The 60,948-nt window shown below is 38.6% G+C and overlaps 2 protein-coding genes across 3 annotated transcripts; one reads left to right on the forward strand and one right to left on the reverse strand.

Annotated features, from left to right (window-relative positions):
* Positions 1-3,906: 3,906 nt before the first annotated feature.
* On the reverse strand, positions 3,907-41,640 carry EPDR1 (ependymin related 1). 2 transcript variants are annotated; one of them, XR_013999476.1, is made up of 4 exons: positions 41,089-41,615; positions 22,868-22,964; positions 6,819-7,027; positions 3,908-5,665 (listed from the first exon to the last, which is right to left on the reverse strand). XR_013999476.1 is itself a non-coding variant. In XM_081146470.1 (3 exons), the coding sequence occupies exons 1-3, from the start codon at positions 41,382-41,384 to the stop codon at positions 5,469-5,471; spliced, it is 702 nt and encodes a 233-aa protein (XP_081002596.1). In that variant the 5' UTR covers positions 41,385-41,640; the 3' UTR covers positions 3,907-5,468. The 2 variants fall into 2 exon arrangements, 1 of the variants encoding a protein (XP_081002596.1); XM_081146470.1 differs by lacking the exon at positions 22,868-22,964 and having other exon boundaries at positions 3,907-5,665; positions 41,089-41,640.
* A 3,236-nt stretch (positions 41,641-44,876) lies between these two features.
* On the forward strand, positions 44,877-56,212 carry SFRP4 (secreted frizzled related protein 4). The gene is made up of 6 exons (XM_081146826.1): positions 44,877-45,968; positions 47,274-47,354; positions 47,450-47,515; positions 49,668-49,866; positions 53,341-53,404; positions 55,336-56,212. The coding sequence occupies exons 1-6, from the start codon at positions 45,524-45,526 to the stop codon at positions 55,519-55,521; spliced, it is 1,041 nt and encodes a 346-aa protein (XP_081002952.1). The 5' UTR covers positions 44,877-45,523; the 3' UTR covers positions 55,522-56,212.
* Positions 56,213-60,948: the final 4,736 nt, after the last annotated feature.

Below are 60,948 nucleotides of genomic sequence, written 5' to 3' on the forward strand. Positions count from 1 at the left end.
ATAGGTATAGATATAGATATAGATTATATATATAGATATAGATGATATAGATATAGGTATATAGATGATATAGATATAAATATAGGTGATGATATAGATAGATGATATAGATATAGATATAGATATAGATAGATATAGGTGATATAGATATATAGATGATATAGATAGAGATATAGATGATGATAGATAGATGATATAGATATAGATATATAGATATAGATAGATAGATGATAGATATAGATATAGATATAGATATATAGATATAGATGATATAGATATATAGATATTGATATAGAGATAGAGATAGAGATAGAGATGATAGAGATAGAGATAGAGATGATATAGAGATAGATAGAGATAGAGATGATAGAGATAGATAGAGATAGAGATAGAGATGATAGAGATAGATAGAGATAGAGATAGAGATAGAGATAGAGATAGAGATAGAGATAGAGATAGAGATGATAGAGATGATAGAGATAGAGATGATATAGAGATAGAGAAAGAGATATAATATGATATGATATAGATGATATAGATATAGATATATAGATATAGATATAGATAGATGATATATAGATATAGATGATATATAGATATAGATATAGATGATATAGATAGATATAGATATAGATATAGATGATATAGATATAGATATAGATATATAGATATAGATATAGATGATATAGATATAGATAGATGATATAGATATAGATATAGATGATATAGATATAGATATAGATATAGATATAGATATAGATATAGATATAGATATAGATATGGATATGGATATGGATATGGATATGGATATGGATATGGATATGGATATGGATATGGATATAGATATAGATATAGATATAGATGATATAGATAGAGAGATAGAGATAGAGATAGAGATGATAGAGATAGAGATAGAGATAGAGATATATAGATATATAGTCTCTATGTCTTAGCCCAAAAGTATACAGTTAATGAAACAGGTTTTTCTATATTTAGTTAACTGGGAACTTTCCAATAGTTTAGGTTGATGGGAAACCAATACTAGTGTTTTCCCAACCTTTCTCAAGGCTGAGAATTCTAATCAACTATTAGGCTGAGAGGTTAGTAAATAATGTACTTTAGGTTTGAAAAACCATTTCACAAGGTAAGCTTATTTGCTTTATTTTATAACTTTCTTTATTAAAACTATAAACCTCAACTGAAAATTATAAAAATAGCAGTCATATTTTAGTAAGAAGAATACATATTTTGCCATAAAAAATTATTCTGATAAAGGAAAGAACACTTAGCTATGGGATTTGAACAAATGTATGCTAAAATAATACACAGTATAACATTGGGAGTGATACAGCTGCAACTGCTGCACAGCATATGCACATACTCAGATGACCTAAATACTGTGCAGGCCGTACTCACTGCAAATTACTCCTAATTTATAAGATAATGATAGCCCACCCCTTAACTGCTGAGGCTACACTACATGTCCCATTTTTAAATATGAAAAAGATATTATAAATATGTGTTAATTTTTGCTCTAATGAAAACAATATACATTTTAAAGTTGTCATATGATAAAAGTAAGCATTACTCTCCCTGAATAAATTATACAACAAATTATAGGCCCAATCTTTTTTCTACACATGTAGCTGAGCTAATAATTCTGCTTTAAAACAAATAAAAATATATTTCTGTTGTTATTATCCTAGCATAGTTATTAAAAGAAAATATTATTGATGCTAGAATATCCATATATAAAGTTTGTCTTTTAAAGAGATGTTTAGTTACAAGGCTTTTATTTATTATTATTATTATTATTTTAATTTTCACTTATGGATATTTTTTCCATTGCTTTTTCAGAAAGAGTGGAAGGGACACAGAGAGAGAAACATCGATGTGAGAGAGACACAGTGATTGGTTGCCTCTCACACGTGCCCTGACCAGGGTCAGGGATGGAGCCTGCATCTGAAGTACGTACTCTGGGCCAGAATCAAGTCTGGGACCCTTCATTCTGAGGGCCGATGTTCTAACCACTGAGCAAACCTGGCTAGGGCTAATTAGAAGGCTTTTAAATCTCAAATTTATTCACAAGATTGGCTGAGAAGGCTCAGTCTCTCCTCCAACTGAAATCATTTTAACTCAACAAGAAGGGTAAGGATATGGTTCCTACATTTGAGGGGCTTTCCACATACTTGGGAAAACTGAAAAATACCTTAGTGTGTTACAGGTGAATACATAGACAAAGTGATTTAAAATAACAGAGGGAATATCGAAAGGGTAGACTTTGTAAAGAAAAATCCAGCAAGAGGTGAGTGCTGTTTTCAAAGATATGGAATTTAGCTTGGTAAGAAATTAAGTGGCTCAGCGATTGAGCGTCGACCTAGGATCCAGGTCGGGATTCGATTCCCTGTTAGGGCACATTCCCTGTTAGGGCACATCTCCTTCTCCTTTCCTCTCTCTGAAATCAATAAAATTATATTTAAAAAAAAAAAAAAAAGAAAGAAATTAAGTGTACTTTATGGGAAATTTCCTCAGACCTAAACTTTGTGGCTTTTAAAAAATATTTAAATGATTTTAAAATGTGAACACAATTTCAGGAAATGAAGCATTATCTCAATTAGCAAAGCTTCTTCTAAGAAAGTAACCCTGATAATAGAGCAAATGGGGGCAGAAAGGCCAGGCCCCTTTGACTCTACATGGTCAGTGGGAAAGAGGGAAGGATGGCTCTGTCCCAGAGCTGGACCTGCAGGGTTGAAGGCAGAAGATAACAAACATCCAGAGCTTGCATGGATCCTGGCAATTTGCCTGGGGAGAGGCGGAAGGTGTTCTTTTGTAGCATAAAAGCTCAGAGATACATGAGGCAGGGTATCAGGCAAAGTGGCAGGAATACCATGGCTGCAGGTGAGACACAGGATGCTTCTCTTTGTTAATATTTAAGAGCCCTTTTCTTTCTGACTATAATGGCTACTAGAGAGTTTTACATAAGACTGGTGACTAAGGAAACCCTCCTGCCACCCAGAGGTGGCCCAGGCCTCACTTCTCAGGCTCTGTAACTATTGGGAAAGAGAGGGGAGTGCCAAGTGCTGAGGCTGGAAAAGGAATCAGGAACCTGGTGGGCAGGGCCTTCCTTGAGACCATGCTAGGGAGACTCCACCTTACTTTGAGACTGGAGAACCACAGGAGCAGGGCACCATCAAGTGTGTATTGAGGTCCCACCAGATGTAAAATCCTTCTGGAAGGGGGACTTTTCATTCATTTCTGTGAAATGGCTTACCTACTAAAACAGGCCAACTGAAAAATGAACAGGCACACACTTTGTATATTCCTGAATAAAATACAAGGAGTTCCTTTCTCCTTTGAATAGGAGTGTGGGTTGGGGTGTGCACTGCAAAGATCCACAGCTAAGGGGAATGAGCATTCTGGAGAGCAGCGGGGCCATCCTGCTGGGTGGAGAGATAAGAATTGGGGCAAACACTGTCAAAGGCTTTATCAGGCTGGCTCACCTTGAAGGCACTGTGAAAGTCCCCTGTCTGTGCATTCCTTGTCTGTGCTTCACTCTGCTCTGTGACTCTGCCAACCAGCATGGGCCCTGGTTGGTAGGTAACAAGGTTTCAGTATTGACTTATGACTGACTGACTGAGCAAAAGGTGACTTCTAGAAGAAAAGACCAGGGAAATGACAGAGGATATAAAGGTAGTGCAAAGCCAGTGATACTAACAGCCTAGACCTGAATGGTGGCTGAAGGGATGGACAAGAGGCAGCAGCTCTAAGAACTATTCTGATAGGACTCAGGACCCTGATTGCATGTGAGCACTAAAGAAAAATGGGTCAAGAATGACTCTAATGCTTCTGACCCAGTCAACAGGACTTTAAGCAGAAGAACAAACTTTTGAGAAAGGATAAAGAATTTGTCTTAGATCACATAAATAACTTTATTCATTAGAGAAAAGTTTTAACTCCATTATCACCTAGATAATTCATATTTATTACAAAAGCAAATGTATCAAAGAATACTTTGAAATGCAAAGTTTGTTTATTGAAATAATATAAACAGTGAGTAATACAGATTGTTTCAGCATAATATAGATGTCACACATTTCTCTGGGTAACAGATAATATGTAAATAGATGGGCAGAAGAAACACAATAATACAGTAATCTAGAATAATCCATTTTATTACTGGGAGCCCCCCTAGAGATCTGCAAATGCAACCTCATTAACAAATGAGGAAACTAAAAACTAGAGAGGTTGGCATTCTCCACTCCACAAATTTTTAGGGCATTAACCATGTGCCAGGCACTTACTTGGTGCTGGGCATATAAACCTTAACAGAACATGGTATCCATGCTGTATGAGCTCCTAGCCAAGCTAGTGTATGACAGTGTCCAGTAAGCAGGAAATTAACACAACAGCCTAAATAATACTGTGAAAATTGCATAAGCTGCAAAGTGCACCCAATCCAGGCTTGGGAGCAATTCTCTGAAGATCTTGTGTGAGCTGACCTATGAAAGATGACCTGAAGTCAGGTAGACAAAGAGGTTGTACCCCAAGAAGGCCAAGGTGGGGGAAAGCATAGAGCATTTTGTTAATCAAAGGAATTCAAGTACAAGGAAATTCCAGTCCTGGATTTTGGAGACAGTAGTCTTCAGACTCCCAAGTTGGGGCTATTTTTAGAATACTTCCTGTCTCTGTAGGCCTCCTGACAGTAGGGGATGATTCAGCACAAGTATCAATACTCTTGCATAGAAAAATGGAAGCATGCATGGCTCATGTTTACCCGGGGGTAGACATTAAAGATTTTCAAACTCTCTTGTTTAAAATGTCTCTTTAGAGGAATAATTACTTTGTATTATAGCCTTTCATTTCCTTCCAAAACGTTCATATCAATTGAGTCATGCCATAAGCTCTTAAGTCTGGAAGGGGTTTTAAGGGATAACTTTTTCAGTAGTCTGGGGAGCATGGGGTGGGGACAGAGGGAGCAGTCACCTCCTTAGTGAAGGCAATACAGGGGTCATTATCTGTAGCAAACTTAAAAATTAATAATAAATTGACCAAAATTGTTCTGCTTTTTATTATTGCCATATGCCAGGAATCTGGTGATTCTCACTAATGTCAATAATAAAACATTTTTCCCTGCCAAGACGAACTGCTCCCACTGACTCTCAGCCCCATGCAAGCCACTATACTTCATATACACATGCACATGCAGAAAGCACAGCACCCAGATAGGCTACACAAAGTCCCCATGGTCCTCTCTGCAGTTCATATTACCACATCATCTCCATCCTCTTCCCTCTTTTAATATAGCTTGAGTAGCCAACATCATATGTACAAAAACAGCAAAACAAAACAAAAAACCCCACATCAATTTGTATCTACAAATAAGATTCTCATCTCTCAAGTTCAAATACATTTTGAGCTAAGGCCGCCAGTGTCTGATGTCTGATGCTCTCACACCTGCATTCACAGGCTTACCAGGAACAGTCCTCGCTCATCCTCTCCAGCTGGGCCGTCTGGCACGTGCTCGGGGGAATAAACACTGAGGGGTCTTTAATACCCAGCTGTATGTCAAAAAACCGTGTGGACAATATCACACTGTAGTTTTTGGTGAAGGTTTCCTGGACCGGATAACAGTCCTTGACTGTATAAATGCCAATCCAGGTTTCATCTATAAGAGGAAGGAAAGTTGACTTTTTAATATAGAAGACAGGCAAAATGCCTATATTTTTGTTGTGGTAAATAATACATAAAATTTACCATTTTAACCATTTTTAAGTACAGTTTAGTGGCATTAAGTACATTCACATTGTTGTGTAACCATCACTACCCCCCTCTCCAGGACTTTTTCATCTTCTCAATTGAAACTGTGCTCATTAAATGCTAACTCCCCATTCTTCTACCCCTTAGCCCCTGGCAACTACCATTTTCTTTTTGTCTCCATGAACTTGACTACTTGGAACCTCATATCAATGGAATTATACAGTATTTGTCCTTTAGTGACTGGCTTATTTCACTTAGCATAATGTCCTCAAGGCTCATCCATATTATAGTAGCATGTATCAGAATTTCCTTCTCTTTTAAGGCTGAGTGATATTCCATTATATGAATACACTACATTTTCTTTATCCATTCATCTGCTGATGGGCACTTAGGTTGTTTCCACCTTCTCACAATTATGAATAATTCTGCTATAAACATCAATGTTCAAATGTCTGAGTCATTTCTTTCAACTCTTTTGGTTATATGATCACAAGTGGAATTGCTGGGTCTTATGGTAATTTTATGCTTTTTTTTTTTTTTTTTTTTGCAGCTGTCATACTGTTTCCCACAGCATAAAATCCTGTGTTTCTGACAGTCTTGGGCTAGGCATGTTGACAGACAGAGAGGAGTTTCATATCTATGTATAAAAGCAGACACTGAAAATAATGGCAGTAAATCTGGTCACTTTGGCTTTAGGCAGTGATGTGGGGAAGGAAAAGGAGGCACCCAATTGTAATGTGTGCCTTAGACAACCTTCCATGTCACTGGTCTGGGGAGGTGGGGTGGGAGGATCATTAAATGTTGAGGTCAAGGCTAAGTCCATAAGAGCTAATGTGGAAGAAAGGTGCAGGCAGGACTAGAAGGCTGAAGTTTCAAATATGATGCTTAGATCCTGGTGGTACACAACTAGCAGAGTTCATGTGGGGGCTTTAACGGGGCCTTAAACAATTCAATTACACTTGTAAATTTCCCTAACAACTACCATCCTTAATGGACTTAAACATTTTTTCACATGATGCTCTCTGAGATGCAACCATCCCATATTTTTTTTGAACCCTTACATGATCTAGCTGACTTTCTGTCAGACCATTCCTGAACGGTGATCTGCTCCTGGGGCCCCCCTATGGAGTACTGGTCCTCAAAGGTGGAGTTCTGAGGAATGTCAAGAGGGTCCCAGGGGTCTGTCAGGGTGATCTTGGAACATTGCTTGGTGGCTTGTTCAATCTGAAACATCACTCCATCCTTATAGAGCAAAATATATTCAAATAATCTGAAATACAAAGTAAAAGAGAATATTCAACGCTTTAAGTGACGATCATCATGGCTTGTATCAGCACAAAGGCCAAAAGCCTTTGATATAAATTACTGTTAAAATAGAAAATAAATAGTTTTGCTTGTAGGCAATCATTTACTTATTTATAAACACTAGTCATACAAACAATCTAAATATAAAATAATTAAAGTTCAGAGTTCAAAACTGAATATTCACTGGACAATTACTTATCAAGCACCATATGCCAGATTCTGTGCTTGTGATACAAACATGAGAAAGACCTGAGCCTGGATTAACAGATCTGTGACCTATCTTTTAGACACAGGGGCACAGGAGGATTTGACCGTTGGCTTGGTTGAGCTCTCCTTACAGCACTAAGTCAAGGAATTACATATACTAAACGTAGAACGAACCCACTGAGGATGGACCAGGCACCCTAGCCCCATTGTCTCTACTGTCAGGCATGAATAAAGGGCTTTGGTGAGAAGACAGGTGCACTGAGAATGGGTGGCCCCTCACATACTGGGAGGAGGCCAAGATGAACAAGGACAAAAGCTAAGGAGACCCCAGAGTGAATGGCTTCCCAGGCAGTTTGTCTGCATGCTCTCTGCCTCACCTCTCATGCCCGTGTGCACAGAATATTCCCAGCCTATGCCGGGAGTCAGCAGACTACCCAGTGATCACCTTACATGCTGTATTGTCAACCATCCTGTGTCATTCTTTTTTATTTTTTTTAAATCCTCACCTGAGGATATGTTTTATTAATTTTTAATGAGAAAGGAATGGGGAGAGAGAAATATCGATGCAAGAGGGAAACATCTATCAGCTGCCTCCCTTACAAGCCCCCACTGGGAATCAAACCAAAACCTAGGTATGTTCCCTGACCAGGAAAGAACCCACCACTGTTTGGAGTACGGGAGGAAACTCCCACCATCTGAGCCACCTGGACAGGTCCCTGTGCCATTTATTTTTAAATATATTTTTATTGATTTCATAGAGAGGAAGGGGGAGAGAGAGATAGAGAGATAGAAACATCAATGATGAGAGAGTCATCATTGATCAGCTGCCTCCTGCACACCCCAGACTGCGGATGGAGCCCGCAACCCAGGCATGTGCCCTGACCAGGAATTGAACCACAATTTCCTGGATCCTAGGTGGATGCTTAAATGCTGAGCCACTCCCAGCAAGGTTGTGCCATTCTTAAAGCTAGCAATCTTGGGTGAAGCCCACTGAGTTTCTTTTTTCTTTTTATTTTTTTTACTTTAAATAATTTTTTATTTTTCAATTACAGTTGACATACAATATTATATTAGTTTCAGGTATATAACCCAGTGGTTAGACATTATATAACTTACTAAGTGATCACCCCAATAAATCTAGTACCCATCTGACACTATACGTAGTTATTAGAATATTATTGACTATATTACCTATACTGCACTTTATGTCCCGACTATTCTGTATCTACAAATTTGTACTTTTTAATCCCTTCAACTTTTTCACCCATCCCCCAACTCCCCTCCCATCTGGCAACCATCACAATGTTCTCTATCTATGAGTCTTTTTCTGTTCTGTTTGTTTGTTTATTTTAGTTTTTAGATTCCACATGTAAGTGAAATCATACGCCCACTGAGTTTTGGTGTGTTTGATTGTCCATCCTAAACTCAGGCCATGCTGCTGGTTGAGCAGTGAGGCTAAAGCCCTGATCTCAAAAAGTGAAAGTCGTAGCACCTGAGGATGGAAGAGCCTAGAGAAGTGGCTTTTCATGAACAAATAAAGATAGCTAATCCAAATGATCTGTGGTGCGTGAGACTCACTCCACTCCACAGACTCCATGGAGGATGCCTGTTCGCCATCCGAAGTCTGAGTGTAAACATTATTTTCTTCAGGAAAAAGTAGTATAAATAATCACTGTTTATGGGGTTAAAATAGTATTACTGATAGAATTATGCTTCTGCTTTCTATGAGCTGGTATAGAAAAAAATACATGGCCTCATTGTATGTATCTAGACATATCTATCCTGCTTATTCCAGAAACTATTGGAAATGGCTTACAAGGGTAAAACTCAAGCACAGACCTTTAGAAATGGGAGTGTATGTAGACAGAAAAGGAAGTGTTCATTATATGTCATATTGCTCAAAAATGATGTCAGCCTCTTATAAGCATGCATGGTTCACATCATACTATAAGCACTGTGGAGGAGTTTGGGGTTAGATTGTCAGTTTTCTCATGTCACTGTTTTCTCATTAGGTCCCTGGCACATGAGAGTCTAAACATTCACAGAAGGAATACAAAAACAGCATCGATTTTAGAGCACAGTTCATTCATTAACTGAGTGGGAATTTTTGTGCATACACAAATCCTATTCCATGGTCCTTTTAATGACAGCAGGCCCTGCACAAAACACCTGCACTGTTTGCCCTCAAGGGTGGTCTCCGTTCTTCTTCCCTTCATCACCAAACCATGCTCTTGTGCTTTCCCAAGGTTAAGGTGTTTAGCCTAAAGATTCATTCCTAGCTTTTGCTGAAACTTCAGTTTCATGCTTCTCAAGTTGCTATGATTGCCCCTGGAAGATATGCAGCCATGTACAGGAGAGGAAATTCCTTCTTGAGAATAGCCCACAGCCTCTGAATCCACGAGATCACAGAAGTGAGGGTCTGGCAGCCATGTTTGCATACATGATTTGGTCACACTCAGCAGGCTTGCTAAACCCGAAATGGACATCTGACCTAGGCAGGACAATCAGCTTTGCTCCCTCAGACATGTGGAATTGTGACAGAAGTTCTTCCAGTCCATCTGTTCATGTGGCTGGAAATGTCATATGTAAACACAGAAGTTATGGGAGGCTACTTTCCAACATGTGAACTGAATAAGAGCAAAAAATGAAGCAGAGAGAAGCATGAGCAAGCTGGGATTCCTGTAGCTGTTCGGTTCCTAGATGCATCTCTTTTCTGAGGCCCAGTGCCTGGTGAATGCCCCCTGTAAAGTTATAAGTTTCCTTTGTTCTAATAAACTTTCCTTTTTCTGCTTGGAATTTTTGTGTGACTCATAACCAGGACTCATTTCTAATATGGTTGAGGACTCCACTGTTCCACCTACACTCCCGGGTAATAGCTGTTCTGGGAGGGGCACAGCATGGCCTGCTGCAGAAGGAAGGACCACCAACACCTAGTCAGTCACCTGCCAGGGAAGGAAAGGAGACAGCAGGAGAGGAACAGCCAACTTCACTGTTTTCTTGAGGCCAGCTCTGACTATTCCAAAGAGTACAATTTAATTTTAAAATGAGAATTCTAGACTTAAAACAATCATTACAAAATGTTAACATTTGTTAATTCTGGGTGGTCTGAACACAGGTGTTTGTTATATGGTGTTCTCTGTTGTTTTATTTTCCAAAAAAAATTTCTTAATGAATGCATAGTCTGATATTGAGCTATGTCAACAATCCCTTAAGTAAAACAGAAAATATTCATTTAATGAGAAACAAAATAGAACTGTAATAATTTGTTTTCCAAAATACCATGTGCATATAAATGCGAGTATAGCTCTGCAGGAAGTTTTGGAAAGACGATATTGCTGATGCTGTAGTGGTTTGTATATTAATGTGAACATATACACAGTTAAGTTGTCAGGTTCTCCATCACAAATAGGATACAGGGCTTGGAACCTGACAGGTCAAAATGCAGAGGTCAGCCAAGGTTGAAATGAGTCATTGGCCTGGGATACTGTGCGAGTACTATCTGTAGACCAGAAAAACTGACCAACTACAACAGAAATTAGATTCTGGGAGGTGAGATTAAAGGCTGGCTCTGAATCGAAGGAAATTGTCACAAACTTTACCCCTGGGGTGCAGTCAAGCAAGGTGAGGTGCTGGAATGGATGTGGAAGACAAGGCAGGCAGGTCAGCCCTGGTTCATCAAATTCCTCCTTGCTGGCGGTTTGGGTGACCCCCCCCCACTGGGCCTCAGCTGTGAGCGAGGTCCAGCTCTCCAGGTCTGGCCACTTGTCAGTAGGCCCAGCTCTCCAGGACAACCTAAGTGCAGTGGAGGTATCCAGTGTCCCATTTTGCCACCCACTTCTGGGACAATGTTTTTATTGCTTTTGACAAAATTCTCAGACTACATTGACAATTTCTATTGTTTCCTGAAAATCCATTTTCCTTAGAAAACATGCTCTACCATCCTCATGTCTTCTAAAACACTAAAGACCTGCAGAAGTTATTTATATTTTGAAAATAGGTCTCTGGTTTTTGGAAAATTGATTCATATTTAATGAAAAAAAGTCAAACAATATAGAAATAGGAAAAGGAAATAAAAATTGTACAGAAGCTCTATCTTACAGAAATGATTCTCTAAACCTATGTTTTTAATTTTAATTATTAATGTTATGTGGTACAATACACATAAAATTTACCATTCTAACCATTTTTAAGTGTACAGTTTGATAGTACTAAGTACGTTCACATTGTTCTGTAACCAATCTCCAGAACTCTTTATCTTGCAAAATTGAAACTCTATACCCATTAAACAATTCCCCATTCCCCACCCCCACCCTCAGCTCCTGGTAACTACCATTCTTCTTTATGTCTCTATGAATTTGACTACTATAGTTACCTCAAATAAGTGGAATCAAACAGTAGTTTTTCTTTTGTGACTGGCTTATTTCACTTAGCATATTCTCCAGGTTCATCCATGTTGTAGCATGTGTCAGAATTTCCTTCCTTTATAAGACTCAGTAATATTCCATTAACTGTATATATGACAATTTGTTTAACCATTCATACATGGATGGACACTGGGTTGTTTCTAACTTTTGGCTATTGTGAATGAATGGAAATGGATGTGCAAATATATCAACAGTTCAAGATGAGTACTACACACATTTTACAAAAATGAGTGAATATTTATTTGTTTCCTAACCTGCATTTTTAAATTTTTACCTTTATTATTCAGAGTATTACAGATATCCCCCCTCGTTTCTCCATTGATCCTTTCCACCTCACATCCTGCCTCCCCCCCCCCCCCCCCCCCCCGGCCTTCATCACACTATTGCCTGTGTCCATGGGCTATGCATATATTCATGTAAGTCCTTTGACTAATCTCTCCCCACACACTCTCCCACCCCTGGCTTTCCACTGAGATTCATCAGTCTGTTCCATGCTTCTATGTCTCTGGATCTATTTTGTTCCTCAGTCTATTTTGTTTATTACATTCCACATATGAGTGAAATCATGTAAAACTGAATCAGGAAGAATCAGAAAACCTGAATAGGCTAATAATAATATGCTGTTTTGCATTACCTTCAATACTTTGATGCAGTAATAAGAAAACTCCCTCCAAACAAAAGCCCTGGTCCAGACTGCTTCACAGGGGAACTAATTCTTTAAGTTATAGGGTTAGATAGTTTATGAAAATTTTTCCTGCTTTTTGAGGTAAGCCTGTAGTGCTATGAACTTCCCTCTTAGGACTGCTTTCACTGTCTTTCCTGATTTCTTTCTTGATCTTATAGGTAACCCATTCATTGCTTAATAACATGCTATTTAGCCTCCATGTGTTTGAATGTTTTTGAATGTTTTTACTATAGTTGATTTCTAATTCCATGCCATTGTGATCTGATATGCTTGATCTGATTTCAATCTTCTTGAACTTGTAGAGACTTGTTTTGTGTCCTAACATGTGGTCTATCTTTGAGCGTGGCCCATATGCACCTGAGAGGAATGTATATTCTGCAGCTTTGGGGTGAAATGTTCTATAAATATCAATTAAATCCATCTGATCTAATGTACTATTTAGAGTCACTGTTTCTGTGTTGACTTTTTGTCTGGAAGATCTATCCAGTGAAGTCAGTGGGGTAGTAAAGTCCACGACTATGACTGTATTGCTGTTGGTCTCTCCCTTAAAGTCTTTAAGGTTATTATTGATAGGTCCTTATGTATTGCTATTTTAAGTCTTTATGTCTATGTTTCTCTCTGTATTTCTTCTTCTTATTACAGTAATCCCTTTAACATTTCTTGGAATGTTTCTATTTCTACTTCTAATTACAGCAGTCCCTTTAACATTTCCTGCAATGCTGGTTTGGTGCTAATAAACTCCTTTAGCCCTTTTTTGTCTGGGAAGACCTTTATTTCACCATCTATTTTGAATGAGAGCCTTGCTGTATAGACTGTTCTTGGTTTCAGATCCTTGTTTTGCATTAACTTGAATACTTAATGCTATTCCCTTCTGGCCTGTAGAGTTCTGATGAGAAGTCAACTGACAACCTTATGGGAGCTTCTTTGTAGGTAACAGATTGCTTTTCTCTTGCTGCCTTTAATAGTCTTTGTCTTGAATTTTTGGCCTTTCAATTATGATGTGTCTGGGCGTGGGCCTCTTTGGATTCTTCTTGCTTGGGAATCTCTGTGCCTCTTGAACTTGTGTGACATTTTTCTTGAGCAGATTCAGAAAGTTTTTTGCCATTATTTTTTCAAACAGTTTCTCTAACCCTTGCTTACTTTTGACCTCTTCTGGCACTCCTATGATGCAAATATTGTTACATTTCTTGTTGTCCCAGTCACTTAGACTGTCCTGCTGTTTTTTAATTGTTTTTTCTTTTTGGTTCTCTGACTGATTTTTTTCTATCCTGTTTTTCTAATTTGCTGATCTGATCCTCAGCTTCCTGTAATCTGCTGTTTATTCCTTCCAATGTATTCTTTATTTCTGCTATGTCATTCTTCATTTCTGACTGTTCAGTTTTCATAGTTTCCATATCTTTTTCATGCTGTTGAGCATCCTTATAATCGGTATTCTGAACTCTATATCAGATAGATTGCTTATCTCCATTTCATTTAGCTATTTTTCTGGAGGCTTCCTTGATCTTTCATTTGGGGCTTTTTTTGTGTCCCAATTTTCGCTGCCTATTTGGGTTTGCTTCTATGTATTTGGTAGGCCTGCTAGGACTCTCAGTCTTTTTTGGGGGTGTCTCTGGTGCAGGCCAATATCATATGCTGTTTGTGACTGGTCTTGAGTACCTTATTTGGAGCTATTAACAACCCACGGCTTGAAGTCCCCTGTGTTGGGGCTGGGTGAGGTTGGAAAAGACCAAGATGTACACCAAAGTTTGCTTTTCCAAGGTCGGTGTCCAGAAGTAGATCATCCCAGGACTCAAAGCACTCTGAGGTCTGCTTCTGCCTGCAGGATGATTAATCTGCTTCTCTTAATGAGCCTAAGGCTGTAGAAACTCCACTGGGTAGGGTAAGGTGAGAGGTTTTCCAACAGGGTGGGGCAATTGTTTTCCTCTCAGGTAAAAGCTGCTTGGAAGGTAAATGTATGGGGGAATGACTCAGTGCACAAATCCAGAGGGGTGCCCTCTGTGCTCTATCTCCAGAGCTCGCAACACTAGGTTCTCCTCACACAGCTCCAGTCCACTCTGCCCTCCCACTGCTAGGGCCCAAGGTGAGTGGCTGCACATGAAACTTAGTGTGTTGGCTCTTTAAGAGGGTGCCTGTTTTCCAGCCATCTCTCCCTGGTAGACAGAAACCCAGCTGCTTATCACTGCCAGATGTTATGTGGGCATCTTTCTCAATTCTGGTGCTCTTGGCTGGGAAGCCCAGCCTGGGGTTTAGGCCCCAGAGTCCTCAGTGGTAACCCCCCACAGCTGAAATATCCCTCTGGACCTTCAGCTGCTGCCTGTGGGAACCCAGCCAGCCCTCTTGCTCCTCAGCACTTCCTACCAGTCTCTATGTGGTCTCCACTTTTCCTCCTTGGTTATGAGGGTGCTTTTAAGATCACCTTCAGCTGCAGTTGATTTTTCAGTATGGTTTTTTTATATGTAAGTTGTAATTCCGGTTTGGTCCCAGGAGAGTGCCAGTGTAGCTTCCACTCAGTCCACTGCCATCTTTCATCTCTCTAACCTGCATTTTAAATTCAATTATTTGTCCTTGATATCCTTCCAAATAAAATACAGCTCAAAGGAATCATTTTTTTCTAATTTATTTTGAAATATTTTAAACACACAGAAAAGATGAGAGATTAGTATAATGATTACCTTAATACTAACCACCTAGATTCAACAATTATTACATTTTTTCATATTTGCTATGTTTATTTTCTAAATATTTCTTACAAACAAGAATTTTCTACCTCTTGACTGCGATACCATTGTCACATTTAAGAAATTAACACTCATTCCCTAATACTAGCTAATATCTGGTCCATATTCAATTCTCTCCCAAAATGTATTTTAAAGCTGGTTTCTTAAAGCAGAATCCAATCAGCGTTCAAGCATTATATTTTGTTGTTATGTCTTTTTTTAAAAATCTGGAACACTCCTACTATCTTGTTTTTACTTTTAACTTGGCATTCATTTTTTGAAGATCCCATGTTTGCAGATATTACACATTCAAGATTTCTTTGATAGTTTCTTCATGGTGTCATTTAACTAAACTGGACATGAGATTTAAGGGCATGATTAAATGTTTGTGAAAGATTTTTGGAAAGAACATGTCATTGGTAAGGCTGTATACTTCATTTTGCATCACATCAGAAGACAGGTGATGTCCCATCCCACTATGGGAGTAACCAGGTTATTATGTGGTTACTCCATGTATCTCTGTAATAAAGGTGTTTCCTTTGGCAATTACCAAGTAATTGGTGGGTGATACTTTGTGCTATTGGGGATATTTTGTTACCTTATAACTTTCACCTAATGGATTTAGGTAAAACCATTTTATGAATTTATTATTTCATTGGAGATTGGTATAATAGTACCAATGGTATATTCTAATGACATCTATCTAGCTATCTATCCATCTGTCTATTGATTATCACTCTGCACTATTGGGTTTTACTTATTCAATGTAAGATAAACAATTAAAATAGTTATTCCTTATAATGCTCAAATTATCCTAAGTTTGGTTAGTGGGAGCTCTGAGCTCCTTCCAACTAGTATTTGTGGCTTTTAACATAACTCCATTATCCTGTGTTTCCCGGTGTTCTGTGACACAAGAAGACACAGGCTTACCTTGGATTTTTCTTGCACCAAATCTGAAATTAGCCATTTCTTTAAGGAACCCTGGGACTTAGTGGGAAACAACTTAGAAACTGACATCAAGGCAGTAAACATGTTCATTGTCATTAGGATGTCATTCTTCTGAAGATGTTTCATAATTTGATTTAAAAAATAATAGCGAATTCATATTGATATTTCCAATTTAACATTATAGGTTTTCTCCTATTGTTTTTGTTTTTACGTTTGTATCTCATTTATCTTAAACTAAAAATCATGGTTCCTAACAACACCAGACTCTCCCCAAACCCAAACATCTTTGCATTTTGGAGGGGGGAGGGAATTGAGTTAAATTTATATATTAATGTAGGAATAATGGATATCTTTCCATATAGGATGATGTTGAGTCATCCTATCACGGCCAAAAAATATCTTTCTATGTTTTCAAATATTATTTTGTGTCTCTTGGTATATTTCAGGAGTGTTTAAAAGTTTTCCTATACAGATTTTGCACATTTTTAATTTTATTCCTAAGTAGCTTATATTTTGTGTTTGCTATTATTGTTTAAAATGGAACCTTCTCTTTCACTGTAGTTTCTAACAGATTATTGTTTGTATATATTAAGACTATTGATTTTTCATGTTAGTTTTGTATACAGCTACCTTACTAAATTAAGTTATTGTTTGATATAGTTGTATTTTTAGGTCTTTTATGTTTTCCATGTATACTGCATCCACATCAATGGCAGAGATAGTTTTTATCTCTTTTCTAATTCTTGTACCTCTAATTATTTTATCTCCCTGATTATATTGGCCAATAAATCCAACAGAATATAAAATAAAATAGAGATAATGAACATCCTTACCTCCTTCCTGGGTTTAGTGGGAAAAGAGGCTATGGTTTTAATATTAAGGATGTTAAGAACTGTGCAGATTTTATCATATTAAAGAGGCATCCATCAGGTGCTACTGAATGCTTAGTATCAGAAATATTTATTGAATTTTATCAACTGGATTTCTGGATACTAAGAAGATAATCACATATTTATTTTCATAGATGTTTATGGATTCCTTAAATTTTAAATTATCTTTGCATTCCTGGAATAAGCTTCATTGATCATAATGTATTCTTTTTTTATGTGCCATTAGATTCAGTGTGGTATATGGAAATTTTTAATCAATGATTGTTTCAATTTTCCTAAATAAGATTGCTTTGCAATAACTTTACTAAATGCATATTTCTCATATATATGAGATTAGATTATTTCTATAATTTTTTAATATTAGCAATATTAACAATGCTGAATTTGAGATATAAATTTGAGATAAACCCTTTTGCCTTTCAGTAATTACAACAAAATGGAAAATTTATAAACTGGCATTGCTGCATCAAATAAAATTCCTATTTTATATTTTATAAGATACTACTGTTTCCCAAAAAAGAACACTGTAAATTTTTTTTTTTGTTAATCCTCATATGAGGATATTTTTTCCACTTACTTTTTAGAGTGGAAGGGAGGGGGAAAGACTGAGAGAGAGAACACTAATGAGAGAGAGACACATCCGCAGTGCCCTGACTAGGACTAGGGATTGAGCCTGCAACCGAGGTATATGCCTTTGACTGGAATCGAACCTGAGACACTTCATTCCACAGGCTGACTCTCTAGCCACTAAGCAAAACCAGCCAAGGCCAGAACACTGTAATTTCCAACTGGATGTAGGGCTTCATTAATTTCTGTTCCAAAAAATACTAAAAGTTTACCCTACTGTAAAGGGTGGGAGAAAACTTTTTGTTTGTTTCTTTATTTCCTTGTGTGTTTTAAATTTATCTTTATTGTTGAAAGTATTACAGATGTCTCCCTTTTTCCCCCCATTGACCTCCTCAACCCCCCTCCCACCCCTTCCCACGGTTTCACCTCATTATTGTCTATGTCCATGAGTTTTGCATATATGCATATAAATTCTTCGGTTAATCTCTTCCTGCCCCCACCCCCCCTTATTCCCTGTGAAATACATCAGTCTGTTGCATACTTCAATGTCTCTGGGTCTATTTAGTTCATCAGTTTATTCTGTTCATTAGCTTCTTCTTAAAGAAGACCCTTCAACATTTCTCGTAATAGTGATATGGTGGTGATTGACTCCTTTAGCATTCTGTTGTCTGGGAAGCTCTTTATCTGACCTGCAATTCTAAATGATAGCTTTGCTGGGTAGAGTAATCTTGGTTGTACATCCTCACTTTTCATCACTTTGAATATTTCTTGCCACTTCCTTCTGGCCTGCAAAGTTTCTGTTGAGAAATCAGCTGACAGTCTTGTGGGAGCTCCCCTATAGATAACTGCTTTTCTCTTGCTGCTTTTAAGATTCTCTTTGTCTTTAACCTTTCACATTTTAATTATGATGTGTTTTGGTGTGGACCTCTTTGGGTTCCTCTTGTTTGGGTTTTTCTGTGCTTCCAGGACTTATAAATCTATTTCTTTCACCAGGTAGGGGAAGTTTTCTGTCACTATTTTTTCAAATAGATTTTCAATTTCTTGCTCCCTCTCTTCCCCTTCTGGTACCCCCATTACTTGAATGTTGTTATGCTTGAAGATATCCCAGCATCTCCTTACACTATCTTCACATCTTTTTAGTCTTCATTTTTTTGCCCTTGTGATTGGGTGCTTTTTGCTTCCTCATATTCCAAATTACTGATTTGATTCTTGGTGTCCTCTAATATACTGTTGATTCCCTGTAAATTATTCTTCATTTCAATTAGCATATTCTTCATTTTTGACTGGTCCGTTTTTATATTGTTGATGTTCCCACTAATTTCCTTGAAATTCTCATTAAGTTCCTTGAGCATCCTTATAGCCAATGTTTTGAACTCTGTATTTAGTAGTTTGCTTGCTTCCATTTCATTTAGTTCTTCTTCTGGAGATTTCTTATGTTCTTTCATTTGTGACATGTTTCTTTGTTTCTGCATTTTGGTTGTTTCTTTGTGTTTGTTTCTATGTATTAGATAGAGCTGCTATGTTTCCTGGAATTGGTAGAGTGGCTTTGTGTAACAGGTGTCTGTAGGGCCCAATGGCTCAGCCTCCACCAGTCACCTGAGCTGGGCCTTCTAGGTGCTCCCCTGTGTGGGCTGTGTGCACTGCCTTGGTGTAGTTGAGCCTTAACTGCTTTTGGTGTCACTAGGAGGAATTGACCCCCAGGCCAATTAGCTGTGAGGGTGAGCTGTGACTACAGCAGGAGAGCTGCTGTGCCAGAAACACCCTTCTGGAGCAGGATTTGCTTCACAGGGCTTTGGTGCTCACCAAATCTGCTGCTTGAGTGTGTCACTGGTGATGTAGTAAGGTTGTAATTGAGTGTAATCTGAAGCTCACCACTGGGTGTACTATCTCTGAGACCTCCTGGGAGGTGCAAAGTCAGCTTCTGCCTGTGCCCTGCTCAGGGCCACCTAGCATGAGCTACACAGCAATCTGTAGGTGGGTGCTACTTGTGTTGGGCTGGAGGTACCCAGGAGAGGCCCAGTTATGAACCAAGGTGGGCTGCTGCTAGTGCCAGGCCTGGTGCCACTTATTGAGAGCTATGGAGCATGCTGAAGCCAGCTGCTGCTTGTTTGACAGATTTTAGGAAAATCCGAAGCATGAGGCAAGAGAAGCCAGTTGTATGGAAAACCCACTGGAAATTGCTTGGATGAGCCTACAAGTAGGGAGGGCCAGGGTCTCAAGGAATCACCAGAGAAGGGCAAAAAGTGTGAAGCATGTTGATGGAGATTCAAATATGGCCTGAGAAAACTCTTTTTTAATTTAAATCATTTTTTAGTTTTCAATTACAGCTGACAAACAATATTATATTACTTTCAGGTGTTCCCCCCAGTGATTAGATGTTATATAACTTACTAAGTAATCATCCCTATAAATCTCTTATGCACCTGACACAATACAGTTATTAGAAAATTACTAACAATATTCTCTGTGCTGTACTTTATATTTCTGTGACTATTCTGTAACAAACAATCTGTACTTTTTAATCCCTTCACTTTTATCACCCATCCCCACAACGCTCTTTCCATCTGGCAACTGTCAAATTGTTCTCTGCATCTATGAGTCTGTTTATGTTCTCCTTGTTTTGTTTTGTTTTATTAAATTCAGTTGTTATTTGATATGTATTTCTTGCCATTTTATTATTCATCTTTATAAATTCTTCTTCTTTTTCTTCTTCTTCTTCTTATTCTTCTTCTTTTTCTTCTTCAAGGGGACCCTTTAACATTTCATGTAATACCGGTTTGGTGGTGACTAACTCCTTTAGATTTTTCTTGTCTGGGAAGATCTTTGTATGTCCTTAAATTCTAAATGATAGCTTGCTGGGTTGAGTAATCTTGGTTATAGATCCTTGCTTTTCATTATTTTGAATATTTCTTGCCAACGCCTTCTGGCATGCAAAGTTTTTATTGAGAAATCAGCTGACAGTCTTATGGGAGCTCCCTTGTATATAACGAACTGCTTTCCTCTTGTTGCTTTTAAGATTCTCTCTTTGTCTTTAACATTTGGCATTTTCATTATGATGTGTCTTGGTGTGGGCCTCTTCAGGTTCCTCTTGTTTGGGATTTTCTGTGTTTTCTGGACTTTTATGTCTATTTCCTTCACTAGGTTAAGAAAGTTTTCTGTCATTATTTTTTCAAATAGGTTTTCAATTCCTTGCTCTCTCCCTTCTTCCATTACCCCATGATGAGAATGTTGGTATGCTTGAGGTTGTCCCAGAGGTGCCTTACGCTATCATCATTACTTTGGATTCTTTTTTATTTTTGTTGTTCTGATTAGGTGTTTTCTGCTTCCTTATTTCCAAATTGCTAATTTGATCCTCTGCTTCATCTACTCTCTTGTTTGTTCCCTGTAACGTGTTCTTCACTTCAATTAGTGGATCCTTCATTTCTGTGGGTTTTTTTTATGGTTTCCATATCCTTTTTATGCTGTTGAAGTGTTTTGAACTCTGCATCTAGTAGATTGCTTGTCTAAATCTTGTTTAGCCCTTTTTCTAGAGATTTCTTGTGTTCTTTCATTTGGGAGCTCTTTCTTTGTCTCCTCATTTTGGCAGCCTCCCTATGTTTGTTTCTATGTATAAGGTAGAGCTGCTACATCTCCCAGGCTTGGTAGACTGACCTTATATAGTAGGTGTTCTGTACGGTACAGAGGCACAGCCTCCCTGATCACTCAATGGGAATGATTTACCCCCACAAAAACCAGCTGCAAAGACTGGCAGCAAACACCAACCACTGTGGAGGATCAGCTGTGAAAGGCCCTCCCCTACAAAGCAAGACTTACTTCACTGGGGCTCTAGTGCCCACTAAGTCTGCCCCTTGAGCTATTTTCTTGTGGAGGTGGCCCAGTGGTGCTTCAATGTGGTCTGAAGCTGTCTACTAGATACACTGGCTTTGGGGCCTCCCAGGAGTTCCAGGTCAAGATTAGCCACTACTTGTGTTGTTCCCAGGGCCACCTAGCACAACATGAGCCACAAAGCAATCTGCATATGGCCGCTATTCGTGCTGGGATTGGAGGTGCTCAGTCAAGGCCAACCTGTGAAACAAGGCTGGCTACTGTTAGCTCCCAGCCTGGGGCCACTTTATGAGAGGTATGGGGCATGCTGAGGTCAGATGAGCTTGTTTGGGAGATTTTAAGAAAATTTGAAGCATGAGCCAAGACATGCCATTCGAAAAGCCACTGGAAACAGCTCAGGCAGGCCAGCAAGTTGAGTAGGGAAGGGTGTCAGGAAATCACCAGGATGGGGCAAAGAGTGTGAGCCAGGGTGATGGACACTCAGATATGATGCCCACCTGCTAGCTCTGTGGTGGGTAGTACTCAGAAAAGGAACAATGGCCTCTGCCAGCACTTTTGTCTGGCATAAAGCTGCTCCCCTTACTCACAGCTCTTGCTCTAGTGCCAGACAATTTAATTCCTCCCAGTATGTTCCTGGTGCCTTTCTAGCTTCTGCCCCAGCACTGGAGTTCAAATGGAGTGAGTGCAAGTAAGTTCATGTATGAGTCCTTTAAGAAGAATGGCCTGAAACTCTAGCAGCCCTCCATCTCACTCAGCCACAATCCCTCACCACTTTTCAAAGCCAGAAGTATGGGGATTTCTCTTCCTGGCACTGGAACCCTGGGTTGGGGCACCTGGTGTAGAGCTGGGAATCCTCACTCCTCAGGGAGGACCTCTGCAGCTAACATATCCCTCCTGATTTTTATTCACCACACATGGGTGTGGGACCTGCCAGTTCTGCGTCTCTGCCACTCCTACCAGTCTCAGCTAGATTTCAGGTGGTTCTGGGTGATGGTTATTCATTAATTAAGTTGTAATTCTGATGTGGTTGTGGGAGGATACAGGTTGCCACATTTACCTAGGTCATCAGGGAGAAAACTTTTATGTGTAGTTTTCCTACTTCAAGACAAGATTTACAAACAATGTGAAAAGCACTGTAAAAAAGCTTAGGGCAAGGATTCAAAGTTCCCAGTCTACCACTCAAGAGCTGTATGATCACAATTTTAATCTCCTTATTTCTCATACGTAAAGAGAGACTAAAATTTTGAAACTCAGAGCATTATTATCAATATGATTTGAGATAATGGATATAAAATTATTATAGAAATGCAAATATTTACAGCTTTGTAAGAAAGTCTGATTATAGTTGTATTTACTATAATAAGTTAATGTTTAACAAAGAACTACTCATTTAACTTGTACACTTAACACTATCTACTATGTAACCAAGAAGGGTTAATTCACCCTGGTGAGATGAAGAGGTAAGAAGAGAACATTCCTGAGTTCTATAGTGGATAGTTTAATAGAAGACCCAGCATGCATTCCCACCCCATTCTCCCTTACCTGCCTCTCAATATAGAAGCTGAGAAAGTATGTTTCTTTGCTCATTTTCTTAGTTTCCTTTGGAGCTAGGTGTATAGTTCATTCTGGCATTGGACACCTAAAGGGAAGATGATCACATGTGGGGAAAGAAAATCCTCTGGAAATTTCTCTTCTTTCAAAAATGAAAAGGAGGATAAAGAAGATGCGGTACATGTATACAATGGAATACTACTCAGCCATTAAAAAAACACTATAAAATATTGCATTTGCAGCAATAAGTGCAACAGGGAATGAATATAGTATACTTATATAAATCTACCTGAATTAATCTTATTAAACCCAGCTTGTTATTCTAACCTGATTTTTTTCTTGAAACTAGAGCTTACATGTTAAAAGTTTTTTTAGTATACTTCACAATCCAGCAGTTTCAGTTCCTGTGTGAACCTCAGGAGCAACCAAATCTTCAAGACCCTGGTTAATGCCAACCACCCAGGCAGAGGAATTTGTTGATTAAAAAAAAAAAGGAAAAACAGGTGGCCAACTCAAGGACGCTGACGATGAAAATCCATATTGGGACCAGCAAGGACACTGCCTGCATGTCCACAGGCCTTCCCTTTTATCTCTGTTCTGTTATCTCTCTCCCTCCTAATAAAAATCTCTGCCTGCACTGAAATGGGGAGATGGGATTTTGAGGATGGGAAAATTCCTCCATCTTCTTGAGCTCCCAGCACTTGTATAAACCTCTTTCCTTTATCACCAGCACCTGCCTCATCAGTTTGGCTTTTGTTGTGGCAGGCAGCCAAATCTGGATTTGGTTTCACAAGTATGAGTCATGCTAACTGAAATAAGTCAAGCAGAAAGGGAGAAGACCCACATAATTCCATTCATATGTAGGATACAAAAAAAGCAACAAAAGAACAAACAAAACAAACAAACACAGACAACAGAATGGTGGTCATCAAAAGGGAAAGGAGATGTGGGGAGGACAAAGAGGGTGAAGGAGGTCAAGTACATGGTTATTAAAGGAGGTTAGACTTAGGGTGATGAATACACAATGGAGTGTGCAGATGTATTATAAAATTGTACACTTGAACATTATGTAATGTTATCTCAATAAATTGAATTTAAAATATTAATTTTTTAAAAATTCAGTGAAAAAAAGAAGTAAAGGAGAGTATCCTATTCCACTTCCTTCATTTCCTATCTTTGAGTATAGTTGGGTAAGGACATATGCTTGGAGTGGAATTAACTACCTTTAAGTGATGAGACAAGAAGTCAGTATGCTCTTGCAGCTAAAAGCCAACATTCTAAGAATGCCACAGTAGATGGATGAAGAAGAATCTGGGGCCTTGTTGAAACTGCTGAGTCAAGCCTGAAAACATGTATCACCAGGATCTTGAGGTACAAGCCAAACATCCTCATAGTTTAAGCCTCTGATAATCAGATTTGCTGCAGCTGAAAGCACCGTAAATGAAATAAATAAAAATCACTCCTTTACAAGATATTACCTATTGGGTTCTTTATAACAAGTCTACAAGTCTATGGGAGTCTTCCCTTCCAGAATGAGCAAGGTCCAAAAATTTGGTTAATCTTAGAACCCAAAACACCAGAGCCTGACTTGGGCACAGATGACCAAAAAAGAACAGTCTAAGGATTGGAAAATTCGGCTCACTGACATGTTATTAGCTTTTTTCTTTCTTTCTTTCTTTTTTAACAGATGAGAAAATATGAGGCTCAGAGCATAACTTAAGAGTAAATAATTGTGTCAGGATTTGACCCAAGGTCTTTCTCCAACCAGACTCATTCTAATTTACTAACACTATCCTCCTTCCCTCCTTCTCTCCCTCCCTCCTTCCACAAGAGGAAGGAGTGATTCTTCTTATCCATGTAGAACTTCTTGGCTACCCAAAGTATATTAAATTACAGAAAAGAGAATGGACAAATATTATATTGTGATTCCAAAAGGACTCTGGCTTTCATGAAAGAAACTGGACAAACTTAGGATTTGTTTAATACGCAATGTAGTAGATTAGTAATGCATGCCGGCTCTCTGACTTTTTGCAGGAAGAATTAAGCTGCAGCCACTTGCCATTCTGGCATAAACCAAGACTGAGTTACACCCTACAGTAATTATGAGACATTAAAAAAAAACCCACTATTTTGAAATTGTTGTGTTAGACACAAAACTCATTGTGCAGGCTGATGCTAACCACATACAACAAAAGGAAAATTAAATTACTTGAGAATGCAGCGCTATGAAAAGTAAAACAAAGAGTGATTATGTGTGCAATTTAAGAAGCTGTAAGGTGATGGATCTTCACTACTTGGATTCTAGTTCAAAGACAAAAACAGTGCTCAAGAAATTCAAGAGATTTTTTTCCCAAAAATGTATCTGGATGAATACTGGCAAGGTGTAGGCATATATTCTTTCATCTGATGGAAGATAATGAAAAACTTCTCAAGGGACAGTAGTTAACATGGCCTTTTTTTTCACCACCACTAAAAGAAACAGCTTCATTAGTGCTGAGCTATTCCTGTTGCCCTGGTACACAATGATTCATATAACTACATATCAGGGAGTATTAAAGAGGTTGGGAGGGTACAAGAATAGTCATATTCATACAGGCAGCACTATGCTTTTCAGTAGAACTGTATCAGTTCCCTCCATGTTGCAATATAAACACACATACGCACCCTTTCAGCTAACATACAGTTTTAGTTAATGAAACTAAAATATAAATCTTATTTTTTTACCTTCACTGGGACTTGGGATAATGATGCATTTAAGAAAAAAGGAATAATGTGTGACCACAAGGATAGTTTTCTAGTGAAAAACATGATTATCAAAATAGACAATGCAGAGGAGGCAGTGTAGAGCACATTATTTATGGGAAACAAAAAAACAGAAGCAGTGAATTAAAAAGTATTATTCCAGAACTAAGGGAAAAACATAAAGTGATGAAAGGCTAATAAAAAGGTAAGAAATTTGGGGGACAGATGTAAGAGAACCAATGCATGTAAGTAGAGAGATATTCTACAAGAAACAAAGAGATAAAAACAGCACATTAAACCCCTATAAGCAGTAGGTAAAATGTCCCTATATCAAGACATAACCTGGAAACATTAATTAATAAAGTTCAAGAATAATGGAGCCCAACCAGTGTGGCTCAGTGGTTGAGCAATGACCCGTGAACCAGGAGGTCACAATTCGATCCAGGTCAGGGCGCATGCCTGGGTTTTGGGCTCAATCCCTAGTAGGGGGCATGCATGAGACCGCCAATTGGTGATTCTCATCACTGATGTTTCTACCCCTCTCTCCCTTCCTTCCTCTCTCTGAAATCAATTATACACACACACACACACACACACACACACACATATATATATGTTTGTAGGTTGTTTCTATTATCCTTTATATAAATATATATATTATCCTTTATATAAATATAAATATATATGTGTGTGCATATATATATGTGTGTGCTTATTATATATATATATAAAGAATAATGGAAACAACCTACAAAAACCTGGGTAGAAAAAAAATTACTAAAACTAAACTAAAATTACTTTGGTATCAGACTTCCTTTCTAGTGCTCTAAATACCATAAAATTTTTAAGGAAAAATATTATTATTACCTCATGAATTGTATACCCCCTGCAAATCATCATTATGTAAGACAGCATGAGTACATGTCTTCAAACATTCAAAGTCTCTGAAGAAAATTAATTTAATATGTTTTCTAACTGACTGAAACATGAATCAAAACAAAGAATTCAGGTAAATAAGAAAATTAGTATAAAAGAAAAATGAGTAAAATAATATATCTTTTTTAACTTCTCTTTATTGTTGAAAGTATTACTGACGTCCCTCTTTTTTTCCCATTGACCCCTTCTCCCCCTCTCCAGTCCCTTCCCCAGGCCTTGTGGTAAAGCTACTTAGAAGTTTGTACAAACACACACATAAAAATTCATCTGTTTTTTAACCCGTGAAGAAGTTGACCTTCTAGAGGTTTGACCAACATGACGAAAGAAGGAAAGACTAGAAACCTAAGTTCTTTTCAACATATCAAGTAGTACTTAAAGAAATGCTTGTCTTTTACCAAAAAAACAACAAAATAAACACTGTGTCCTGGCATCAGAAAAGCAGATTTCCAAGCTTCATTCTCTAGCTCCTTAAGAACTGAGACCTCATAAGGGTGTCTCCTCTGGGGTCCCAATGGTAAGCCAGACAACCTGGAGCTGAGCCAGGAGGAGAATCACTGTCAAAAATATAGAATGTGTCACAAAGTAGACAAGCAGAGGGCTCAATTCAGAGAAAGAAGACCCCACACCCAGACAAATCATATAAACCACACCAGAACACAGAACCTGATGTGGTATTTCGATGGATTTAAAATCTGGAGTAGTGTTTCTCCCCAGCATCATTTGCTCCCAGGAGTGTGGGCTGATAGATTTGTGCACTGGTTTATTGTCCTGTTTCTCCTGAAATTAGAGTTTTCATCCTTTTGTGCTTTCTCCACATTTGCTACTTTAGCCTCCCTACTTCCTCCAGGGCCTCTCTGCCAAGAGTTGTCTTGGGACAGCTACCTTCTGTTTGGAAGCTATCTATCTCAAGAGTTTCTCCTTTCTTTGGAGGGTTTGAGAGTAATGTAGGCACCTTGTTAGGGGTCTGATTTTTCAGATGACCTCTGTGTTCAAAGAGGAACCAAGGAAAGAGGAAAAGATCACTGCTTCTGAAGGAAGCCATTGGCACTTGGAAAACATCCAATGCCCATAAGAAGAGAAATTCCTCAAAACTGAGATTGAAGAGCAAGGACAGTGTTTGATGAGAGAACAACTGGGAGAGGCTCATGCGTGAAAAGAACTTGGGGGATCCATTTTCAGAAGTTGTGATATACCCTCCAAGGGGTGCTCTACTACAACTCTGCTTAATTTTTTTCAAAATATGGGTACACAGTGTAATTTGATGTCAAAAATTATTCTTGACCAAGGAGAAATATATGATGTAAAATATAAATGAATAATACACCATAAAACCACTGCACAAATCCATGAGTGTATTGTTAAAAATGTACTTGAGAAAAAGAAACAGGGGTATCAAAAGACAAGGTGGAGTTGTTTAGGAGTTAATAAAATATTTTGTACAAACGATAAATAGAATCTTAAGGAAATGTAAGATTTCATAGAAAAATGTAAATAATCAAAAATAGCACAGAATGAGAGAGAAAATTAAGTGAATCAATATCCAGAGGGGAGAAATCCTTACAGTGACCTAATGATATCTTATAGCTTTGATCTTTGAACTTAAAAAGAGATCAAAGAGTTACTTATTCAAAAGGAGTTGGGTCCAAAAGGTTTCATGAATTAGTCCTTTCCAACTTCAAGGCTTTAGGGCATAGAGAAATATACAAAGCTTGCCAACACTTTTACAAAGCTATGAAAAACCTTACATTAAAATATATAAAGCATAAAAATAAAAACTATAGATAAAGCTAAACTGTGGCTATGGATTAAAAACAAGTTTTAAGTAAAATAATAGCACAGCAAATGTAGCAAACTATTAAATAATTATACATAATGATGTTAGAATTTATTTCAGGAATGCAAAGATGGTTTAATGTTAAGCAATCTATTACTTAAAATCACTATAGGTTGGTGAAGTTTAATATCTATTGATTAGAATAAATTCTTTATAAAATAGGTCATAAAAATATTTATTGAACATGATAGAGTATCATTGTTAACCCAGGAGCCTGTAGGAGACTTAACTGAAATATTAGAGGCATTCACATTTGACTGAGAATCATGACAAGGGGGTGTGACATCACTGCAGGTACATCATTTTGCCCTTCTTTTTATTATCATGTTAAAAAATCACTAAAAATAGACTCTTTATAAGTGTGAGAAACATGAACACTCATATTCTGTCAATTGAAATATAAGTTGGAACAACTTCCCTAAAGGGCAAAGTTGCCAAAAAATTTTAAATGTGCAGATCCCTTTTCTGTTATTTTCTGATCAAAGAATTTATCAAAAATATATTTTAAATGGTACACACATAATTGCACAAGGTTATACATGTAGTTGTTTATACTAGTGAAATTTGAGGGTAAAGAAACTTAATTGTTCCACAATAAAGTACTGCTTAAAGAAACAATGTTCTATCCATTAGCTGGAATACCACAGTCACTAAAAATGATTCTGTTAAAGATTGGTTAGTGGCATAAGAAATATACACAACATTTTGTTAAATAAAAAACTGCATAGCATGTTTCCATTTTAATGTTACAGGAATAGAGAAAAATCCAGAAGCACATTTACCAGGGTTGTTAATCCTGGACAGCAGGATTATGAGCAATCTTTATTTTGCTCCTGTGTTGTCTAAAATTTCCACCATGAACGTGTATAATGTTAGTAACCCAAAAGCCATAAAAATGGTATTTATTCATTCAACACACATTTATTGAAACTTCCTATGTGCCAAGCACCTCTAGGTGCTGGGAATTTGCTGGTAAACCAGGTTGATAACATTCTCCTCTCACCCTAGGGAGGAGAGACAGACAATAAATACCATACAGCTTAATTGATAAGACAATGTTACACAGTGATATTGTCCTGAGAAAAACAGAACAAGATGTGCTGTACAGTGGCCTGTAGGGAGGGGTTTGTTTGATGGTCACAGAAAGCCCCTGTAAGATGACAAGTTGAGACCTGAAGGAGAAACCAGGAGTTCAAAAATGACAGAAATAGACTAGTCTGTACTGATGAGCTTGCAGAACGTTTTGAGGGAAAACTTAAAAAGTATTAAATAGTATGTTAGATAGTGGTTAAGTATTTGAACATATAAGGCAATATGAGAATGTGGAGTAGAAAGACAGCCTAATTTAGGAGTCGGTCATGCAGCTTTTTAAGGAAAAGGCTTTCTAGGCAGAGGGTAAGAAGCATGCTGAAGCCATGGACTGCAGTGCACTGCTGGTGATATGATAATGGATGGATGGTGGAGTGATGAGATCAAAGACAAGGTGTGGAGGGAGTGGGAAAGAAGGTCCCATAGGATGGTCAGGTCCTCCTAAAGACATTTACTCTGATAGACAGCAAGGCATTGGAGGATTTTGAGCAGTGACATGGCAGAACATTTTTTAGTGGAATCACTTGAGATCCTGTGTTGAGACCAAAGGAGGCAATGGCAAAAGTAGGGGAACTCATGAAGAGGCTATTGCAAAAGTACAGGCAAGAATGATGAAGGTTCGGGTCAAAATGACAGTAAAGCTGTGTTTAGATTCTAGGTCTACACTGAAATTAGAGTCAATTGGGTTTGCTTATGGATTGCTTGTGGCAAGGGGAGAAAAAGAAATCAATGATGACTCCAAAGATTGATCCTAAGCAACTGGAGTTGTTATAGGCCGAGATAACAAATAAATAAATAAATAAATAAATAAATAAATAAATAAATAATATAAATAATAATAAATAAATAAAAAACCTCAAGAGGAAGAACTTTTGTTTATTTGTTTGCAGGGCATGTTGAGTTGGAGATGACTACTAGAGATCCAAATGAGGAACTCAACAAGCATTTGGATATTTGAGTATAGAGCTCAGAAGAGAGCTACATAAGCTGGAGATATAGACGTGGGAGTCTTCCATGCAAAGATGGCATTTAAAACCATAACCTACATGAGATCAATAGGAGAGGAGTATAAACAGAAAAGTAAAGGGCTGGAAGCCCTGAGCCCTGGGGCATTCTACCATGAATGGTCTGAGAGAAGAGGAAAAACAGAGGAGACTGAGAAGGAGAGGAAGTGAGGTCGAAGGGAAAACCAGAACACTGCAGTGTCCTTGAAGCCACGTGAAGAAAGTATATCAAGATGGAAGGAATGGACAACGGTAAAATAAAGAGTGATAAAGCATCAGTTGATTACTAATGTGGAGCACATTGCTTCTTGACCACAGCAGTTTCAGTAGAAATGGTGAAAGTTTGATTGGAGAGGGTTCAAGAGAGCATGGGAGGAAAGAAATTGGAGTTAGCATGAGACTGGCTTTCAATATAAAGAAAGAATGGGGTTTCAGCTAGTAAGATCAAGAGAAAAAACATTTTTTTCTTTAAAGATGGGTAAAATAAATTATAAAGGAGGAAATAGAAGATTTTTACTGGAATTGGGGAAATATGAGACTATCACATTTATTCCAGGAAAAACAAACCACTAATTGGTGGAATATTTTCAGATCTTTGGGCACTTTGCCTCTGACCATCATCTTTGAGATCAGACTCAGGAAGAAAGAGCTCAAGGTTAATGGAGAGAAGTAGATGTGTTTTCAGAGCAGTATGGGGACCACCTCTGGCTTCTATCTGTGTTAGTCATACACAAAAAGGCCAGTTCCTTTACTTTCCTGGGCTCATCGTCCTTGAAACGTCTTGTTCTTCACTGTCTGTGTCTCCCTCCACATCCCAACATCAATCTTCTGAAATCCAAGGTCAGTAGAGCCATAGAATTAAGACTCTTAAGGCAAACTTTATGTGCTTCCAAAAAAATATTATTCTTGAAGAAAAACTCACTATTGCAAATCAGCATGGTTTATTTTTCAAGGATCCAAAGGCCACAAGCAGTCAAACTTCTGAGCTAATAAAAGAGAAGGCTGGCTCCAGCCATCAGGGATCGAGAGGAGGAAGCAAAGTGGAAAGGAGTTATGCTCCTGAAATTCTGAAAATCACGATTTCATAAAATGTAAGCCCAATCCATGCAACACAGGGTTTGCGATCAAATTTGTTGAGCACTTCGTACTAATTTACCTCCCTCAGCCACACAGACACATTCTGAGAATTTACAACGATGTTACCCTGAGAGATTCCAAAGAAAACAAAACATACAAAAAAACCCCACAAAACATAATATGATCTCCACATTCCTCTCAGTAAACAATTTAGAGCCACTAGATAAGGCCAAACAAAGTAGGCATCTGCATGGTCCATCCTAGGGTGCAGAGCCCAACTGGGGGAAGAGGACACCCGTGGAGGGAGAAGCATCATAGCAATGTGCGATTGGTTACTACTGCAACTGAATGACAGGAGCCAGTATCCTCTGAAAAGGGAGTAACAAAAATTAACTGGGGAAAACTAGAGTGAATCATGTGGCAGTAGATCAGAATTAGAGGTATTGGTATAAATGCGTCTATGAATTAGAATTGGGAGCTTAGAAATAAATATAGACATAACTGTGTGTATATATGTGTAAGTGACTCTGTGTGCGTGCACGTGTGTGTGTGTGTGTTCAAACCTATATCTTCTTGATTTGTCCACGGACAGTGTCTGGGAGCAGCCCCACCCAACAGCCATGAGCACAACTACAGCAGAGAACTTGGCTTCCAAATATTATTCTCCAGTAAAAGTACCTAGAGCTTCTTGAGAAATGGATTGTTCTGAGACTCTGGCAGGGAAAGTACAGGTGATCTTGGATTATCTTGTGGTGCCTGAAAGCAAGAAAGTCCTCAAAGACTAAGAGAGACATCTCAAAAGAACATAGAAGCCAACTTAAAGAGGGTCCCACTAGCCAAATATGGGACAATTTGAACATCAAAATAAACAATGAGAGCAAATGAAATACAATGACAATCCTTGAGTCCATGCTGATATAAGTAAATGGATAAATTGAAAGTTTAATGAAGAATGGGCCATGCACATGGTTTTAAAATATCTCCCTACAAAATACTATTTACAAAGTAAAAAAGTGTCACTTCACACAGGAAATCTTCAGTTAATCAAATGACCAAAGTAAGCATCAGGATGCATAAAGAATAAAGTATTACCTCTGTGATATTCCTACCATAGGCGAATAACTTGAGTCTAATTATGAAGAAACAGCAGATAAACCAAAATCGAGGAACATTCTTACCAAAAAACTGGATTTAATCTTCAAAAGTGCTGAGGTGTAAGAAAGATTAAGGAACAGTTCCAGACAGAAAGAGAACAAAAAGACACAACACCTAAATGTATGCTTGAATATAAACTGGGGGGTTTTGCTATAAAGAACATAAAAAAAACAACTGTCAAAACTTAATTTCAAATGGTAGAAATGAATCCAGGTTAATTTCTTGATTTTTATGGTTATGTTGCAGTTATGCAGGAAAAAATGTGCTTCTTTGTAGCAAATACACACTGAAGTATTAGGGAGTTGTGGGGATATCAACTTGGCAACTCCACTCTCAAATAGATCGGAGATCGGGGATGGTGGTTGTGGAGATAGTTTCAAAGGAATGTAAAATTACTGCAACAAAAAGAAAAAATAAGGTACCTAGGAATAAATTGAACCAAGGAGGTAAAAGACCTGTACTCAGAAAATTATAAGATATTGAAGAAAAGAATTGAGGGATACAAATAAGTGAAAGTATATACTCTGTTCATGGACAGGAAGAATTAACATCATTAAAATGTCCATACTACTCAAAACAATCTATAGATTCTATGAAGTTCCTTTTAAAATACCAATGGCATATTTCACAGACCTAGGAAAAAATATTTCCAAAATTTATATGGAATCAAAAAGACCTGCAATAGCCTCAAGCAATTCTGAGAACGAAGCAGCAAGTTGGAGGTATCATGCTACCTGATATCAAACTATGCTACTACAAGGCCGTTGTAATTAACACAGCCTGGTACTGGCATAAGAACAGGCATATAGATCAATGGAACAGAACAGAGAGCCCAGAAATAAACCCACACCTTTATGGTCAAATAATATTTGACAAAGGAGGTAAGAGCAGACAATGGAGTAAAGACAGTCTCGTCAATAAATGGTGCTGGGGAAATTGGACAGGTACATGCAAAAAAATGCAACTAGACCACCAAATTACACCATACACAAGAATAAACTCAAAATGAATAAAATACTTAAATGTAAGTCTTGAAACCATACAAATCCTAGAAGAAAACATAGTAAAATCTCAGACATCTCTCGTAGCAATATTTTTGCCAATATATGTCCTCAGGTAGGTGAAACAAAGGGAAAATTAAACAAATGGAACTACATCAGAGTAAAAAGCTTCTGCACAGCAAAAGAAACCATCAACAAAATGAAACGGGAACTCATTTAATGGGAGAACATATTTTCCAATCATGCATTTGATAAGGGGTTAATTTCCAAAATATATAAAGAACTTGTACAACTCAACGCCAGGAAGACAAGCACCTCGATTTAAAAATGAATAGACACTTCTCCAAAAAGGACATACAGATGGCCAAGAGACAGGAAAAAATGCTCAATGTCACTAATCATCGGAGAGATTCAAATTAGAACTACAATGAAATATCACCTCACATCTACCAGAATGGCTACCATCAACAAATTAACAAGTGCTGGCGAGGATGTAATGAAAAAGGAATATTCATGTGCTGTTAGTGGGAATGTAGATTGGTGCAGCCAGTACAGAAAACAATATGACATTTCCTCAAAAAATTAACAGCTTTTTTTTTTCCATCTCTAAAAATTAAAAATGGAACTGCCTTTTGACCCACTTCCAGGAATATATCCTAAGAAACCCGAAACACCAATTTTAAAAAATATATGCACCCCTATGTTCACCTATGTTCATTGCAGCATTGTTTATAATAGCCAAGATCTGGGAGGAGCCCAAGTGTCCATCAGCAGATGAGTGGATAAAAAAGCTGTGGGACATTTACATAATGGAATACTATGAGGCATAAAAAAGGAGGAAATCTTACCTTTCGTTACAGCATGAATGGACCTGCAGATTATTTTGCTAAGTGAAATAAGCCAGTCAAAGAAAGACAAATACCATATGATCTCACTTATATGTGGAATCTAATGAACAAAATAAACTAATGAACAAAATAGAAACAGAGGCACAGATACATACAGCAGACAGCTGTCAGAAGGGCGTGGGGTTGAGGGACTGGCTAAAAGAAGATAAAGGGATTAACCAAAAACATATGTACATAACGCTAAGATACAGACAAAAGCGTGGTGATAGCCAGAGGAAAAGGTGGTGGTGGGGAACTAGAGGGTGGGCAAAGGGAGGGGGGAGTGGGGACCAAAAGAGACTTTGCTTGGGGTGGTGGGCACATGATGCAGTGTGCAGATGATGTTTTATTGAGTTGTACACTTAAAAGCTATATGGTTTGGGGAACCAATGTCACCCCAATAAATTCAATTTAAAAAGAAAAGAAAAAGAAAACAAAATAATGTAAAATTATATATTTGGAGAAAAAAAGACTCATCTGTTTCTCAAACACATATGATCCCTGTAGTTACCAAGTGTGATAGCATCCCATGGAACTGATCTTCCTCATCAGATACTTGGAGAAACACTTCTGTGAGCAGTCCCCTTCAGTCCCCTAGTACAGAGGGAGGTTCCACTGGCATGAGAGAGCTTTCTGAGTTGGGGTCCAAAGCATTTAAGGATAGATCTTCTTTTCTCTACCCATAAACACAAGCTTAGGTGAAAAGGAGAAGGAAGGAAAAGAACTCTGAATTTACCTACACAAAGGGATAAGTAGAGAAAATTTTATAATCTATTTCAAATTCATTACATCAAGGTATAAACAGGAATTAGCCTGATACAATGAGTGCTTTCATGGTATCATTTAATCTTATCTGTACCTAACTTAAGGAAGAAGACCTAAATATTTAGTATCAACATTGTAGGTATCATTAAATTAAATTAAAAGATGGAAAACACTGATGTTCTGAGAAGTTAAGGACCTTGTTGTGGTGAAGCCAGGGTTAGAAGCCAAGTTTGCCATCCCATGACTGTCTAAATGGATGCCCATCCTCTCTCCACTACACTAGGTGGCTTTCTGTGGGGGAAAAATAGATAAAAGAAATGATATTCTGTTCTCCAAGAAAGAAAATGCCATGAGAAAATTGAGACAGACATAGACTGATCAGAATGAATAAAAACCATTTGCCAATTCATTTAAGATATATTTTTCTCTTCATCTTTTACCCTCCTCTGCCAAAAAAATCTCCAAACTAGTAGGATTGATTGTTTGCTTGTCTTTCATTTTTCTATTACATTTGACATTCAATGATATTAGTTTCAGTTGTATAGCATAGTGATTAGACATTTATATAACTTATGAAGTAATCCCCCCTATGAGCTAGTACCTACCTGACACCATACATAGTTATTACAATATTATTGCGTATATTTCCTATGTTGTACTTTACATCTCCATGACTATTCTGTAACTACCAGTTGTACTGCTTAATCCCTTCACCTTTTTTATCCAGCCCCCAAGCCCCCTTCCATCTGGCAACAATCAAAATGTTCTCTGTATCTATGAGTTTGTTTCTGTTTTGTTTGCTTGTTTATTTTGTTTTTTAGATTCCATATGTAAGTGAAATCATAAGTCTGTCTGACTTATTTCACTCAGCACAATACCCTCTGGGTCCATCCATGTTGTTGCAGATGGTGTGATTTCACTCTTTTTTATAGCTGAGTAATATTCCATTATATATATGTACCCCAGCTTTTTTATCCACTAGTCTGTTGATGGGCACTTGGGTTGCTTCCACATGTTGGCTATTGTAAATAATGCTGCAATGAACGTAGGAGTGCATATATCTTTCCAAATTAGTGCTTTGGATTTCCTCAGATAAATACCCAGAAGTAGGATTGCGGTCATATGGTAGTTCTATTTTTAATTTTTTGAGGAATCTCCTTACTATTTTCCATAGTGGCTGCACCAATTTGCAATTCTACCAAGAGCACACAAGAGTTTCCTTTTCTCCACATCCTCACCAGCACTTGTTTTTTGTTGATTTATTGATGATAGACATTCTGACAGGTATGAGGTGACATCTCAGTGTGGTTTTAATTTGTGTCTCTCTGATAATTAGTGATGTTGAGCATCTTTTCATATCTCTTGGCCATCTGTATGTCCTCTTTGGAGAAACGTCTGTTCAGGTCCTCTGCCCATTTTAGGATTGGTTGTTGAATAGTCTTCTAAGATATTATTTCTGACTTATCACTGCACACTCTCTTAATGCCTCTCTGCTCACTCTACCTGAGTAGTTTCATTAATCATAACACCCATGGCACCATTTCATAAGTGGGAGTAGTAAGTTATAGGTAGCCTAACAAATTCATTCAGTATCTACATTGTTTCTTCCATGAAATTCAACATGTTGACTGATTATGAAAATAATCTTCTTCAACTGTTTCAGTCTTCAAATGTAATACTTGTGAGTTTAATCAGAAAACCAGAAAACAAAATAGTATCAATTAGTAACACTTCCTATTCTCTGCTCAGGCTTCTTATCTGAAGCTGGTAACATTATTTAATCTTTTCCATCCTCTCTGGGTAAAAAGGGCCTGGAAAATCCTAGTCACTCCACAGTAACTGTTAGTAGTATTTTCCATAACTATCTGAATGCAAAATAAAAATCTTAAGAAATTGATCCAATTCTAAAATTTGCTTCTTAACTTACAAATAAATATGAAGAGACAACCTATCCATATTTTCTTCAAATAACATCTGTTGTTGTTTTTTCTGGCCAGACTGCTAATACCTAAAAAAGTTCCTGAGTTTGTTCCAACCAATCTACATTTAAAGAGCTTTAAAATGTATTTATGTAGTAAACATTCTTTTCTACATCTGACTTACAAACAGAAATTGGACCATAAGACAGAACCCTGCAAAGAAATTAGAAAGAGGGGGAATAAAATCATCTTCTAAAGTTAAACTGTGAAACCAACACTTGATGGGTCAGGGCAGGGAAATAAGAAATCACCACATGGGACAGAAAAGCTTTTAGGCCAGCAAGATTTGGCTGTGACCCTATTAAAGATATAACACACACACCAAAAGCCAATATCAGTCAATCATGGAGTTATAGAAAAAGAAGGGTTGCTAAGACAGACCTGAGTAGGACCTACCAGGGCTCTGTGCAGAGTGGAGGGAATCTGGACAAGCAGTGAAGCCGTGACAAAGCATCTCCACGGTGAAAATGAATGCATCACTTTATCTTAGCCTGATTACTCTGGGCTGGCTTGTGTTATTCATGATGGAAAGCTCAATATTGAGCTTAGAGCGTAACCTAGAGTAGGCAATCATTAGATTCACTGAATTTGTTCCAACTCTTTGCTCACAATCTCCTGATTATAATTTGGCTCCCACATAGTTCTGCCTACAGGAGAAGAATTACTTGGTCTTATAGATTTGAGAATTCTGGCCCACATGCTGGCTTCAGCACTCATTGAAATATATAGTTTAGCATTTGAGCTTGCTTACTCTGACTCAGCTCTGAGGGCCCTGAAGGATCAGGTTTCTGAGCCCAGAAGGCTGGCAGAGAATCTCTGGGCCATGCTAAATTCACCAGGGTGGTGATGACAATGGTGGTGACAGGGACAACCATGGCCATGTGCTGAGCATCCTCTGCCTCAGACACTGCACTATGTGCTTTACACATTTGAACTCATTTAATCCCCACAGGAATCCAATAAATTAGGCATTATTAGTATTCCCATTTTGTAAATGAACAACCTAAGAAAGCTTTAGTAAGTTACTCAGAAACCTACATAAGAAATCTGAATTCAGACCCAGATTTGTCTGACTCTAAAGTTTAATCTCTTAAAATTTGAAAATACTACCTCTGGAGGATAAACCCTATGCTTCTCCTGGCCACACTCCTCTCTGCTTCTGCAGCGTGCGTTGGGCATTCAGCCCACCTTCAACATGACTATTCATCAATACACCACTGCTATGCCAGACTTCACATCAATGCACATAAAGAGAACAATCAGCCCTTAACCAGAAGTGCAGAAAAACAAACCCTGTCTCAATGAACAGCATCACTGTCACCATCTATTCTGTGCCATCATGTGGTTAGCTTCAGAAGTCAAATGATGCTTCCCTCTCCATCACCACTAGCCACATACTGTCTAGTCATTTGCATGCCCTTCAATAAACCTCTTCAACACTTCCGTAGTGTGTCTACTTCTCACTATCACCATTGCCACTACCTGTCTTTCACCTAGACCTCTAAAAACTCTCCTAGAGCATGTTCTTGCTTCTACTCTTGCTCTTCTTCATTCTCAACTGTGCGTCTAGTGATCTCAGTATTATCTAATCATGGCATTCCACTGTTTAAAAATCCTTCAGTGGACCCCCAACCTCTTATCATACTCTGTGCTTCCGTCCTAACAGTGATTAGCCTGCAGTTTTTGGAATATACTCAGTCACGTCTGCTCTAGGATGGCACACAAGCTGGACCTGGAATACACTTGCATCTCCCTGACCATTCTTCCCTCCATACCTCCTATGGTCAGCTTATACAGGGGCTTTGGAACTCACTCATGTTTCATCTTCTCCAGGAAGCCTGGGTTAGGTGCCCATCTGGAGCGCTCTCATCACATGCAGCTCATCCCTTATCTCCCTGTATGGGAATTTTTTATTTATGTGACTCTGTCTCCAGACTAAAACCTCCCTGAAGCCTGTTTACACACAGTGCCACCCCCACACATACACACACAAATGCATGTAGAATGAATAAATGAACAAACGAATAAAAGGCTGGTATAATACAGGTGTAAAAATCTACCCCGCTTCCTCAAGTTCCAGTTGCATGATCTTATGGAAGGTGTTTCATCTCCCTAGACTTCAGATTCTCTGTCTGTAAAATAAGTATCATAAATCCTACATTGTGAAGTTCTTGTGAGATTTAAACCAAATTGTACAATATACGGAAAGTCCACAGCACCATGCATGGTATATAACAAGTGTTCAAATGTTGGTTGTTACTATTATTATTGCTATGTCCTTGGAGGCCTAACCAAAAACATCCAGGTTCTTGAAAGGCCTCACAGAAAGTCTGGGGGTGGAGTCACATAAATAAAAAATTTCCATACAGGAAGATAAGGGATGAGCTGCATGTGATGAGAGCGCTCCAGATGGGCACCTAACCCAGGTTTCCTGGAGAAGGTGAAACATAAGTGAGTTCCAAAGCCCCTAATGGCCTCTAGAAATATTCCCAGACCCCACAATGACTCAGCCACTCCAGGCCTCCTCAGCACGTTTTACATTTTATAATGCATTATCTTGCACTCTTGAATTTATTGCTTTGAAAAGATCCCTTACTTTCTTCAAGATGCCTAATACTCAACAAAAGTTTTTAGGTGAAATGATACTAAGATTTGTTGCAGATCTTACTCCCCACTGGAGCCTTACCCCATGGACATTCACATGGCACCTCCTGATGATGCAAATGCCACGCAGAAAAACTAACATAACCCTGAGGGAAACACAGGGAGAAATGGGAAGACTGTGGACTTGACAGGTGGTGATCCCAAAATAGAAACCAAGGTTTAAAGGGGTCAGAAGTAAGATGAGGTCTCAGATGTCACAACAGATGTGGAAAGGTGAATTATAGACCAGTGGTTAAAAAAAAAATTATACCTTAACCCTTCGGTGGAATTGTGCAGCCATCAAAAGTAGATAGGGGCCCAACTAATAAAATGGCGAATTAGAACAAGTAATATGTCCTATTAAAAACATACAGATAATATATGTTTTTGATCACCGGATGTAAAATTTGCTTTAAAAAAACTTTAAGGGAGTAGACCAAAATTTTAATAGTTGTAACAGAGTGGTGAACTTCTGGGCGATGTTTTCTTTGGTAGATTCCCCACACTATTTGTAGTGTCATATTCTTTAAAATGTAAAGACTCTCCCTGGCCAGGCGGCTCAGTTGGTTGGAACATCCACCAAAAAGGTTGCGGTTGGATTGCAAGCCAGGTTACATACCCAGGCTGTGGGTGCAATCCCAGATCAGGGTGCATAGGGAGGCAACCGATCCATGTTTCTCTCTCTCTCAAAATTATTATAATAAATCAACAAAAACTTATCCTCGGTGAAGATTACTTAAAAAAAAGTAAAGACTAATTCTCTAGAAATATATGTTCTGAGTGCCTCCTCGCAGATTGCTCCAGGAAGAAAATAGGCAGTGCAGAAGACGCCCTCGGCCGAAGGCGGCTCCTAGAGCCTCAGGCCTGGGCAAGGCGCCGGGCGGTCCCATCCAGCTCTGCCCGGTACCTTTTTACCGGCCACCGCCCCGCTGGGTCTCATTTGGTGCCCTTGGGCAGGCCGCCCTGGATGGGCTCAGCCCCTCCACCCACACCCTACCGACCACAGCGATCCTCCGCGCAAAGTTTCTGTTCGGTAGAGAGGAGGCGCCGCAAGCCCCCCCCCCGGCGGCCCGGAAGCCCGACCCCGGCCGCCCGCGTACCTCTTGCACGGGACCAGCGCCTTCCTCTCGTCCAGCACCCGCACGCGCCGGTTGAGCCCGTCGTAGGAGAGCAGGGCGCGGCTGTTGCGCCCGCTGCTCTGCCGGTACAGCACCTGGCGCCCCTCCCACTGCTGCGGCGCCCGACAAGGGCGTGGGGTTCCCGGAGGCCCCCAGGTGTCTGCTAGCAGCACTCCCGCCCCTAGGCCGCAGAGGCCGCCCAGCACCCAGAGCCGCAGACCGCCCAGCAGCCCGGCGCTCAGGGGCCCCCCAGCCCGGCGGGGAGCGCGCCCTGGCATCGCCGTCCGCCGCGCCGCCGCGCCGGGAAGGCCAGCCCCAGCCCCAGGGGCGCTAAGCCGCGGGCCGCCGCTCTTGGCTCGCCCACGCTGTGCCCGAGTGCTGTCTTGGCGAAGCCGCCGTGAGCCCGTGAAGGCCTCGACAGTTGCTGCGATCCAGGAGCGCGAGAGCAGGGGCCGGGCCCAGGAGCCGGGGGAGACGCGGTGAATCGCGCAGGAGCCGTTCCCGCCCGGGCCCCTGCCCTCTGCCGCTCGGTTTTCACTTGCTCTCTGCTGCCAGCAGGAAACGCAGTGGCAGTGGTGCCAGTAGCATCCTGAAGGGCATTCAGGTTTAAAAGGGGGGGAAGGGGGCATGGTGAAAAGGGACATGTTTCTCCACTAATTTAAGTGTTCAGTAGGTTAACGCCCACACGAGGGGACAAAAATCAAGGTCAGGAAAGCAGTGCCGCTGCGCTTGTTTTGTCCCACGTGCCTTGCCCCTTTTGCTAAAATTGCCATCTTCTTCCATCAAACTAAAAGTGGAAAAAAGAGTGTCTTGCTGAAGAAATAACACCAATCGCTCATCATAGCCATTCCCCTGTTCCCATTCGCAGCGCAGAGCCTGGGTACTAGGGGATAGCCCTTGCCCCTGGCCTGAGGGCTCCGGACATTGCTTCTGTGGCACACTCGCAGTGACAGTGCTGCCCTCACCTGTCACGTGGCAATACCACAAGACTTGATAGGTGTGGTCTGGGAGTTTAGCATTTTCAAGGACAAAGTTCATTGGGTTTATGATTTACGTCTATGTAATGTTGGGCTCTATAATATGGAATCAAGAAAAAAGAAGCAACTTTAAAAAAAAGACTTGCTTTCCAAGTTTATAGCATCTTTTCATTTGATGTACATCTCAAAGATGTGGAGGAGTGAGGCAGGTAAAAGTGGGAAAGAACATTTCTGGGTGAAAGACATGGGGACAAAAGAAAATGAGTGTAATGGTGAGGTTCAGTTATAAGGCAGAGGGTAATATGGAGCCAGATCGCTCAGGACCTTGAAAGCCATTTTAAGTATTTGGCATTAGTGCTGAGGGTGGTTGGCATGGATAAATTCAAAGCTAGGAGTGGCATCAGCAGGTGTACACACCTTAGGGCGCTCACTCAGGTGTCATGTGGATAACAGGTAGGGCAGAAGGCAGGAAGAAGAATGAGAAAGATGCCGTCATAATCCAGATGAGAGAAGCTGTCAGAGGCAAAGTGGCGATAGTGGGAATGCAGGGAGGGTGGAACAGAGCTGGGAGCCATGGAGAAGGATTTGTACTCAGAGAGCGTTCTGGTTTGGGCCAGTAGAAATTCCAATATTCCTGAGCTAGAAAAGATAAATTCAATTTAGAATTGGTTGATTTTGAGATGACTGTGGTATACACAGGTGGAAACAGCCCAGGGACAGTTGAATAAGCACTTCCAGCGACCAGCAAGGGAAAGGGTCTGGATGGTGCACCATTGGCATCTAGGTAATTGAAGCCAAAGAGTAGAAAAGTGGTCCTCCACTCAGGGTGATTTTGACTCCCAGAAGACAGTTGGTAGTATCTGGAAATGTTTTTTATTGTTACAGGGGGGTGGGGGCTAAGCTGCCAGTGGCATCTAGTGGTAGGAGGCCGGAGATGTTACTATCCATAATGCACAGGATAGCCTCCTCTCCCTCCCAATAAAGAATTATCCAGCCTCAATGTCCATAGTGCCCAAGCCAGGAAAACCTGGAGTAGCAGGGAGTGTAGAGAGTAAAAAGAGGGCTAAGGAAAGAGCTTCAGAGAGGTCGAAACATTTGAAGGAGGAGCAGAGAAGCAGGCACTTGAGATTGAAAATGAATCACCAGAGGGAAGCTAATGACCAAGGCAACTTCCTTAGTTACACAAGCTTTTAGCAAATCTGGGTCAAGTATGGGCTAATGGATTGAATGCTAAAGCCAGCCATGAAGAGGGAGGTGGGTTGACAGAATCTCCTGATGAATCCCTCACTGCCCCCTCCCCCCCAGCCTGAAACACTAGGGACAGACTGCCAATGTACCTAATGGGGTAAGCAAAGAACTCTATGGAGAAGGTCTCATAACTTCTCACCCTTTCTTAAAGGACATGCCATGGAGAACATCAAGGAAGCACCTGAAACGTGACTTGGTACTTGCATGACTAAACAACTGCAGCAGGTTCAAACTGGCTGCAGACATATGAGCCCTCTCCAAGTTTTCTTTCTTCAACCAACTCACAGGAAAAGGGTAGGCAGTTCAGTTCTTTCTCAAAACTGTATTTCTTCCCTCATAGGAACTCAGGTTGAAAATCTTTTTCACTAAGTCGGAGGTTTCGTCTCATTGGATTTTACTGCTGGAAATACCTTGAGATCTCATTGGGCTCACCCCTTGCTTGCTATCTCGCTAGCCTGGCTTGGCATTTTTGAAGCTGAGATCTGTCCTATAGAAAACTGAAATACCTCCCTGGCCTGGCCTGGCTGTATTTGGATGCCCTGGGCTTCCTCTAAATAGAACTGCACTTCTGAGGTGAATCCTGAAATGCATTGTCTCATTTATCCTTTAAATTTACGTGCCTAATTCATGTACCACCACCCCAAAAGATAATATATTTAAAGCACTTGGCACTGTGCCTAGCCCATTTTGTTCCTTGGGTTATTTTAGTCCTCAGTTCCAATCAGAGTCAAAACTAAACTAATTTGATGGTTCTGTTTTAGGGAGAAAAACCTGTCTGCCTTAAATTCAGATTTCTAATGAAACTATGTCTTTAAAGATTAACATTCAGAGAACATGTTTGCATATTCTAATGCCCTAAGAAAATAACATATACCAGCAATCCAGGTACAATGTTGCCCTTTTCTGTGGATAGCTGAGCCAGCAGAGGTAGTTGGTTTTATTATCTCTTCTTAAAAATAAGAGAAAAGAGAAAACAAAACATACATACTTACTTTCCATGGTACATAGCTTCTTAATTTAAACAACAGTTTCCAAGCACATCAAAAATCAAGATTTTTAGATTGCTGGGTTAGAATCACTTGGCATGAAGGGGGGGGGGGAATCTTTCAGACTGTGGTGTCCAAAATTTTCTTTGTTTACCCCCGGGTTTCATTCATGTTGGAGAGAGGAATAGGGAGTTAGAAGAAGAAAGGGGAAATGTTGGTAGGTGGAAGACATTTTTCAAACTAGAAGATGCTATTGAATCTTCAGGTAGTTTTGTTTCTGGAGCAGGTACAGACCAAATGCCACTCTGGAAAAACTTGAGCCCAGACTAATGTCTATTAGACACTATAGTAACAACAAAACAAACTCCATACAATGTGAGGAGAAGTGGGGCAGTTTGTTTCCATAACCTGCGCATTCTTTTCCAACAGTGATTATTACCGCGCTCTCCAGTCCCAAACATCCATCTCACTACTCAGGGCTTCTCATGCCCCCTACTGGAGAAACCAAGTATTTTTTTCAGAATTAAAGGACAGTAGATGTTCCCATTTCCTTCCAACTGTGTTCCTGGGGAACCTCTAAGGCAGAAGGCGCAAAGTTCAGCTTTGACTCAAAAGAGCTTCTCTTTCTCTCTTAAAATCCCCTCCTGCACCTTCTTGGATCCGGTATCCAAAACGACAGCCAGAGGCTCTTTTTCTTGGTCCTAAGAGAAAGGATTGGCCAGATCAAAAAGGAGGGACTTTGGGGGAATGTCGGATTCCAGTCCAGGGCTGCGGCCAGGAGGAGGTGATGTCACCGCTTCTGCAAAGAGAGGGCTGGGGGTGGAGCGGCGGAGGGGGAGCCCGAGACGCGCTCGCGGCTGCCAAGGGAGCATTCCGAGCCCACGTCAGGGGACGTATCGGGATAAATAGGGTCCCGCAATGGCCGTGACTGGCTGCGCTCGGAGCTGCCGGGTCGGGGGCTGGAGCTGCCAGTGCGGGTTCGCGCCCCAGAGGCTGAAGGCTGGCTCTGCTCGTGCACTGTGCACCAGACGGCGGACATCTCCAGCCAGCCCCAGTGGCCCCAAATTGCTGCCGAAGGGAGTTGGGGGGTTCTGTGCCCTAAAGGACTTCCTCCTCGGAGAGGGGAGAGAGAAAGAATAGGGGGGTGGCGGGAAGAGAAGGGCCCTTTCCGCCTGTCGGGGTCGCGGCGCAGGAGGACCCAGGACCATGCTCCTCTCCAGCCTGGCGGCGCTGTGCCTCTGGCTGCGCCTGGCGCTGGGTGTCCGCGGCGCCCCTTGCGAGGCGGTGCGCATCCCCATGTGTGGGCACATGCCCTGGAACATCACTCGGATGCCCAACCACCTGCATCACAGCACGCAGGAGAACGCCATCCTGGCTATCGAACAGTACGAAGAGCTGGTGGACGTGAACTGTAGCGCCGTGCTGCGCTTCTTCCTCTGCGCCATGTACGCGCCCATCTGCACCCTGGAGTTCCTGCACGACCCCATCAAGCCCTGTAAGTCGGTGTGCCAGCGCGCGCGCGACGACTGCGAGCCCCTCATGAAGATGTACAACCACAGCTGGCCCGAGAGCCTGGCCTGCGACGACCTGCCCGTCTACGACCGAGGCGTGTGTATCTCGCCCGAAGCCATCGTCACTGACCTCCCAGAGGGTGAGGCCCGGGGAAGGACTGAGGGGGATGAGGAGCCACCCTTGGCTGTCGCCGCCGAGTGGGAACCTTGCTGCCACACCTACCGCTGCCCGCAGGGGTCGGTCAGCTCCCACCCCACCCCCACCGCCACCCCCAGCCCCACTTCTGCGGGAAGTGACTTCTAGAAGAGTCTGATTTTTCTACAGGAATTTCAGGAGATGAAGAACGCCATGTCACATTAAGGGGGCGGGGGAAAGATTTTGCTTACAAAGAGCCGTTGGGCATGGTTTCCTTCACAGTAATAACAGAATAGTAATAGTAGCAGCAGTAAAAGGGTACATGGGTCTTACGGTGGGTCTGAGCCAGCGTTAAGCACCTTACAGGTATCACTTAATCTTTAAAGTAATCCCACCAGGATTCTCCATTTGATGTTAGCTCTTGAAAGCTGTTTCTGAAAAATCATGTTCAGTTATCACGCCCTATCAGGAGCGCAGCTTGCAAACTTAGTCACCGTGATGTCTGTTTCATGGTCTTTAACCAGGAGCCAACATCTGTGGCATCTTAGTTAACTGGATCTCATTTTCTACTTCCTTCCTTTGTTTTTGGTCATTTTGTTGTTTCTCTAGGAAGAAGGAGCAAGTTTAAATCCACTTGTTGAAGTGAAACCTAGGAATATTTTTGCATTCTTTTATCCCTGACCCAGACTGCTGCACATTTAAAGAGATTATGGTGTAGTGTCTGAAGTTATGCATACCTCAGAGCATTAACCAAAGCATGAAGGAAGAGAAGTAAAGTGAAGGGGGAAATGGAAACTCCTCTCTAATTCAGTTTTAGAAAAAAACGATTTCTTCTTAAATTATACAAATGATAGAGGGTTATGCTTGTTTTGGATTGTGTAGCAGTGGACTGTTTCTGTACTGCAAAATGTAATGTGGAGATTTGGAAATACTCTGGTTATTTTTATTAGTGGAAGCTGGCAACTAGTGAGATCAACATTTTAAAATGGATTTGAAAAGGAATGGCTTGATTTGTCCAGGCTGGCTGTGACTATCAGAAAGGTTAAATGGATGTGTGTTCACATCAATTTGTGATGGATAAGCAGTTTCACCTGAAAGTCTTTCCTAAACCCAGGGATGTCTATGTGAAAGAAGTAGTCGACAATTGCATGCCATTTTCACTATTTAGTTTTTTGGTGTTTTTTTTGTTTGTTTGTTTTTTGTTTTTTGTGATGCTGTATTAGTTTATGTCTCCAGATGGTTCCTTATTCCAGCTGGGTGAACAGGCCAAATCACTGACCACACCCATGTGACCCTGTGTGTGTTTCAGATGCTAAGTGGATAGATATCACACCAGATATGATGGTACAGGAAAGGCCTCTTGATGTCGACTGTAAACACCTAAGCCCGGGTGAGTTCTTTGCCCTCAAGGCTCAGTTTTTTTCTCCCCAGAATGACTTCTCTGAGTCTTTTTCCAACAATTTGTCTCTCTCTTCTCTTCTTTAGACCGGTGCAAGTGTAAAAAAGTGAAGCCAACTCTGGCAACATATCTGAGCAAAAATTACAGTTATGGTAAGTCATCTAGTGAGACCATTAACTTTGGAACTTGGCACATTCTAAAGCCAGGTCTACTAGTCATAAAGTAAAGATGAGATTGGTACCCCAGCAGGTTTTACTCAGTGGTTAGAGCATCGGCCTGTGGACTGAAGGGTCCAGGGTTTCATTCTGGCCAAGGGCACATATCTCAGTTGCAGGCTTGATTCTCGGCTCCAGTCAGGGCAAGTGCGGGAGGCAACCAATCAATGTGTCTCTCTCACATCAATGTTTCTCTCTCTCTCCCCCTCCCACTCTCTCTCAAAAGCAATGGAAAAAATATCCTCAGGTGAGGATTAAAAAAAAAGGAGAAGCGTTTTGGTGATTTTTCTAGTTAACTGTGTAGGTTTCAAATGGCATAATAACAACTGTAAAACTTCTTGCTTTTCTGTGTAAATCAAGTAAATACAAAGTAAATTACTCAGGTGAAAACAGTGATGTGACTCAGTTTGACATCATGATCCTATTTGTCTTGGTGAGAGGTCCTGCTCAGCCAGAACAGCACACCTCACTTGTTCTTTTCATAAGATTTCATTGCTGTAAGAAGGACGAGTGAGTGATCCATGATTTGGTTATCTGAAACCCATAAGCCCAGAATTAAGATCTGCCCATGTATCTTTTTACTTATAAATAATTATGAATATTTAACATCTTAAAGAAGCTGTAGGAATATGTTAATCACAGGACCCTATGGCTATAATTATTGACATACCTTAAATGCCCTCTTCTCATTTGAAAAAAACAGCACTTTCTTCAAAGAATAAGTCATTCATTCTATTTTGAATGTTTTAAGTCAATTTAATTCTGCTATCATCACTTGAAAGTAAATTTAATTAAAAATATTATTTTTAAAATACCTACTAGAGTTATTTTATGTTTCTTTGAATTTCTTAAATTATTTCTGCTGAAATAACAAAAACTTTTAGGAAAAAATGTTCATTTTATTTGCTAACTTAGTTTTCTGTATTCAAACTGATATTTTATATCATGATAATCTTTATATTATATACACATGAAATCATATGAAAGTAAGATGATCATGGCAATATAAAAGTCTGAAAAAATAATTTATTTTTTTTAGGTTGCCAGATTTGTTATATAACTAATGTGGGTAATTGAAACAATAACAAAAAGTACACTTTCTTTTCTAGTAGGTTTTTGTTGTGTTTTTAAAACCCATTCTATGTAGATATGTTGTCTTAATCTGAGCTACTTAGTCTGTCATCTGAGTTTTACTTTCATACTGTTCTCTGGGTGTCATGGCCTCATAACTACTTTGATGATGAAACCATTTCTATTTAAATCTTTTGGCTTCTTTGTAAACCAGCTTCCAAAACAGATCCATACTAGGCTGATTACAACTGTATGGCAGGCACTAATAGCAAGAGATCAAAAGAGCCAGAATTTAAAGTGTGATCAGGCACAGTAACATAAACAACCATCTGTAATAATAGTTCTACCTCTATTCACCACAGACTGTGCATTGATAGTGTGGGAAATTAAAGGATTGAGAACAGTGATCTTCAGAGACTCCTCGCAGTCTAAAATGTTATGACTCTAATGACTTCTGGAACAGAGGAAGTTGAAGCCTCAGATGGATAACTGAAGCATACAAACTTTAAGGTGGTTTCTGATTCTGAGAATATATGATACCCACTTCAAATCATCACAAGGCAGAGTATAAACAAATATTTGTTTCTATGAAATTTTTATTGACAGTCTCTGTAACTAAATTTCCTGATATGTTTTTAGCAACAAAAAAACAAAACAAAACAAAAAAACCACCTAATTTTAGAACTATAGAATTTTAGAGCTGAGAAGGATCTATGGCGCTCTCTAATCAAACCCTACCTAGTCACTGATCCAAAGGCAGAACCCAGACTAAGCCTGCTTGTTAATTTACTTTTACATCTTGAAACATGATTCAGGTCTTTTAAGACAATGTTGACAATATGGGCGGCCTTATATTTAGCATGTGATTGTGGGCTTTTTGTCTGCATTTGGGCAACTTGGACATGACCATAATTACAGGAGTAATTCTTTAAAAGAGGTTCAGGAATTGGCATGAATACAGCATCCCTATTTTTCTCCAAAGACTTCAACAACACTTAAATCAATTTTTAAATTGCAGTCATCCATGCCAAAATAAAAGCTGTACAGAGGAGTGGCTGTAATGAAGTAACAACAGTGGTGGATGTGAAAGAGATCTTCAAGTCCTCATCACCGATCCCTCGAACTCAAGTCCCACTCATTACGAATGCTTCCTGCCAGTGTCCTCACATCCTGCCCCATCAAGACGTTCTCATCATGTGTTATGAGTGGCGCTCACGGTAGGCACAGAGGGGTAGAAGAAACTGCACGTGGCTTACGAAAACATCAGTCTCATTTAGTAGTCATGGTTAAAAAATATGGCACCAGCTTTTTTAAAAAGCAATTTTAATAGATGCCTTTCTTGGAATATCATAAGTATCAATTAATTCTTCATAGAATTAAAAAAAATAGAAATATAAGTATTTCAATAGAATATTTAAAAATAAATTTCAGAATTTATCAGATGATTTAAAAATGTATAGGCAGATAAATTACCTTGAGTAAAACCAATTCATTTCAAATCATTCAAATCAATCTTACTGGGGCAAATACTGAATTTTTTAAAAAAAAATATGTTTTTATTGATTTTAGAGAGGAGGGGAAAGGGAGAGAGAGATAGAAACATCAATGATGAGAGTGAATCATTGATCAGCTGCCTCCTGCATGCCCCCTACTGGGGATCAAGCCCACAACTCTGGCATGTGCCCTGACCAGGAATGGAACGGTAACCTCCTGGTTCATGGGTTGATGCTCAACCACTGAGCAACACTGGCTCAATGAATATTTAAGGTCTCTTTAATAACTTACATATCAAGTAAAGATGGCCATTTGAGATATAGTTCCACACTTTTCCCTTACATACACTTAGTTTATAATTTTTACACACACATACACACACACACATATACTCATATCTCCAGCTGAAAGTGTGTCTCCCACATCTCTTTCCTCAACACCTTTTTTATATATCAATATATTTCTTATAACACAAAAATCAAACATTCCAGGATGAGCCTGAAACTTGCTGCAATATACTTCTCCAGCAAAATTATTCATTTTTACATAACAAGTCTTCTCCTTGATTCTCTGTCATTAATGCTTACCTGTTTGCTTCTTCTAGATATAGCTCAAGACTCTATTTCTGGAAAACAAAAATCTGAAATTTACCTCACTTGAAAACTATCTTATCTGTACTCTATCAGTACTTGGGCATCTTCCTCAAACCACATATAGCACTTTGTGTACTTGGTTTTAAGGCTGTTTTACTTTTATCTTGTCTCTCTAAAGAAGCTGAATGAATGAATGAATGAATGAATGTTGAATGAATATTTCAGAGCTTATCTCTTGCATGGTGTTTGTATCTACTACAGTATTAAGCACAGCTCTGGAGATTTACCATGTTGCTAGCCATTAGATTCTATTTAGACAGGTGAATGGATTATAAATGAATTAAATAAGTGTTTTCACATCATCTTTCCCAAGTTAGTTTGTAAATTTAATGCAATTCTGATCAAAATCCCAGTAAAAATTTTGTGATGATTGGACTTTATGTATTCACAAATGATGCTAATGATCATTTTGGAAGAATAAACTAGTAAAGGCATATTATTTTGAAAATAAGAGGGATGAGAGGAAATCTGCTCAATGAGACATTCAAAGTGGTATAATGTTACATTTGTTAAAATAATATGGTACAAGAATTGGTATAAAGATAAATAAAGCAGAAGAAAGAGTTTTGAAATAGATTCCAGTGCATAAGAAAACATATTATGTAAGAAATATGGCAAATCAATAGGAAATAAAAATATTATTTAGTTGAAAGTGGCAAATATTTTTATTTGGAAAAAATACTACATATTTTTACTTTATACTCTAAAGTATATTTCAAATGGATAAAAGATAAATTTTTAAAATTCATGTTTGTTGTTTAAAGTATTATAGATGTCCCTTTTTTCCCCACATTGACCAACTATATCCAGCTCCTACTCCCTCCCCAGGTCTTCACCTCACATTGTCTATACCCATGGGTACTGCATATATGCATATAAGTTCTTCAATTAGTCTCTCTTCACCCTCCCTTCCCACTGAGATCCCTCAGTCTGTTCCATGCTTCCATGTCTCAGGATCTATTTTGTTCATCAGTTTATTTTGTTCATTATATTCCACATATAAGTGAGATCATGTGATACTTGTCTTTCTCTGACTGGCTTATTTCACTTAGCATGATACTCTCCAGGTCCCTCCATGTTGTCTCAAAGGGTAAGAGATCCTTCATTTTTACAGCTGCGTAGTATTCCATGGTGTAAATGTCCCACAGCTTTTTTATCTACTGACTTACTGATGTGCACTTGGGCTGTTCCCAGATCTTAACTATTGTAAACTGTGCTGCTATGAACATAGGGGTGCATAGATTGTTTCTGATTAGTGTTTCAGGATTCTTAGGATATATTCCTAAGAGTGGAATCACTGGGTCAAATCGCGGTTACATTTTTAATTTTTTGAGGAACCTCCATCCTGTTTTCCATAATGGCTGTGCCAGTCCGCATTCCCACCAGCAGTGTATTTTAAAACCTTAAAGAGGATAAAATTAGGTAAATAAATGTACGAGATCTGAATGGCAAAATACTTTGTAAACATAAAAGTAATGTAAGAAATTACAAGGGAAAATGTCACTACACGTGTTTGACCACATACTAACCTGTACATATAAATCACAAATAAAAATAAAAAGGCAAATAAAAACTATGGAAATACAACAGGTATGGCAAAGGAATAGCAACCTTACTCTCTAAAGAGTTCATGTAAATTAATATTTAAAACATTAAGCCTGCAACATAGATATATGTGTACATAAATCTATAATTTTTTAAATACGTCTTTATTGATTTCAGAAAGAGGAAGGGAGAGGGAGAGAGAGAGAGAGAGAGAGAGAAACATCAATGATTAGTGAGAGTCATTGGTCGGCTGCCTCCTGCACACCCCTGACTAGGGATTGAGCCCGCAGCCTGGGCATGTGCCCTAATAGGGAATTGAACCCCTATCGCCTGAATCAGTCATTGAGCCACGCTGGCTGGGCAATGTGCACATAAATCTATAGAGACAATATCCAAAAGAAATTAAAAGAATAAATAAAACATTAAAGAAAGTTATTTCCTTAATTCTCCAATCCAAATAAAAGCAAGATTCAATATTTACCTAGTCTTAATGTTAGTGAATTGAATGAAAATTCAATCATTTTGAAAACAATTTGGGACTATGCATTGAAAACATATATATATATATATAATATATTATAGATACTCATAGTTGTAATATTATTTGGTTATTAAAGTTATATTTTTGAATTCTAATTATGTCAGAAAACACATACACAGTGGGCAAAAGTAGGTTTACAGTTGTGAGTACACAAAACAGAGTTTATAACTGTAAATTATTTATTAATTATTGTATTATTTTCCATATAAACCGTTGTAAACCTACTTTGCCCCAACTTGTATAATACAATGAGAAGGTGTACAATATGATCTAAATACACAGTATGATATAAAATATATATATGTACAAGGAAGAATGAAAGGATATATCAACAAAATATAAATGGTGTATTGTGAGGTTATTGAAGAATTTTGTTTTGTTTTTTAATTTTTGGTATTTTAAAACTTTTTGCTTTCATAATCAGAAATTGCTTATGAAGATAAATTTTTCTTTTTCAGGATGATGCTTCTTGAAAATTGTTTAGTTGAAAAATGGAGAGACCAGCTTAATAAAAGATCCATAGTAAGTATAATGAACAATACTAGGAATATGGATTTAAGTGCATGTAAAGAAATTCTGTAGAATTTGGAAATTCTTCCAATTCTTTTGGATAGGTAGATATGAGTATAGCTATTTTCACTTGGAATTTTTATCATAAATCTCTCTTCAACTTCAAAGACAAATTGGTTGTATTCAATACTGACTTACTGGTTATTTCCAGATTAAATTAGGTTTTTGGTTTCTTTATTGTATTACATGTAATTGTTTTAGCAGTCAGGTACTTGAACAGAATTTATATCCAGAGGGATTAAAACAGACATATACATGTAGGGGTGTGAATACCTAGTTCTAAAACTCATCCTATCACAGTACAAAGCATAATCTTTTTTCCTGTACTTAAAATAATTTTAAGACTTTTGTCAAAGTAACTCATATACAAAAGTAATTATTTTGTATTTTGTACTATCCATGATTTTAATGGTAATATCATAGAAATATTGGTAATTCAATTAGAGGAGTTAGAGTAATTTTTTCCCCAGACATGTAAAGTCATACTAGAACTAAAGAAATAACCTCCTTGGTTTGAAAATTTTAAAGTATCTCCTCTCCTGAAAATACGTTAAAATATATTCAGGAGAATTTGTGTTTTAAGGTTCACAAAGGCATTGCTACTGCTTATGATTTCTTTCTCTCTCTCTCTCTCTTTTTTTTTTTTTTTTGCATGAATAAAACACTTGGTTAAGGGGAGAGTGTATATTAATACTGACTTATGTAACACAGTCTCTCCTATTCAGTGCATTTCTGAATAAAAGAACCAAATACTACTGTTATATCTGAGCGAAATATCATGAGTTACTCAGGAGTACACCTTAGTCTTACTAGACAGAAAATTCTGGTAGAATTAGTTATCTGGTTTCCAAGACTGCAGTAGATTAGAAGCACCAATGTAGAAGGTAAGTCCACCACAAGGACCTAAAGGGAAAGAAAGCTTTCAAGAATCAGCTGTTGGGACCATTTACTTTTGCAACAAATATTACAATATACTTCAGTAAGTATTTTTTTTAAATCACCATACAATAGCAACATACAGCAAAAAGTTTATTATTTTAGGACACCTTAGGAGGGTGAGGACAGTGTTTTTTATTTAATTGTGTTTCTTGTGCCTAGGAGAATGTATGCTGTATGGTGGTGCTCAAACTCTAACAAAGTAGGGGCATGTGTATTATAATAAAAAGCAATGTCTATTTAAGTGGAACCACTTTTCAATTTTTTTTCTTATATGCACCTGTTTAAATAAATAGTATTTATGTTATAAATAGTAAGTCCTTTTCTGTGAAGGAAACTTGACTATCCAGAATGATGCATTTCCCATCAGTTCTGGATAGCTAACACGAGTGGATTACTAGATGTAGGTGGTGCTTCTGTCTTCTATTGGATGTAAGATTATTAAGTGAATCCTTAAGTATAGAAAGAGGCCCGTGATTTTCAGTGAGGCTGGATAAATTTCTGCTTTTAACCATGTCAACCCTTTTTAGAAGACTTTGCTGTGTAGGAATATTGCATTAGAGGGCCAATGGGAAAAGTTGCATAACTTAGGGCCTTGGGCTCTGGAGTCAGACTGGTGAATTTGAATTCCAGCTTTGATACTTATCAGTTGTGTGGCCTTCTGCACGTAACCTTGGTGTGCTTGTTCCTGGTCATGACAATGGTGTCCACCTAAAAGGGCTGTTGTGAATTTCAATGAAATAAATGCATGTCAGAACTTCATCATATATTCAGGACTTTCCCAAGTCTCTGGTGCATGCTAAGTGCTCAACAATGGGGGGTAGTCATTATAACTATTGTCATGATTACTACGTAACAGTAGAAAACATTTCATTAGTTCTGATATTAGTTTAATAGCATAAAGGGGTGAGATTATTTGACAGTCATGTTTACAAATTGCCTTCCAGCAGTGGGAAGAGAGGCTGCAGGAACAGCAGAGAACAATGCAGGATAAGAAGCGAACAGCCGGGCGCACCGGTCGTAGTAATCCTCCAAAACCAAAGGGAAAGTCACCTGCTCCCAAACCAGCCATCCCCAAGAAGAACATGAAAGCAAGGAGTGCCCCAAAGAGAACAAACTCAAAAAGAGTATGAGCTAACTGCTTTTCAAAACGGAGACTTCCTCTCAGGATGGGGACAGGCATTGCCCAAACAGCCTGTGGAAGGCGACACACCCCTTGTCTCAACAACTACAGTACTCTTCATAGACACATTTTGCAGCATTTTTCTTAATGATATGCTTCAATTTTTCTTTTTAAGCCACTGCAAGCATAGTGGTAGGTATGCCCGTTGGTATGGAAGGTATATGAAAGCTGGTCCAAAAAAAACTGGTCAAAAACTGTTTCATGTTCAGAGTAGCCTGTGTGCATACTCTATGAGAGCTCCAGATAGGGAAATATGCTTTTGTTCTTTCAATTTGACCTAGTGTGTGCATTGTAAAATAAATGCCATATTGCAATACAGCACCTAATTATTTCAGTTTGACTTCTGTTGTTAGAATCTTAGCAATTTTTAAAAAATGTGATTAAAAATATGCTTCTAAGGAGGAAAGCAAGAGTAATGAATGTTTAAAAGATCTTTATGTGTTTATTGTTTGTGGAAGATTTTTTGTGATGAACGGACTTTTGAGCAATCTAGAAAAGTAAGGTATGGAAAATTGTAATGAGGTTTTGTGTTGTTTTTTGTTGTTTTTTACAAAAAAGCCTTTCTGCTCTGTTTTTAGCTATAAACTCTAGAAAATAAAATAATAATGATGATGATAAATAAATAAAAAGGAAAGGCAGCCAAACAACTTTTGGATCCTTGTTTCCTGGTTACCATGCCATGGTGGAGAGGCTTTGATTCTACACTCATGATGCTTCTCATTAGTACCCTTTAAGTAGCACCAGAAACAGAGTTCTTTTTGTTGTTATGATTGAGGTACCTGCTAGTCAGCTTCAAGTATTTTACACCTGTGGGTGTGGTGCTTGTGTCACTTCCCAGGACATCCTAGGTATCCTGAGGCCAAGTCTCTCTGCTGGTTGCAGGTGACTACAATAGGCATCAGCCTGAGGTGAGAGGGTCAGGATCCAAAACCACTGGTTGGCAGCCTGCTATGACACTACTGCCACATAGCAACTCTGCACCTGGAAAAGGTGGATCCAGCCACTTGTCCATCCACTACTCAGGAATGTAAAAGAACAATCAGAACTATTGAGAATTAAATTTCATTTAGATGTACCATTGTCCTTGCTTCTCAGATAATGGGTAAGGTACACTTCGCAGTCACACAAGATAATTCAATAAATAATTTTATTTCATCCCTGTAGCCATGGGGACACAGAAGTGAAGTGTATAGGTAAGCCAGGGGAGAGTGGAAGAATAAGACAGGCAACCTCCTCCCAAAAGCATAACTTTGCCTGCACTGTTACCCCAGGGCAACAAAATTAAAGGAATCCATCCAATAGACAACCCACACAAGGGTATCAAAATACTCGGTTTGTGTTTCTGCTGTATAAAAGCCAAACCTCTTTGTCCCTTAAGGAAGCCAGATTGGTGTTTAGCATAGCATCCAAACTAAAGAAACCTAGGAAAGGCCATTAAAAGGCATTGCTAACCTAGTTTACTTTCTCAACATACTAGGAATTCTTTGGGGGAGAGGAGTTAGAAATGAAACTCTCTATGGAAAAGGAGAAAAAAATGCTTATGTAAAACCTTTTTTTTTTTAGTGCAAAAGAAAGTAAAAAGAGTTTGGATATGACTTTACAAATTTAAATACTGATTACTTTGAATGTTTAAATCATATACTGATTATTACACAAAAATTTAATCAGGTACATTTTTCAGTTTGATTAATTGATAAAAGATTAACAATCCACTGTTTGTTTATGTGAAAAAGTTGAAAATGAACATAGCCCACAATATAACAAATGTGGGATTGGCCTTTTGTGTGAGAGCCAAAAGTTTATTTTTCTCACTTAAATATTTCTCCACCTAAATACATGTGAAAGGAGGTAAATATAAATATATGGAGAGGAAATTTGAGGTTCTATCTCTGAAATGAGAATTATTCTCAACACTCCCAACCTTAGGCAGCTGGGAAATGAATTACTGAGCACGTCAAAGTGAATATAGTAGGTAGGTAGGTAAGTAGAAAGATGATTGATGATAAATGATAGATTAGATAGATAGATAATAGATGATTAGATAGATGATAGATAGATAGATGATAGATAGATAGATGATAGATAGATGATAGATGATGATAGATAGATGATGATAGATAGATAGATGATGATGATAGATAGATAGATAGATAGATAGATAGATAGATAGATAGATGATAGATAGATAGATAGATAGATGATAGATAGATGATAGATAGATAGATGATGATGATGATAGATAGATAGATAGATAGATATAGATAGATGATAGATAGATAGATGATAGATAGATAGATAGATGATAGATAGATAGATAGATAGATAGATGATAGATAGATAGATAGATAGATAGATAGATAGATAGATAGATAGATGATAGATAGATAGATGATAGATAGATAGATAGATAGATGATAGATGATGATAGATAGATAGATGATAGATGATAGATAGATAGATAGATAGATAGATAGATAGATAGATAGATGATAGATAGATAGATATAGATAGATAGATGATAGATAGATAGATAGATGATAGATAGATAGATAGATAGATAGATAGATAGATAGATAGATAGATGATAGATAGATAGATAGATGATAGATAGATAGATAGATAGATGATAGATGATAGATGATGATAGATAGATAGATGATAGATGATAGATAGATAGATGATAGATGATGATAGATGATGATAGATAGATGATAGATAGATAGATAGATAGATAGATAGATGATAGATAGATAGATGATAGATAGATGATGATAGATGATAGATAGATAGATGATAGATAGATAGATAGATAGATAGATAGATAGATGATAGATAGATAGATAGATGATAGATAGATAGATAGATAGATGATAGATAGATAGATAGATAGATAGATAGATGATAGATAGATAGATAGATGATAGATAGATAGATGATAGATAGATGATGATAGATGATAGATAGATAGATGATAGATAGATAGATAGATAGATAGATGATAGATAGATAGATAGATAGATGATAGATAGATAGATAGATAGATGATAGATAGATAGATAGATGATAGATAGATGCTAGATAGATATAGATAGATGGATGATAGATAGATAAATTTGTTGACTTCTGAGGAAAACCTATGCAACTTCCTCACTTTGTTTAATGAATCAAATTTAATATAACTTATCAGCTAGAGAAACCAAAGAATAAGGATTTAACAAAAGAGCCAATACATTTTTTCTCTTGCCAGCTTTATTTTAAGATACATGAGAACTTAAATAAATAACCTTAGTTTCTTATTTTCCAGTTCTAAACAAATGCAGTCTAATCACACTTTTGGTTTCTGGCATTGGATGCTTATAAGATTGTCCACTGTAAGCTTAGAATAAAATTCTTTTACTTGAGCTAGCTCAAGGGTAATTCTGCTTAGTGGAACCAGTTCCTGAATAAAAAAGAAGGGAACATTTTACCACAAGTCTCTACCTGCTGTTATCACCAATTCAAGAAGCAAAAAGTTTATTTGGAAGCATGGAATAAAAAAGTTGAATGGGACTTTAGAAGTCATCATCTAACTTGCTGAAGTAAGGCTTTGAGAACTTGGTTGATGTTGCACATGTAGCTAGAGAAAGGTCTGGTGCCCCAGAGTTACTCAACTTTACTTTAGCAAACCAAAGTGCAGTAGCTTTTTGGTAACATAAAACTGTGCTACTAGAGGGAATACTCATTTATCACAATAGAAACAAGAGAACAAATTTCTGCTTCAGGTTATAATCTGATGTATACTAATACTGACCACATTTCTTAATGGAAAATACTTTTTGAAAAATGTATTTTATACTGAAAGATATATTATGTTATACTGATAGACATGCCAACCAAAAATTTTAGTTGTCACCTTTGTGACTTAACTGATAAGCAAGTAGTATTGTATTCTCAGATCAGTGGAGTACCTCGGATAGGGTATCTGTCTTAATATCAGTACCCTCCAAGAAATTCTTGATACTTGGATGGCAAAGAAATATTCCCCCTTTTATTATTCAAACAAAAGAGAAGAAAAAATTAAAAAGAAAAGCATCCAAAATGTCAAAATAGCTACCCCAAATGTCAAATTAGCATTTTAGTATGAATCCATTCATAATTTTTCTCTGTTTGCATGTATGAATTTAATAATGACACATAAATATTTTTCCCTGTATGAAATACAACTGAATTTTCATTTTTCACAGCTGCATAGCATGAATGTATGAGTTTACTTTTCCAATAACTTGTGAAAATGGATTTTCAAACGTGGTTCCCAGGCATGCTAGGATAGGACAAATTTTTGTGACAATATGTTTTTTCTTCTATTATTGATTTCTCAGGACCAGAAAAAAGTGGAACATGAATGTGGGGTGGGTTTTGGGGGTATTTTTTTCTAATAAACATGTGTTACTTTTATAATTAGAAGATACTACAAAAATGAGAGAGATGGATTTAAGCCATGTAGACATGCAAAGATGAAAATTATTTCATTGATTATATGTTTGTTAGTCTGTGTCATCAGAGAAGCAGACACCAAAAGGGAGTTAAACTAAATGTGAAAGGATTCTATTAGAAGAAATACCTGTGAGAGAGAATAAGAGAGAGCTGAATTGGAAAGAGGAAAGAAAGCATTTCAGATTGCCTCAGTGCAAGGCTACAGGGAGCACTGAGACAAGCATCAAGGAGTCCCTCAGCTCCTGATGATGGCTCTGCCTTTGCACCCTGCTGCACTCAGTCATTGACTGGGAGCAGTCTATGGACAGCCTGGTCTTGATGCAAAGGTAGCAATAGATTTCCGACTGTGGTGTCCAGATACCTGGTTAATTATGGTCCCTGTAGTCTCTAACTCACATCCTCATGTCAATCACAGTATGAAGATTATAAAAATACTGAGATTTTGCCACTACATTTTCAGAAAAATCTATAAAGTGGTGGTGCCAGGTAACAAAATGCCTCTGTCAACTTTTTAAATTGTCATCAATACACTATTTGAATCCCTAAACCTCAAACTTTCATGTCTCCATGTCTTTTTGTCTTTTATGTTTTATTTCAAATTTATTGAAGAGAAATGTGTTGAGCATGACTACAGATCTTAGGTATTTATTCTACCCAAGAAAGGTCTCTTTATACTAGAATGTAAGAAAACATTTTTAGAGGTATTTAATGGCAATAAGAAATGCTATGATGTGTAATTTTCCCTTACCTGTTCAGGCAGCAGAAGCATAAGCTTAATATATATAGCTGAAATATTTGTATGAGAACATTTTTATAATTTAACAATTCTAAAATATGTAATTGTCATATCTAGTTGAGAAATAGTTTATAATTGGAAGTTTGGATCACATTAGTGATATACTTT

Source organism: Miniopterus schreibersii, assembly GCF_964146895.1.
Source record: "Miniopterus schreibersii genome assembly, chromosome: 9".
NCBI classification, from domain to species: Eukaryota; Metazoa; Chordata; class Mammalia; order Chiroptera; family Miniopteridae; genus Miniopterus; species Miniopterus schreibersii.

What these genes read in the sequence shown, in the direction of transcription:
- EPDR1 (XM_081146470.1), bottom strand. Translation starts at nt 41,384, where the DNA reads ATGCCAGGGCGCGCTCCCCGCCGGGCTGGGGGGCCCCTGAGCGCCGGG. An exon ending in GCGCTGGTCCCGTGCAAGAG is followed by an intron (nt 7,028 to 41,088) that starts GTACGCGGGCGG and finishes TTTGTATTTCAG; the next exon opens with ATTATTTGAATATATTTTGC. An exon ending in CAGAAAGTCAGCTAGATCAT is followed by an intron (nt 5,666 to 6,818) that starts GTAAGGGTTCAA and finishes TTCCTCTTATAG; the next exon opens with ATGAAACCTGGATTGGCATT.
- SFRP4 (XM_081146826.1), top strand. Translation starts at nt 45,524, where the DNA reads ATGCTCCTCTCCAGCCTGGCGGCGCTGTGCCTCTGGCTGCGCCTGGCG. An exon ending in CGTCACTGACCTCCCAGAGG is followed by an intron (nt 45,969 to 47,273) that starts GTGAGGCCCGGG and finishes TGTGTGTTTCAG; the next exon opens with ATGCTAAGTGGATAGATATC. An exon ending in TGTTATGAGTGGCGCTCACG is followed by an intron (nt 49,867 to 53,340) that starts GTAGGCACAGAG and finishes TTTCTTTTTCAG; the next exon opens with GATGATGCTTCTTGAAAATT.